Source organism: Entelurus aequoreus, linkage group LG02 (assembly GCF_033978785.1).
Source record: "Entelurus aequoreus isolate RoL-2023_Sb linkage group LG02, RoL_Eaeq_v1.1, whole genome shotgun sequence".
NCBI lineage: Eukaryota > Metazoa > Chordata > Actinopteri > Syngnathiformes > Syngnathidae > Entelurus > Entelurus aequoreus.
Window position 1 is genome coordinate 60,419,616 of NC_084732.1, and position 72,089 is coordinate 60,491,704.

General features: G+C 40.5%; 2 protein-coding genes across 2 annotated transcripts in view; one reads left to right on the forward strand and one right to left on the reverse strand.

Annotated features, from left to right (window-relative positions):
* The first annotated feature begins 12,756 nt into the window (after nucleotides 1-12,756).
* Nucleotides 12,757-56,435, forward strand: LOC133636392 (ADP-ribosylation factor GTPase-activating protein 2-like). The gene is made up of 16 exons (XM_062030387.1): nucleotides 12,757-12,906; nucleotides 18,602-18,720; nucleotides 22,947-23,019; nucleotides 23,167-23,298; nucleotides 24,516-24,596; nucleotides 30,428-30,533; nucleotides 30,780-30,836; nucleotides 38,301-38,353; nucleotides 38,469-38,605; nucleotides 38,714-38,845; nucleotides 47,277-47,405; nucleotides 47,498-47,647; nucleotides 47,729-47,855; nucleotides 49,417-49,504; nucleotides 49,605-49,729; nucleotides 55,837-56,435. Exons 1-16 carry the CDS (start codon nucleotides 12,835-12,837, stop codon nucleotides 55,855-55,857), a joined length of 1,602 nt encoding a protein of 533 aa, XP_061886371.1. The 5' UTR covers nucleotides 12,757-12,834; the 3' UTR covers nucleotides 55,858-56,435.
* A 7,836-nt stretch (nucleotides 56,436-64,271) lies between these two features.
* The window catches only part of pex16 (peroxisomal biogenesis factor 16), a 41,362-nt gene continuing 33,544 nt past the window's right edge, over nucleotides 64,272-72,089 (reverse strand). Inside the window, exons 9-11 of the mRNA XM_062030406.1 lie at nucleotides 71,665-71,787; nucleotides 67,562-67,626; nucleotides 64,272-64,393 (exon numbers count right to left, since the gene is read on the reverse strand). Coding sequence (XP_061886390.1) covers nucleotides 64,335-64,393; nucleotides 67,562-67,626; nucleotides 71,665-71,787 — 247 coding nt within the window. The 3' untranslated portion in view covers nucleotides 64,272-64,334. The remainder of the gene's footprint in view (nucleotides 64,394-67,561; nucleotides 67,627-71,664; nucleotides 71,788-72,089) is intronic.

Genomic DNA, 72,089 nt, shown 5'->3' on the forward strand with positions numbered 1-72,089 from the left:
CACAAAATAAAGACATCACAGATTTTTCAGATGATGTGATCCTGCTGGCTTCATCTAGCCAGGGCATTCAACTCTCAGTGAATTGGTTCTGAGCAGAGTGTGAAGCCCCTGGGATGAGAATTAGCACATCCAAGTACGAGGTTCTCGCCCGGAAAAGGGTGGAGTGCCATCTCTGGGCTTGGCAAGAGTTCAAATACCTCTGAGTCTTGTTCATGAGTGATGCGGATCAGTGATGCGGATATTGTATCGATCCGTTGTGGTGAAGAAGCTGAGACGGAAGGCAAAGCTCTCAATTTACCCGTCGATCTACGTTCCTATCCTCACCTACGGTCATGAGCTTTGGGTTGTGACCGAAAAGACAATATCATGTGTGCCTCACAATATGAGGTCCTGGGTTCGATGCCCGGGCCCAGGGTCTTTCTGTGTGGAGTTTGCATGTTCTCCCCGTGACTGTGTGGGTTCCCTCCGGGTACTCCGGCTTCCTCCCACCTCCAAAGACATGCACCTGGGGATAGGTTGACTGTCAACACTAAATTGGCCTTCGTGTGTGAATGTGAGTGTGTGTTGCCTGTCTATCTGTGTTGGCCCTGCGATGAGGTGGCGACTTGTCCGGGGTGTACCCCGCCAACCGCCCGAATGCAGTTGGGATAGGCTCCAGCACCCCCGCAACCCCGTGAAGAACAAGCGGTTGAAAATGGATAGATGGATGGATTGTTATGGTAAAATTAAGTTAAGCTTTGGTAGTGAGCCGGGTTTCTATCCAGTGTCCCCCGGGGCGGACAACATTAAAATATGTTTGATGATAAGTGATTATATGCATGAGTGTATGTATGTATATGTACATTTGTATGTACAGTGTGTGTATGTTTGAACAGTGAATATGCGCGTGCATGTGCGTACTGTGTGTAGGTATTGTATGTATTTGAAAGTGACCAACCAGCGCCAGTCCGCTAGCCAGCCCAAACGCCAACATGCAAACAAGAGACATCAATGCCACCCCCCACAAATACATCCAACTCCCCAATCAAAACCCACACAAATACACCACTGCCCAAACAACCAAGCCACAGTACCCACACCAAACAAAAAGGCTGCGCTGCCCCCTCACCAAGCCATTAATACAAACCCCACAGCGTGAAGCCAAAAGAGACGGACACGGACCCCGCCCAACGTGAGGTGAACCCGCACGACACACACAGACCTAAAGCAAAACAACCGATCACTCAATCCACACCCATTAAAAAAAAACATCCAAAATGTCAAAAACCCAAACGGACGAAGACAAACGTATCCAAACACAAAAACAAAAACACTAGGGCCCCCATGAAGCCAGAACAACACCCGATGACCCCTCCGCCAAGAAAGTCTACCGCGTGGCAACTCAACCCAGTCATCCAAAAACAAAAGAAAAAAAACACACAGCCCGTCTAAAAGACCCCGAATTGTGCACAACCACCCCAAGTACACCAAACAGCACCACAACAATAATGACAACCGTGACCACCCCGGACACAATAACTCCATCCAGCCATTCCACCCATCGCCCTGGCCGCGTATACCAGAGTGTCACCCACTGTGGAAGTTACCTCCGAAGAATAGTTGGCAATGTTGCTGGTTGTTAATGCTGTTTAAGTTACTGTAAGCCAGACCTGGCCAACCCGCGGCTCGCGAGCCTCATGCAGCTCTTTGGCTGGATTCATGCGGCTCTTAACTCTGTTATGAGAGTAGTGTATGTGAGTGTGTGGCCCTTTAAGATATGACAGCATGTGAGGTGAGTGACGTCAGTGAGTGGGTGGACGAGAGTGGTGAGGGAGCGGTAACAGTGAGTGCGTGCAGTTGCTAGTAGCTTGGTGGATGGCTGCGTGCAAGACATCAATAAAGTCACAAAGTTGCAACAAACCGCCGGCCTCGTCATTCACCCTCAAGTCCGGAGCTGAGACCCACTGCCAGTTAAAATGAAGGGTGTTACCCCTGAAGTACATCGGCCCTGGAGGAACGTCTCCCCTGCGCTCCACGACTACGGTCTGGGAGCCGGAAGCAGGAAAGGTGTAACAACTCTATTAGTGCCTTAGTGTTTACCATGAAGTCTTTATTTTGACAGCCCCTCGCGGTAAACTTGTCTGAGTGCCAACTGAGGCAGTATTTGTCATTGATAAAACCATTGTGTGTGTGAGACATTGCACACAATGTTAATTGTTAAAAATAACTGGCCTGTGGTCTTAGTACTGTAGGAGTCATGTTGGTGTGTGACATTTACAATAAATCTGGCTGAGCAGAGGTCTGTGTGTTTGTGTGTGTGTGTGTGTGTGTGTGTGTGTGTGTGTGTGTGTGTGTGTGTGTGTGTGTGTGTGTGTGTGTGTGTGTGTGTGTGTGTGTGTGTGTGTGTGTGTGTGTGTGTGTCGCGCCCACTTGCGACACTTCGTGATGCCCTGGTTCCCATCATGCAAACGGTGGAGTATGTCACCTCTCATACTGTGTGGGATAACAATTTGATCTACATACAACAGTAGCCCTTTTGAGGTTGACAGGCTCTCACCCCATTAGTGGTATACTGTGGCCTGTACTGGGATGCTGCCCACATGCTTTGGCCACCCATACGTCGCCAGTTTACTCACCACCTGCAGGTCACAGTCAGTGCTTGTCTCTCGCTTGATCCGCTACAGGTTGGAGGACGACACTGGCCATGCTGCAGGAGCTGCATCCTTGAACACGGAAACATCACAGGTCAGTTCTGATATTTCCCTCTGTATTACAGGTAGTGGCTGTCTTGACAGTGTGTCAGCCACTGTCAATGTTTTCCTTGGCACGTACTCTGCAGTGGGCTTGAATCACATCAGACGCATGAGCAGGCGTTGGCACCTCAGGGGAACCATGTTTGTTGTTGGTCAGTGGGGCTCTGGTTTGTGGTCTGTGTGCACTGTGAAGATCTCAAATCCACACATTCACACACTGATGGCGGGAGCTGCCATGCAAGGCCCTAACCACGACCCATCAGGAGCAAGGGTGATGTGTCTTGCTCAAGGACACAACGGATGTGACTAGGTTGATAGAAGATGGGGATTGAACCAGGAACCCTCAGGTTGCTGGCACGGCCACTCTCCCAACCGCGCCACACCGTCTCCAGGTAGGTAGAGAATTTTTCACAGGCCGAAACGACCGCCAAACACTATCTCTACCTGCATCATTTTGCATCGGTCAATGTTCTGGAGCATAAAGCTACTAGTTTCAGTCCCTCGACATAGCGCTGTAGCAGCACGCCACCCGGCCCGAAGCTACTTGCGTCTGCACTCAATATTGTGGGTTGGTTTAGAATGCACGTGTGGGTGCTGTGGAGATGAGTTGTTTAACCTTATTGAAAACGTTGACTTGTGCTGCGTCCCAAGTCCATACCGCGTCAGTTTTCAGCAGGTTGTTGTGAGGTTTTATCACTTCTGACAGGTTGAGCAGGTATCTACCCAAATAATTAACCATACCCAGGAACCTCCGAAGGCCTGGCGTGTCATCTGGCAGCTGTAGTTCTGTGATGGCAATTTTGAGGGGTCAGGCCAAATGCGCTCATCATCGATGAGGTTGCCCCAGGTAGTCAGCTGCTTTTGGCGCAGGAGGCACTTTCTGTCACTGAGGTTCAAGCCTGTACTCTCTAGGATCTGCAGGACATTCTGGAATCTCGCTTCGTGCTCTTTCTCATCCCTGCCGTGGACGAGAATATCATCCATGTACACCTCATCTCCTTCCTGGCCTCTGAACAGCACTGACATCTCCCTCTGAAAGATTTCCGGTGCACTGGAGATCCCAAACGGGAGCCGCTCGAAGAAGTACCTCCCCATGGGAGTGATCAACGTGGTCAGCTTGGCTGTTCACTTCTCCAGCGGGATTTGCCAGAAGCCACTAGCCGCGTAGAGCAGGGAGAACACTCTGGACTATGGCAGCAGTATGTCATCTATGGTAGGTAACACCATGGGTGGATCTACACCTGACATCCACTGTAATGATACCAAGTACAAGAGTGTATCTAGTCGATACTACTATGATTACATCTATATTTTTTATCATCACAAAATCTTTTTCCATTTTTTTTCATTTATAGTATGTTTATAAACTCAGGAAATATGTCCCTGGAGTCGACACATGATTATTTGAATTATGACCAATGTATGATCCTGTATCGGATCAATACCCAAATTTGTGGTATCATCCAAAACTAATGTAAACTATCAAACAACAGAAAAATAAGTGTTTATTACATTTTAACACAAGTGTAGATGGAACATGTTAAAACAGAAAGTAACCAGGTATTAACAGTAAATGAACATGTAGATTAATAATTATTTTTGTACTGCTTGTCCCTCATAATTTTGACAAAATAATAGAATAAGAAATGACACAATATGTTACTGCATACGTCAGCAGACTAATTGGGAGCCTTTGTTTGCTTCCTTACTTCTTGAAGACAAGTTGTCTCATGTGTTCACTATTTTATTTAAGGACAAATTTGTTCTTCGATTGCAATAAGAAACATGTTTAATGTACCGTAAGACATTTTGCTAAAATAAAGCCAATAATGCCATTTCTTGTGGTTCCCTTTATTTAGAAAAGTATCGAAAAGTATCAAAATACATTTTGCTACAAAGCTACCGGTAAAATTTGCTGAAGAAAATACCCCAATATTTGGGTACCAATGCAATTTGGTAGTCAGAATGTAATACAGGAACATTTTTAAATGTTTCACTGAACTGAAAGTCATTGATTTGCTCAAAACAATGTGAAAATAAGTATAGTAAAAATTAAGTGCACATTTTCAAAGTATTTGCAGTTTGCAATAATGTTGCAAATAAAGTACAGTTATTAATCAATAATGTAGTAAACACGCTTATAAAGAACTTAACATAGCGTACGATTATGCTGATCTCTTTGTTTGGTACAATGCGACCCTAGCTCGTTGTAATAAGTTACAGATGTCCAACGTTTTCCAAGAAGCTAAATAAATTCACATTCAGTCTGAAGTTGCAAGTTAATGCTTATGTTTGTGTAGTACAGTTGGTTTATTATTGTTGTAATTGTGCCTCTCCTTAGCTATTGTACGACGAATCAGCTGTGGTGATATGAAAGACATCTTCTTGCAGGGCTTGGTCTTAACAGATTTTAGATGTCCTGCATGTGGTGCCTGTCCATTTAGCAAAGGCATATGTTTAACTTAAATGTGCTACTTTTGTTGACAACATTGACTCAGTAAACATTGCCAGCGCAGCGTTCTCCTCTGCTTGTTGTGGACGTAGCTATCATTCATGCTAGTATGTGCACTGCAAAAACTGAAATCTAAGTAAGATTGAATATCTCAAATAAGGGTGATATTTGCTTATTTTCTGTCTGATAAGATACTTCTTCTCACTAAGCAGATTTTATGTTACAGTGTTTTACTTGTTTTAAGTGTTTTTGTTCTAAATTATCTCAGTAAGATATTACAGCTTGTTGCTAAGATTTGATGACCTGTATTGAGTAAAACATGCTTGAAACTAGAATATCAACTGATGCGAAGCTGTGTCATCAACACTCACAAGTATAAAACTGCTTTTTCAAAGTAAGAATTTATTATTTCAAGCAAGTAGAAATTCATGACTTTGACACAATTGTGTCTCAAAAACAGATGACAGCAAAATGGACTTTGCTGTTTTATTTTCTATTAAACAATAGAACATACGTACTCATATAGTAGTACAGTTGGCACAGTACAGTAAACTGACAGTTAATATTTAAACATTGAACATGTGACATTTCAAACAATTTTGAACAGAAATAGTTCATGCACATTCAGATAAATTCTTCAAAATTACAATAAAAAAAATTATATTCCTTGCGCACTAATTAACTGAAAGAGCACGCACTTGGCGCGATGATGTCATGTTATCGATGGGAAAATGAAATAAATGTAATGCAGAGCGCATATCATTATGTCAAGATAATGGCACTAGCATTGACTTAATTTAAGAATATTTTTCAACATATTGATAAAAAAGGTCTCATATTTGTTTTTTCTATCAAGAAAAGTGCACTTGTTATTAGTGAGAATATACTTTTAAAGTATTTTTGGGTTCATTGAGGTTAGCTAATTTTACTTGTTTTGGAAAGTCTTGACAAGCCAAATGTTCTTGTTCTATTGGCAGATAATTTTGCTTAGTTAAAGTAAAATGCCCCTAACTTTTGTATTTTTGTTTTTGTTTTTGAACACTGACTTTTTGCAGTGTAGCTGTCGGCGCGAGCAGAGCAGCAGCACCAGCTGATTGGCAGCAGCCGCCACTGCTCGCTGAAGACCGTGACTGCTGCTTGTTTTCACCTCAGAGTCTCCAAGACACAAACAAGTCTCCAATATCACATGGAAAAGTCACTAGATTTGTCACTATAGTAGCTGTTTGCATAAAAAGTCGCCAAGAGGATTGGCAACACTGTCTGCGCCATCCTCGACCTCGAGTATGTGTTTCACCTTTAAATGTGCGCGTCTTCCGAGTTAAACCTTAATCCGGGAATTAATCTTCATTCATATTTGATAATGTATATATATATATATATATGTATATATATATATATATATATATATATATATATATATATATTTATAGACCTTTGGTGAGATTTATTTTTTAATTGTCCATCCATCCATCCATTTCCTACTGCTTGTCCCTTTTGGGGTCACGGGAGGTGCTGGAGCCTATCTCAACTGCATTCGGGCGGAAGGCGGGGTACACCCTGGACAAGTCGCCATCTCATCACAGGGCCAACACAGATAGACAGACAACATTCACACTCACATTCACACACTAGGGCCACTAATTGTAATTATTAAAAATATTATAATGAATTAAAAGCAATGTTGTATAGAATTATTTACCAATTTAAGGCTCCAATTATCTTACATCAAATATTCAATTGTGAAAAATGTTTTGGGGGAAATTTTGAATGACTGAGACCATTTTGGGTCCTTGGGGCCTTAATATTTATCAAAATTTAAGAAAGCTCCGAAGGGTTACAATATATATTGTATTGGTTTTGAAACTGAAAAATATGAAAACGACCCCCGCATGCTATTATTTTTTAGTGTGCGGCCCTCAGTGGAAACAAGTTTGGACAACCCTGGTCTCAGCAGTAGTTGATAACAGTAATTATCTTTTTTTTTCTTGTTATCGTCTTAATGAGCAACCTGTATCAACATTGAATAGAGCAGATTAATTTAAAGTTGAAAGGCATCAGTGGTTCATCTGGCGTGAACCTCACCGCACGTCACTGGTTCACATGCAGGTACGTCATACCTCTCAAAATTGTACCTAGGTACTCCAGCACAATATTATGTACTGTGCCTATTAAATTAAATGCAAATATGTCACATATTCATCGGCTTAATTAAAGTTTAGTAATTATAATTATTCATTTTTGTGTTGGGGCAGATCCATCCATCCATCCATCCATCCATCTTCCTCCGCTTATCCGAGGTCGGGTCGCGGGGGCAGCAGCCTAAGCAGGGAAGCCCAGACTTCCCTCTCCCCAGCCACTTCGTCCAGCTCTTCCCGGGGGATCCCGAGGCGTTCCCAGGCCAGCCGGGAGACATAGTCTTCAATCAATCAATCAATCAATGTTTATTTATATAGCCCTAAATCACAAGTGTCTCAAAGGGCTGTACAAGCCACAACGACATCCTCGGTACAGAGCCCACATACGGGCAAGGAAAACTCACCCCAGTGGGACGTCGATGTGAATGACTATGAGAAACCTTGGAGAGGACCGCATATGTGGGTAACCCCCCCCTCTAGGGGAGACCGAAAGCAATGGATGTCGAGTGGGTCTGACATAATATTGTGAAAGTCCAACACATCAGCGAAAGTCCAGTCCATAGTGGGGCCAGCAGGAACCATCCCGAGTGGAGACGGGTCAGCAGCGTAGAGATGTCCCCATCTGATGGACAGGCTAGCGGTCCACCCCGGGTTGGGAGCAGAGTAGAAAAGAAAAGAAAAGAAACGGCAGATCAACTGGTCTAAAAAGGGAGTCTATTTAAAGGCTAGAGTATACAAATGAGTTTTAAGATGAGACTTAAATGCTTCTACTGAGGTAGCATCTCTAACTTTTACCGGGAGGGCATTCCATAGTATTGGAGCCCGAATAGAAAACGCTCTATAGCCCGCAGACTTTTTTTGGGCTCTGGGAATCACTAATAAGCCGGAGTTCTTTGAACGCAGATTTCTTGCCGGGACATATGGTACAATACAATCGTCAAGATAGGCAGGAGCTTGACCGTGTAGTATTTTATACGTAAGTAGTAAAACCTTAAAGTCGCATCTTAGGTGCACAGGAAGCCAGTGCAAGTGAGCCAGTATAGGCGTAATATGATCAAACTTTCTTGTTTTTGTCAAAAGTCTAGCAGCCGCATTTTGTACCATCTGTAATCTTTTAATGCTAGACATAGGGAGGCCCGAAAACAAAACGTTACAGTAATCGAGACGAGATGTAACGAACGCATGGATAATGATCTCAGCATCGCTTGTGGACAAAATGGAACGAATTTTAGCGATATTGCGGAGATGAAAGAAGGCCGTTTTAGTAACACTCTTAATGTGTGACTCAAACGAGAGAGTTGGGTCGAAGATAATACCCAGATTCTTTACCGAGTCGCCTTGTTTAATTGTTTGGTTGTCAAATGTTAAGGTGGTATCATTAAATAGATGTCGGTGTTGAGCAGGACCGATAATCAGCATTTCCGTTTTCTTAGCGTTGAGTTGCAAAAAGTTAGCGGACATCCATTGTTTAATTTCATTAAGACACGCCTCCAGCTGACTACAATCCGGCGTGTTGGTCAGCTTTAGGGGCATGTAGAGTTGGGTGTCATCAGCATAACAGTGAAAGCTAACACCGTATTTGCGTATGATGTCACCTAGCGGCAGCATGTAAATACTAAAGAGTGCAGGGCCAAGAACCGAACCTTGGGGAACTCCGCACGTTACCTTAACATAGTCCGAGGTCACATTGTTATGGGAGACACACTGCATCCTGTCAGTAAGATAAGAGTTAAACCAAGACAAGGCTAAGTCTGTCATCCCAATACGCGTTTTGATACGCTCTAATAAAATATTATGATCAACAGTATCGAAAGCGGCGCTAAGATCAAGAAGCAGCAACATAGATGAAGCATCAGAATCCATCGTTAGCAATAGATCATTAGTCATTTTTGCGAGGGCTGTCTCCGTAGAGTGATTTGCCCTGAAACCGGATTGAAAAGGTTCACAGAGATTGTTAGACGCTAAGTGTTCATTTAGCTGCTGTGCGACAATTTTTTCAAGGATTTTCGAGATAAACGGAAGGTGGGACACCGGCCGGTAGTTTACCAGGAGATCAGGATCGAGGTTAGGACTTTTGAGTAGAGGATGAATAACCGCTTTTTTGAATGCTAGGGGAACAGTGCCAGAGGAAAGTGATAAGTTTATAATATTTAACACTGATGGACCTAATAATACAAAAAGCTCCTTGATAAGTTTCCCAGGAATTGGGTCAAGTAAACATGTTGTTTGTTTTGTCCCATTTACACATTTTGACAATTCCTCCAATGTTATTTCATCAAAGAGAGAGAAACTATTTTGGAGGGCGGTATCCGTCGTATATACAGTCGTATTTGTGTTAATAGAACCCAGTTGTAGCTGAGATGCATTGTCTTTAATCTCTTTTCTAATGACTTCAATTTTCTTATTAAAGAAATTCATAAAGTCATCTGCTGAGTGGGTGGAGCTACTGGGAGTAGTCCCTTGTTGGGTTAGCGATGCTACTGTACTAAACAGAAATTTAGGATCATTTTTGTTGAGGTGGATGAGATTTGAGTAATATTTAGCTTTAGCTGAGGTAAGCATGCGTTTATAAGTTATTAAACTGTCACACCATGCTTGATGGAAAACCTCAAGTTTAGTCGCACGCCATTTGCGTTCCAGCTTTCTACATGATAATTTCTGGGCTTTAGTTTCTTCTGTAAACCATGGGGTACGCCTTTTAGGGGCCCTTTTTAGCTTTAGCGGTGCTACACTATCAATGGTGTCGCGCAGGGCGTCATTAAAGTTGTTAGTGAGGTTATCAATAGAGCCCACATAGTAGGTCAGTAAGAGTCGTCGTTGTGGTAGCATTAATGTTGCGGCTGCTATAGTAGTTATTATTATTATTATTAGTTTGTTGACAATGAGTCAGAACTTCGAATTTTATAAGGTAATGATCGGACATTACTTTAGTGTACGGGAGTATCGTAACTTTAGAGGTGGTGACACCCCTGACAAGCACTAGATCTATCGTATTACCGTTGCGATGCTTGGGTTCATTTATTATTTGTGTAAGACCACAGCTATCAATTATAGTCTGGAGCGCCACGCATGGAGGGTCCGATGGGGTATTCATATGGATATTAAAGTCCCCCATTATGATTATATTGTCGGCGTGCGTCACTAGATCAGCAACAAACTCTGAGAATTCACTGATGAAGTCCGAATAGGGCCCAGGGGGGCGGTAGATAACAGCCAGGTGGAGAGGCAGCGGTGTGACAAACCTCAAAGTGAGCACCTCAAACGAGTTATATTTATTATTTAGGTTAGGTGTAAGATTATAGTTTTCATTGTATATTAGTGTGACACCCCCTCCCCTTTTAAGAGGTCGGGCAACATGTGTATTGGTATAGTTAGTAGGAGATGCCTCATTTAGCGCAAAAAAATCGTCTGGTTTGAGCCAGGTCTCGGCGAGACCAACGACGTCAAGTTTGTTGTCTCTAATGACTTCATTAACTAACAACGTTTTGGAAGATAATGATCTTATGTTTAAAAAGCCCATATTATAGGTAGTGGGCTGTTTTGAGGATTGTTTGTTGAAATTATCCGAAGTAGCGATATTAATAATGTTGCGTTTATTATGCGTAGTGCACTTTAAATAGTTTCGACCATATCTAGGAATTGATACGACGGGGATATTCAGATTGTTTGCTTGATATTGCGATAAACTGAACGCATCATAGTTAGCTACCTCGGTACAATGTATGTCTGCCTCTGACACGGTCACAAAAGAAAAAACATTATGTGAGTTGTGTTTTATTCTAAGAGGATTGCTATGTGTGCAGGGATTATCCAGCCTGACGCCGGCTAGTTCTAGTTTAAATGGCTTCTTACCCGGAGACTCCACGCTTCTTTAGTTAGCTTTTCTCTTTGTTGTTAGCCCAGCTCGGCATCCCCGCTTCTGCTTCCGCTCGCACCGCTTACGTCGTCTCCATTGGCGGTCACTGCTAGCACTTGACTCCGCTGCTACAAAGGCCGCTCGATGTAGCCCACGAAGTATTCCCATGCTAACGAGGAGGTCCACCGTACATGCATCTTTCAGTCTATAACGACCCGATCCATCCACATCCAGAATTGTCTGTCGGTCGTATGTGATCACAGAGTGTTCAGGCTTTGAGCCAGCCATGAAATTGACAGATATGACGGGTGTTTTTTGCCAAATCGAGTCTTAGTCTTTTGGGATCCAACTTTGGAATCAATACAGTTACGTTATTAATGTGTAGTCGTCCAGTTTGACACTGTTGCTAGTCATTTGTGAGAGGAATTCACCACTATTGTTTTGACTAATCATCATCGCTAGTCTTCCCAACGTGCCCTGGGTCTTCCCCGTGGCCTCTTACCGGTCGGACGTGCCCTAAACACCTCCCTAGGGAGGCGTTCGGGTGGCATCCTGACCAGATGCCCGAACCACCTCATCTGGCTCCTCTCGATGTGGAGGAGCAGTGGCTTTACTTTGAGCTCCTCCCGGATGACAGAGCTTCTCACCCTATCTCTAAGGGAGAGACCCGCCACCCGGCGGAGGAAACTCATTTCGGCCGCTTGTACCCGTGATCTTGTCCTTTCGGTCATAACCCAAAGCTCATGACCATAGGTGAGGATGGGAACGTAGATCGACCGGTAGATTGAGAGCTTTGCCTTGCGGCTCAGCTCCTTCTTCACCAAAACAGACCGATACAGCGTCCGCATTACTGAAGACGCCGCACCGATCTGTCGATCTCACGATCCACTCTTCCCTCACTCGTGAACAAGACTCCGAGGTACTTGAACTCCTCCACTTGGGGCAAGATCTCCTCCCCAACCCGGAGATGGCACTCCACCCTTTTCCGAGCGAGAACCATGGACTCTGACTTGGAGGTGCTGATTCTCATCCCAGTCGCTTCACACTCAGCTGCAAACCGATTCAGTGAGAGCTGAAGATCCTGGCCAGATGAAGCCATCAGGACCACATCATCTGCAAAAAGCAGAGACCTAATCCTGCAGCCACCAAACCGGATCCCCTCAACGCCTTGACTGCGCCTAGAAATTCTGTCCATAAAAGTTATGAACAGAATCGGTGACAAAGGGCAGCCTTGGCGGAGTCCAACCCTCACTGGAAACGTGTCCGACTTACTGCCGGCAATGCGGACCAAGCTCTGACACTGATCATACAGGGAGCGGACCGCCACAATCAGACAGTCCGATACCCCGTACTACCCGTACTCTCTGAGCACTCCCCACAGGACTTCCCGAGGGACACGGTCAAATGCCTTCTCCAAGTCCACAAAACACATGTTGGGGCAGATGTTATATAAAATCAGTGTGTTGATATTTTGTTGCTAACACTTAAACTTAACAGCATCACTTTTTGAGACGAGGTGATGAACAACAATCCAATAGATTGGCAACAAACGATACAACAGGTTTAAATGGCAACGTCGCTTTCGTTTCACAACGTCTGGTTTGGAGCACGTTACCTGCCGTAGTGACGTCATTGAATGGAAACTGTCACTGTTCCAAGATGGCCGCCGAACCAAACAAGACTGAAATTCTTACTATTTTCAAAAGACTGAGATCCATTCCGACAAACAAGGTAATGGTATACAACATGTGTGTTGTACGTGTATCAGGCATTTGATGTATATTTTGTCAGTGGTATTTCGTTATCTCCATGTGTATTTTGTTATCTTCATGTTCCTCGCAGCAAGGCCCAGGACTTGGGTCAAACAGCTAGCTGTGGCTAACAGCTGCTAGCTGCCGGTAAAGGCCACGTATACGATGTATGTTGGCAGTGGAAGCTAATCACATAAGGCGCATGGGCTGTATCAAGTTATGACTTGGCTGCTTTTGGGATCCAACTTTGGAATCAATACAGTTACGTTATTAATGTGTAGTCGTCCAGTTTGACACTGTTGCTAGTCATTTGTGAGAGGAATTCACCACTATTGTTTTGACTAATCATCATCGCTAAATGTATATACAATGTATTTTATCCTGTATCCTACTTTAAAGTAACTCGGTTTATTTTCCGTTTACTCTTGAAAGACAACGTTGTCAATAGAATTGCTAGAATCCCCCCCCCCCCCCCCCAATGTTTTATTAGTGTGTGTGTGTGTGTGTGTGTGTGTGTGTGTGTGTGTGTGTGTGTGTGTGTGTGTGTGTGTGTGTGTGTGTGTATACTGTATATGGATGTATGTATGTATATATATATATATATATATTTTTTTTTTTTTTTTTTTTACCAAAGTTGTCTCTATCCTCTGCCTCTCCATAAGTGCCTTCAATGCATAATATGAACTTTGGATCTCTAAAAGTTTACATGTGTCTTTACTCATAAAAATATAACAAGGTCAAAGCTGTTGCTTGTAGCTTTTTTTAATAATTAAGTCATCAATGAGTCTTTTAAGAGCTTGTGCAATGCAGTTAACATAAACCCTGGAACATACCCTGGAAATACATAGACACTAATAGTATTAGCGAATGAACGATGTGTTTTTTTCAGGGTCAATACCGATTATTAGTAGTCAAGGAGGTCAATAACTGATATTTAGAGCAGACATTAATTTGCCGTAAAAGTTATTTAAACATAGTGTACATCAATAAACAGCTGGGCAAGGCTTAAAGTGTTGTTTAAACATTATGTTTTAGGAAATGCTAAATGAACTAAAAATCTCAACACTACAGTAGTATGGTCCACTAGATGAGACCAAACCAGTCAGAGCATGCTGTTCAGTATTGATTGATTGAAACTTTTATTAGTAGATTGCACAGTGAAGTACATATTCCGTACAATTGACCACTAAATGGTAACACCCGAATAAGTTTTTCAACTTGAATTGATACATAATACAGATATATACTATCAAATATATACTAACATCATAATACAGTCATCACACAAGATAATCATCAAAGTATATACATTGAATTATTTACATTATTTACCATCCGGGGTGTGGGATATGGAGGAGGGGGGGTTGGTTGGTATCAACACTTCAGTCATCAACAATCAGCATCAACAATTGCATCATCAGAGAAATGGATATTGAAACAGTGTAGGACTGACTTGGTAGGTTTGATTATTTACAATCCGAAGAGGTATTATGTGGAAGGGAGGGTGTTAGTTTAGGGTTGTAGTTGCCTGGAGGTGTTCTTTTAAAGTTAAAGTTTAGTGCGGTTTTGAAGGAGGATAGAGATGCCCTTTCTTTTACACCTGTTGGGAGTACTTTCCATATTGATGTGGCATAGAAAGAGAATGAGTTAAGACCTTTGTTAGTTCGGAATCTGGGTTTAACGTGGTTGGTGGAGCTTCCCCTGGTGTTGTGGTTATGGCGGTCATTTACGTTAAGGAAGTAGTTTGACATGTACTTCGGTATCAGGGAGGTGTAGCGGATTTTATAGACTAGGCTCAGTGCAAGTTGTTTTACTCTGTCCTCCACCCTGAGCCAGCCCACTTTGGAGAAGTGGGTAGTAGTGAGGTGTGATCTCGGGTAGAGGTCTAGAAGTAATCTGACTAGCTTGTTCTGGGATGTTTGGAGTCTAGATTTGAGGGATTTGGAGGTGCTAGGGTACCAGGAGGTGCATGCGTAATCAAAAAAGGGTTGAACGAGAGTTCCCGCTAGAATCTTCATGGTGCTTTTGTTGACCAGAGAGGAGATTCTGTAGAGAAATCTCGTTCGTTGGTTGACCTTTTTGATTACCTTGGTTGCCATTTTATCACAGGAAAGATTAGCCTCTAGAATGGAACTTAGGTAGGTGACCTCATCTTTCCTTGTGATAACAATGTCACCTACTTTTATAGTGAAGTCATTGACTTTCTTAAGGTTGATGTGGGACCCAAATAGGATGGATTCCGTTTTACCCAAGTGTATGGATAGCTTGTTGTCAGCGAGCCAGGTGCAAATTCTACAGAGTTCAGCACTTAGGATTTTCTCCACCTGTGACTTGTCCTTGCCGGATACCAGCAGGGCAGAGTCATCCGCAAACAAAAGTAATTCACAGTCGCATGCTGATGACATGTCGTTTATGTATATCAGGAACAGTAAAGGCCTTAATATACTGCCTTGGGGGACTCCACAGCTTACTGAGAGGGGGGGGGACACGGTGCCGTTCACCTCTACCACCTGTTTCCTCCCCTCCAAGTAAGATTGCATCCAGCTCGATGAGGTTTTATCAAATCCGATTGCTCTGAGCTTATCCAACAGTATAACGTGGTCAACGGTGTCAAAGGCCTTCTGAAGGTCCAGCATGACCATGCCGCAGTATTTGCCCGCGTCCACCTCATGTTTGATGTGGTCGGTCAGATAGAGAAGGCATGTGTCAGTGGAGTGTTTAGTTCTGAAGCCGGATTGGAATTTGTACATGAGTTTATTAGTGGCAAGGTAACTATCGACCTGTTCATAAACTATTTTTTCCATTACTTTTGAAATGGAACTGAGAATAGAAACAGGTCGGTAGTTGCCAGGTTCCAATTTGCTATTCGTAGTATCATGGCCACTGATTGGCTCAGCCTTTTTCAGGATTACTATATTGGATGTGTATATTGGTAGGGTATAAAGGTGACTAAAGGGTGTAATTTCATGCCTAGAGGGCTCTCGTAATTTTGAAAAACTTATACAGATGGTTAGGGATGATGTTTGATAAGAAATTATCGAGTTCGAGCCTATTATCGAATCCTCTTATCGAACCGATTCCTTATCGATTCTCTTATCGAGTCCAGATAGGTTGTTGTATATGGAAAAAAACACACAATATTTGGTTCAACAAAAGCTCACTTTTATTATATGAGAAAACAATTTAATCTAATAAATAAATAAATATTGACTGTTACCCCCCTAAAAAAATAAAATAAAATAAATAAATATTGACTGTTGTTACCCAAAGTATATTAAGTGGGATTTTTTCAGAAAAACAAATATATACAGTAACACAAAAACAACCTGTCTCTGTGATCACTATAGGTGTATAAATAATAATATAGTGTTAAATAAAATCAGTCCCTTGGGCACAAAACTGAAAATAATACAGCTTTCCAAAAAGTGCAATTCTGCTGCTATTTGACATAACTGTTTGTTATGATGCTTTGACATTTTTGCACTTTATTTCTTTATTGAAATAAAATTCTATGAAGAGAAAAGTTCTTTGCAAATGTGGTTACAATGCTAAAAAAATGAAAAGTTAAAGCTAAAAAAAGAAATACACTTTGAGTTAACATTATTTCCTTATATGGGGAAAGATGTTATGAGCTAGGGAATATAACAACTACACTACCCAGCATGCAACGGGAGTGACGAGCATGCGCGGTAGCCCCGAAAAGTGTTGTTGCATGTCGTCACCCAGCAGCTAAGAATGAGCACGCTGTGAAAGTAAACGTCAAGAACTCAGCCAACACGCCTCGTCTGCATTATTTATAATTAGACAGACAACACATATACAGTGTGATTTGGTTTTGTTTACAAGGAAAGAAAAACGAAAGTTAAAAAAGGGAGATGTCATATATGTATGTGCTGCGGTTGCTTTAAGAACGTTGTGACAGCTGCCGTAAGGAGGTACGTTGCTAGCCTGGTTGCTATGTTTCCGGTTGGTCGTAAAAGTGTTCGTCATGTGTTTGTACCCTGCTCAAATTTCTCAGTAAAGTTATTCATTTGATTATACCTTTTGTTTTGAACTTTATTACACCTTGGAGCGCTTTTTCCTGTCCATTTTGTTCCTGCTTTCGCTATCTGCGCCTAATGACTGAGCTACGTGACGCCATTTGTTGTGATGTCCCACGGGGCATTTCTGGTCGGGACGGGATTCGTTCCCAGGGATTCGAATAAAGAACCAACTCTTTTTCTTTACTATAGTGGTCTCGATAACGGGTACCGGTTCTCAAAAAGGGATTCGAGTCCGAGGACTCGGTTCTTTTCTTATCGAACAACCGAGAAAACCGGTTTCGAGTATCATCCCTATAGATGGTAGTAAATAGGTTTTTTATGCTTAAACTATAAAAATATTTGATTTATATTTGATTCCTACTTCGCGGAAATTTCTTAATCGCCAGGTCCGGATCCAATTAACAGTGATAAACGAGGAATTACTCAGTTGTGTAAAGTTAGAAAAAAGCGCAAACAGAACAATTGCCAAAAGAAAAGAGGCAATTATCGATTCCAAGCCTCGGTCAGAATTTGGATGGGAAGAATGTTGGTAACGTCCCAATTTGAGCAACTCTTTTTGTATCTGTTACGTATTTCACGTTGACTACATTTTCACCTACTTTTAGTTAAGTGTTTGCAATTGTGCTTAATTAATATTATTATTATTACCTTTAAAAACAAGAGTAACTGCTTATAAATGTGTCTTGTACTGTACATTACACGCACAAAATAGTTAATTAAATACATTTCTTCTTACTGGGTGCAACAGTCCGATGTCGCTGGTAAATCAAGATGATAGCATTTCTCCTTGTCCAATTAACGTCAGTTTGCCTACATTATTTTCTTTCTCTTTGGGATCAAGTTGATCACTGTACAGCTGTATCGATGTTTGTACTTTGTACTTTCACTTAAATGCAATCGCACAACTTTGTTGGCCTCAAGAATGCACTAAATCCTGTCCTGAATTGTAACGATGGTGACTCAATACTTTTCATTTTGTTAAGTTAATATCTCTCAGACAAGAGCAATTACCATACCGATCCAATTATACAACAACCCTGAATACCAGACGACCCCTCTTTTTCAAGACCTGTTTTTGGAAAATAATAATTGTTAACACAAATGTATTTTTATTTTTATTGTTCTCATCTTTTACATAAACAGTATATCGTTCATCATATTTGATTAATTATAATGCTCAACAATTGTTGTTGTATGATTTCGCTTTATTGGTCACTATTATATCAAAATTACCATCATTACTCTTACTTCATTGTTTTTTAAGGTTGCGTTCACAATTGTCATTATTGGTTCTGTTAAAACAAACTCTGGGGAGTTTTTCTGTTAGTGTGGTTCATGTGGAAACGCTGGTGGGCACCAAACAAGCGGACCGAGTCTAAGTTAACTCTGGAGTGATGTGGGTCACTTGAACACAAACGTGAACAGACCAAAGACACAGACCACCATTAAAATTATAGCAAAGAGCACACAGATTATTTATAAAGGAATACATCTCAGAATGATGTTGTATTTAAATGTCACACAATAAGTTTCATGTACCTCTACAAAAGTGTAATTAACATTTCAGTGTTTGTTGTTTTAAAGTATCCCAACAATATTTAACTTGCTAATGCACATATTGTTCTTGCACAGGTATGTTTTGACTGTGCAGCCAAAAACCCCAGTTGGGCGAGTATTTCCTATGGGGTCTTCTTGTGCATTGACTGCTCTGGAATCCACCGCTCCCTGGGAGTGCACCTCAGTTTCATCAGGTAGCCTACAGTCATGGCCATAGTGTGTGCTTCATCAACTGTTCTCGGAAAACTAGGAAGGACGGTATACTGGGCTGAGTTGAGATAGTGCATAAAGAACTCAAATATCATGCATTTTGTTCGAAAGTTCTTTCGTACCTTGTTTTTTCTTTGAAATCCATTCCAAAAGGTCAGACAAAAAATAATCCTATTGGTTCAGTTCAGATTTTTTTTTCAGTTAAAAAAAATACAAGCAATACATACAAAACCCAAAACCAGTGAAGTTGGCACGATGTATAAATCGTATATAAAAACAGAATACAATGATTTGCAAATCCTTTTCAACGTATATTCTTTTGAATAGACTGCAAAGACAATATATTAAATGTTCAAACTGAGAAAGTTCATTTGTTTTCACAAATAATCATTAACTTAGAATGTATTGGCAGGCATTTTTACCACTGTTAAATGGCCTTTCCTTTTAACAACACTCCTTTGGGAACTGAAGAGACCAATTTTTGAAGCTTTTCAGGTGGAATTCTTTCCAATTCTTGCTTGATGTACAGCTTAAATTGTTCAACAGTCTGGGGTCTCCGTTGTCGTATTTCACGCTTCGTCATGCGGCAGACATTTTCAATGGGAGACATGTCTGGACTACAGGCAGGCCAGTCTAGGACCCGCACTCTTTTACTACGAAGCCACGCTGTTGTAACACGTGCAGAATGTGGCTTGGCATTGTCTTGCTGAAATAAGCAGGGGCGTCCATGAAAAAGATGTTGCTTGGATGGCAACATATGTTCTCCAAAACCTGTATGTACCTTTCAGCATTAATGGTGCCTTCACATATGTGTAAGTTACCCATGCCTTGGGCACTAATACACCCCCATACCATCACAGATGCTGGCTTTTGAACTTTGCGCCTAGAACAGTCCCAGATGATTATTTTCCTCTTTGGTCCGGAGGACACGACATCCACAGTTTCCAAAAACAATTGAAATTTGGACTCGTCAGACCACAGAACACTTTTCCCCTTTGCATCAGTCCATCTTAGATGAGCTCGGGCCAAGCGAAGCCGGCTGTGTTTCTGGGTGTTGTTGAAAAATGGTTTTCACGTTGCATAGAGTTTTAACTTGCACTTACAAATGTAGCGACGAACTGTAGTTACTGACAGTGGTTTTCTGAATTGTTCCTGAGCCCATGTGGTGATATCCCTTACACACTGATGTCGCTTTTTGATGCAGTACCGCATGCGGGATCGAAGGTCCCCGGCATTCAATGTTGGTTTTCAGCCTTGCCGCTTACGTGCAGTGATTTCTCCAGCTTCTCTGAACCTTTTGATGATATTACGGACTAGGGCTGGTCGATATGGACGAAAAAGTATATCTCGATATATTTTTACCTAAACTCGGTAGTCCATATATATCTCTATATATTTTCCGGTGAAAGTATACTTATAAAGATATTAATTTTTGAGTGAGATTCACTGAAATTGAAGTGAATGACAACTGTACTGTAAACAGTCAGTGGCACTTTTATTAACCCAGTTAGTCAAGATGGGTTAGCACAGAAAATAAACTGTTTAAGTAGCACAGAATTACATAACATAAATATAATAGAAAAATATTCTTTCTACTTAAAATAAATAACATAGCTGTGCAAATAATACATATTTGGCAGCTTGACAACTGGTGAACAGTTTTGATTTGGCCTTACATGGTAAAGAACTCAAATGAATGATTTATCCAGACGCATAAATTTGTCCAAATGTGGCCAAGTACCGTAATTTCCGGACTATAAGCCGCACCTGACTATAAGCCGCACCAGCTAAATTTAGGGGAAAATACAGACTGCTCCATATATAAGCTGCACCCGACTATAAGCCGCAGGGTTTTGATGTGTAATTACCGTAGTATATAGGGGTTCCTGCTACCACGGAGGGGATTGTCGGGACAGAGATGACTGTTTGGGAACGCAAAGCGTCCCATTTATTAACAATAAATCTTTCAATCATTCAATCAAACTTTCACATCTTTGACATGGCGAACAGCATTCGTGCAGAGTACAAATAATACAACGGAGCAAAGTAATACAAAGTGCTCGCCTGTACGTTATCAAAATAACCAGCCTACCGGTATATGAAAAGTCAGTCTTTAATCATTGTGTCATCGTCTTCCTCCTGCGTACTAAAACCACCGAAATCCTCTTCGTCGGTGTCGGAGAAGAACAGGCCGTAAATAAGCCACACCTTGTATAAGCCGCAGGGACCAGAACGAGGGGAAAAAGTAGCGGCTTATAGTCCGGAAATTACGGTAGACACATTGCGGGTTTCCTGGACGTCGTCTACATCGCTAAAAGAAACATCTTAAGAAGAGAATCCTTCTGCCATCTTCCACTAGTTTTTTTTAATAAATCACCCGCTTGAATATTCCCTCTTCTCTTCTGTCTGTTGTGATTTCACTTCCTAGTTCCATGACCCCGCCCTATCTTGCCTCTGATTGGCCTTATCTCAACCAATCGTGAGTCATCATAGTAAACAACCAACCAATCGTGGATGTTCTTATACGTGCACGCACGTCTTGGAAGCGGCGTTTGGTCATTTTAACGTGAAATAAATAATATCGATATTACGATATTTTCTTAATTCATATCTTGTTTAAAAACTCAATATATCGCCCAGCTCTATTACGGACCATAGATGGTGAAATCCCTAAATTCCTTGCAATAGCTTGTTGAGAAATGCTGTTCTTAAACTGTTGGACAATTTGCTCACACATTTGTTCACAAAGTGGTGACCCTCGCCCCATCCTTGTTTGTGAATGACTGAGCATTTCTTGGAAGCTGTTTTATACCCAATCATGGCACCCACCTGTTCCTAAGTAGCCTGTTCACCTGTGGAATGTTCCAAATAAGTGTTTGATGAGCATTCCTCAACTTTCTCAGTCTTTTTTGCCACTTGTGCCAGCTTTTTTGAAACATGTTGCAGGCATCAAATTCCAAATGAGCTAATATTTGCAAAAAATAACAATTTACCAGTTCGAACGTTTAGTATCTTGTCTTTGCAGTGTGTTCAATTGAATATAGGTTGAAAAGGGTTTGCAAATCATTGTATTCTGTTTTTATTGACGATTTACACAACGTGCCAACTTCACTGGTTTTGGGTTTTGCACATTTCCATATTCATCATAAGCAACAATAATGTTGGGTTTACACAGTTCCATAGCGGAAGTAGTAGTAGTATGAAAACCAAAGTAATTTTTTCAAAAATAAATCATGCAAATCCAATTATTCCCTTCCATACACAAATGACCATTAAAGGTGATTTATGATGATTCTACTGTAATCTACATTTAACACATTCTTTGGTGTAGATACAATGTATTGGATAACCTTAGGTGTCCCATTGATAACTCACTTTCTGCCTCTGGCTCATGTGTGTTAAATGTATAGAATTTTTTTTTCCATGGTCATGTATAGCTCGGTTGGTAGAGTGGCCGTGCCAGCAACTTGAGGGTTGCAGGTTCGATCCCCGCTTCCGCCATCCTAGTCACTGCTGTTGTGTCCTTGGGCAAGACACTTTACCCACCTGCTCCCAGTGCCACCCACTCTGGTTTAAATGTAACTTAGATATTGGGTTTCACTATGTAAAGCGCTTTGAGTCACTAGAGAAAAGCGCTATATAAATATAATTCACTTCACTTCACTTCACTTCAAAAACAATGCTATATTTTATATGTATAGATTCACCGGTCTCAACATTAAGTACACCTGCCAACTCTCGGATCGATACAAAGCAGCAAAAAAAGCTGCTTTTACAAGCATTTTTGTCACTGCATGTCGCACATCCATGATAGTGTGTGCATGCCACGATTAGATAAATACTACTTTATCCTACTTTCTCTTTTGTTTTCTTAAACCAAGTAGAAATATGGCAATGAGGCTGGCTTTTTATGTCATAGTTTAGCGACTACTCCAACAAGACAGACTCACCAATGCGTGGGATTCTATTTTTGAACACTCAAGTCCAAGGAAGGATATGCAGACAAACAAACTAGATTGTTATTTGCAGTGTTTGGCTGTATGATAACTAAGACGGTGTACAAAATATGGGCAAACTTTTGGTGAAAATTGTCATCAAAAACCAAACCCTACGAAAAGTGGGGTGGACGAAAACCGATGTTCTACTGTTACTACTATGATCAATATACCTGTTACCTGTTACAATTTTGACTTCTCTTTTTTGTCTTTAGATCCACTGAGCTGGATTCCAACTGGAACTGGTTTCAGCTTAGATGTATGCAGGTTGGGGGCAATGCCAATGCAGTAAGTCAACACTGGACAAACAAGTAAAAGTCGGTCCGGAGTAAAGTAGAATTAAAAAGATGTATACTTTTGATTGTCTGTATTATAGTTTTATTTTGTCTGTGTTTCGCATACTTGACATAACTCACCTTGTCTTTCTGTTTGAAGACTGCATTCTTCCGCCAACATGGCTGCTCCACTAATGACACCAATGCCAAGTATAATAGTCGTGCTGCCCAAATGTACCGAGAGAAGATTCGTCAGCTAGCGAATGCTGCATTGTCAAAGTATGGAACAGATGTGAGTATCAGTCTAGCACAAACAATTATAAAGGCTTTATTATTTTACCAACACGTCTACTATAGTCAGAACATCTGTCCTATTTTGTATGTCAAAGCCATCATTAAAACTCTTTCCTGTATCAAAGGTTAAAGAGATAAATGGATAGATCAAGTGATTTTTAGTGTGTCAGCAACATTACCAGGTCATGTTCAGAGTCCACAGGGTGTGTACTAGCATCGATGCATCACAATTGGAATGTGGGCAATTCGAAATTATGTACAAATATCGATTATTTATGTATGTTAAATTAATAGAAACGGGTGCTCCAGCTTCCTCCCACCTCCAAAGACATGCACCTGGGGATTGGTTGATTGGCAACACTAAATTGGCCCTAGTGTGTGAATGTGAGTATGAATGTTGTCTATCTTTTTTGGCCCTGTGATGAGGTGGCGACTTGTCCAGGGTGTACCCCGCCTACCGCCCGAATGCAGCTGAGGTAGGCTCCAGCACCCCCCGCGACCTCAAAAGGGACAAGCGGTAGAAAATGGATGGATGGGTTCTAAAATGCAGAACTAATGCGGACATCAACCAAACCTAACCCCCTCCACATCCCACTCCCCGGATTGTAAATAATGTAAATAATTCAATGTATATACTCTGATGATTAACTTGTGTGATGACTGTATTATGCTGATAGTATATATTTATACCATGAATTGATTAACAAGTTAAAAAACTTATTCGGGTGTTACCATTTAGTAGTCAATCTTTGGTAGTCAATCAATCAATCAACACATGGAGAAGGATATCCTATGCTAGCCATGGCGCTAAGCTAGCTGGAATGTGAAGTAGTGACACAATAATAAATGCTTTGTACACTTTAACAGAAGTCTAACTGGGACCGGATTACAGCACAGAGTAACTAGCTAAAAGGAAGAAATAATCAAATAGATGAATAAGTTAAAAGAGAGTATAATGTCCAGATAGTATGGCTGGTAACACTCTCAGCCAAATTTATGAATGTGTAGGTTTATGACACACATCTTTGAGCTGCAAGTTTAAAGTGTCTGGGCATTATGTGGGTAGAAGGCAAGAACATTAAATCAGGACGTTCATTTATTTTATTACTTAGCAAGCAGCTACAATTGTTACGTATTTAGTCGTCTATATATATTTCTATGCTGTGCTCACTCTAATCCAAAAAAACAGAAATACGAACATCTTTCCTTTTGTAGCTATCAATCGACTCTTCGGGGGGAAGCACTCCAGCAGGACCTGAAAAGAAAGAGACCGACTTTTTTGCAGAACACACACAGGTAATTGGGTTAAATTCTGCATGATAAATGATGAATATAATACAAGCATAGTTTTTGAGGTAGCTTAGCAAATGATGCATAAAGTCCAATTTTGGCTGCTCATAGCCAAACTAACAACAAAAGTAGTATTACTGCAGCTGATTTCAGGTATAGATCAACACAGTTTTTTTAATTGAGACATCCATGTTAAATACATTTTAAATTGTTACCAAATATACAGTCTGGAGCTGAGCAGAGGAAAATTGTAGACACAACCATGTAGGGATGCAACGATTATAGATATTAACCATAGGATTATAGTCTTGAGTAATAACCGTGGTTTTACAATTATCACTATTATTATGCATTTATTTATAAGACAACAAATAAAATATACGATCACATTGACATATCGTAGACATTTTGATGTTGTTTATCACTGTCGGCAATAACAGTAATCAAATAACATTGGAAACTAAAAACAAAAAGTCACATCTGCTCCGTAAACATCCTGATGTTGTTCTACTTTTGCTATATTAACTTGCAATGCCTACAGTTTATTCAACACAGAATCAGAAGCAATCTCTGATGTTAAAGTACCAGTAGAGTGGAAAAACAAGTTGCCTCTATATTGAAGTTATTATTATATATATCTGATGTATGACACCGAAAGACTTCCGAAGTTTTTAAATAGATATGATCAAAACACTAACTTAATTAACTTGGTTATTATTCCTTACTTATACGTGGAAAGCAGGGTGGGGATCTTGCAAATGCTCCACCATATTTAACGTATTAGCAACTATCTTTTGGGCAGTTTTGCAAATGGTTGGGCCATTGTCTTCAGTGACTCGCTGGTCCTTTTTTAAGTATCTGAAATGTTCCCACACTGCCCCTGCTTTTTGGGTGGTAACAGTTCTCTGCTTTGTCCTGCTGCCATTTTAAGCTAATGTAGCATACTAACGTGTCTCTTCATAGGTGCATATAAGCGCCTGCACTGCCGGTGTAAGTTTGTTCTCGTTTCTTGTAGGATCTGCCAAAAATAACTTATCAGTATAATGTCGGTTTGTAGCAGGCATAGGCAACTTATGGCACAGGAACTAGATGTAGCTCTTTTGTTTACTGCATATGGCTCGCAGATAAAATCTTAGAACCCTAAAACAATGTCATGTATTTTATTTCATCCTTACATTCGGAAATACTGTTAAGTTCAGGCCAGGATTTGACTCGATTTTCCTGCAAGGCTTGAGCCAATCACAGCCCCATTTGAGGTCAAGCAGTAAACGACCCGCCTTTCAATCAAATAATCAGTTTCGTAGTATATCAGGGTCTCCAAACTACGACCTGCGGGCCAAATGCGGCCCGCCAGTGTCGTCAGTCTGACCCACAGGACTTTCCAAGTCAAATTTGACGTCTGGCCCCTGGAATACCAGGATGTACATTTTAATAACATTACAGTTCTGTCATTGTAAACATGCAGTCATCTTGTGGACGATGTTCGTACTGGTAGTCAACGTCTATGAGTGTTATTTTACAGTTTCCTAAGCTTAGCATATCTTCATAGCATATCTTTTTAACAATCTTTCCCGCTCAAAATGCAAATAAACCATAACCAACATAGAAAGTTTACACTAGTGGCACACAACCTGTCCACCGAACTATATGGATATTATTTAAATGTCTAAGCACCATACACAATTCAACATTACATTTATTTAAATCCACTACAAATCATGAATGGTAATATGAAAAAACACACTCTCTCTGTGTCGCATTTTAGTCGTTTGATATTTCTGATTAATTACAAAACTATAAAGAGGTGGTCCCGGAAGTAAACAAGGATTCTTAATAGGACTAGTTGTTAAAGATCCCTAAATATTCAGCACAACAATTAAATGGGGTTGGAGATGTCCTCTTGGGTGGGGTGGAGTTTGGCACTAATCACGTGGTGCCACCAGTACAACACATCTTCAGTTGTGTTCCCCGACGTCATTGGGCGTTTCGGCCATTTATCACGATAGATAGAAGATAGGAGTCAAACTTTCACATACTTTCAATATACAATGTTTTATCGTTTATACTTCATAGTATAGAGTCATCAGTATTAGATGTGGAGTGGGATGGGGTTTAGTAACAATTTAAAAAATGTGTTGGCTGTTAGCACTAGCTTGTTTCAATTAATGCAAACTGAAGTTTCTCTAATATTTTATTTCCTGATAACATTGTAAATCCTACATTCGTCATAATCAACGCTCCGCTTTGTGGTGAAAAAAGCGTTGTTTGTATTTGTGTATGCTTGCACGTGTGCACATGCGTGCGTGTGCGTGTGCGCGCGCAAGCACATCCATAATCAGTATTGGTGATTACCCCACGAGAATTGGGCTGTATAGCAGGTTGTACTGTATTTTTACAGTACAGTAAACCTCTCTCTTCAATTTCATTGTGATTACCAAATACGTGTAAAAAATAGCTGTGTAAACTTGATCTGCACAAGGACGCAGGCACTCTAATGAGACCGCAGACAGAGTTGGAATAAATAATAAACAGGTTTTGCCTTACAATATTGTCTATGATTTAAGTTACTGTATTGATTTACAGTAGATATCAAAATTATTTGCATCCTCTATATAATGACATTACATATACAGTGGGGCAAAAAAGTATTTAGTCAGCCACCAATTGTGCAATTTCTCCCACCTAAAAAGATGAGAGAGGCCTGTAATGTTCATTATAGGTAAACTTCAACTATGTGAGACAGAAGGGGGGGGGGGGGAGTAATCCAGGAAATCACATTGTAGAATTTTTTTATTAATTAAGTAGTAAATTCCTCTGTAAATTAAGTATTTGGTCACCTACAAACAAGCAAGTATCCTGGCTTTCACAGACCTGTAACTTCTTCTTTAAGCGGCTCCTCTGTCCTCTACTCATTACCTGTATTAATTGGCCTCGTTATCAGTATAAAAGACACCTGTCCATAACCTCAAACAGTCACACTCCAAACCACTATGGCCAAGACCAAAGAGATTTCAAAGGACACCAGAAACAAAATTGTAGACCTGCATCTGGCTGGGAAGACTGAATCTGCAATAGGTAAGCAGCTTGGTGTGAAGAAATCAACTGTGGGAGCAATTATTAGAAAATGGAAGACATACAAGATAATCTCCTTCGATCTGGGGCTCCAGGCAAGATCCCACCCCGTGGGGTCAAAATGATCACAAAAACGGTGAGCAAAAATCCCAGAATCACACGAGGGACCTAGTGAATGACCTGCAGAGAGCTGGGACCAAAGTAACAAAGGCTATCATCCGTAACACGCTACACCGCCAGGGACTCAAATCCTGCAGTGCCAGACATGTCCCCCCGCTTTAGCCAGTACATGTCCAGGTCCGTCTGAAGTTTGCCAGAAAGCATTCGGATGATCCAGAAGAGTATTGGGAGAATGCCATATGGTCAGATGAAACCAAAATATAACCTTTTGGTAAAAACTCAACTTGTGTTTGGAGGAGAAGGAATGCTGAGTTGCATACAAAGAACACCATACCAAACGGTGAAGCATAGAGGTGGAAACATCATGTTTTGGGGCTGTTTTTCTGCAAAGGGACCAGGACGACTGATCCGTGTAAAGGAAAGAATGAATGGGGCATGAAATCGTGAGATTTTGAGAGAAAACCTCCTATCAGCAAGGGCATTAAAGATGAAATGTGACTGGGTTTTTCAGCATGACAGTGATCCCAAACGTACCACCTAGACAACGAAGGAATGGCTTCGTAAGAAACATTTCAAGGTCCTGGATTGGCCGAAGCCAGTCTCCAGATCTCAGCCCCATAGAAAATCTTTGGAAGGAGTTGAAAGTCTGTGTTGCCCAGCGACAGCCCCAAAACATCACTGCTCTTGAGGAGATCCGCATGGAGGAATGGGCCGAAATACCGGCAACAGTGTGTGAAAATGTTTGACCTCTGTCATTGCCAATAAAGGGTATATAACAAAGTATTGAGATTAACTTTTGTTATTGACTTATTTTCCACCATAATTTGCAAATAAATTCTTTAAAAATCAGACCATGTGATTTTCTGGATTTTTTTTCTCATTTTGTCTCTCATAGTTGAGGTATACCTATGATGGCCTCTCTCATCTTTTTAAGTGGGAGAACTTGCACAATTGGTGACTGACTTACCGGTAATACTTTTTTGCCCCACTGTATATATATGTATGTATGTGCATGTATGCATGCATGCCTGCATAAACCAGGCAGTGCTCATCACAAGGCCAATACCATCCTCACAGTGAAGCATGGTGGTGGCAGCATGATGCTGTTTTTTGGCGGCAGGAACTGGGAGACTAATCAGGATAGAGGGAAAATGCAGCAGTATACAGAGACATCCTGAATGAAAACCAACACTTCCCATCTAATCTGATGGAGCTAAAGAGGTGCTGCAAACAGGAATGGGCGAAACTGCACAAAGATAGGTGGGCCAAGCTTGTGGCATCGTATTCAAAAAGAGGCTCTAATTGCTGCCAAAAGTGCGTCAAATTATTTAAACCCAATGCGGCCCCCTCGTCAAAGTTTGGAGACCCCTGGTTTATGGGGATAAATCCCTTTCGAAAAGAAGATGGTGAAAAGAAAAAAGATGTCAAGTAGTGTAGATTTCAGGGTGAATGGACAGAGGAATTTGCCTTCATGGAGAGCAGGTTCTGCGGTGTGTCAAATATGAAATGACAACAGTTTCTTAATGAAATGGTCAAATGTGAGGAGGCACTTCGATATGCATCGCATTAAAAATAACTAAGACATATCCGATGTATTATTGGTTTGCTTCAGTATACAATGTAGCAGTTATGAAGAATGATTTTAGAATTTTTATACTCTAAAATTGTTTGTCTTAAATAATGCACACATTTAGTTGTATTTGATGTTAAAAAAAAATATCATGGCTGTCACTGAAATTAATTTGAAAATATTTGGATTTCCAAAAATTATCATTTGGCGCTCATGGAAATACATTTTAAAATATTTGTTTCATGGCTCTCTTCAATCAATCAATGATCAATCAATCAATGTTTACTTATATAGCCCTAAATCATGAGTGTCTCAAAGGGCTGCACAAGCCACAAGGACATCCTCGGCTCAGATCCCACATCAGGGCAAGGAAAAAGTCAACACAATGGGACAATGAGAAACCTTGGAGGGGACCGCAGATGTGGGGACCCCCCCTGTGCGACCGGTGCAATGGACGTCGAGTCCATGGTGGATCTAACATAATAGTGAGAGTCCAGTCCATAGTGGGGCCAGCAGGAGACCATCCCGAGCGGAGACAGGTCAGCAGCGCAGAGACGTCCCCAATCGATGCACAGACGAGCGTTCCCCCCCGGGTCCCGACTTTGGACAGCCAGCGCTTCATCCGTGGCCACCAAAAAATGCAAAAAATGATCCTGACCTTTGGTGTATATTGAGCAAGGTTGACTGAAAATGTACAATTTAGGCCAAAAATATGTAGGCGATGCTTTAATTAAAATAAATCGGTGATAGTTAACCGCCAAACTTTGAAACGCGATGTAGCAAGAGAAGACTGTATGTTGTGTTATGTGTGTGTGAATGCGCATAAAAAGTCTTCAGATAATCGCAATCTCAATACTTCTAAGCAGGAAAATATTATGGGTTATCTAAAAAAGTAAATTAAAGTTGACTTGATCAGTTGTATTTTAAATGAATCACAAATAAAAATGCAACAAACTCAAAAAAAAAATTGTGTGATCATGGAGTGGTGAGTTACAGTTATTTATTTCAAAAGGACTTGTTCTCATTGTAATTGTTCAGGCTTTAGGGGATAATATGTGCACATTTGTGTTTTCAGTCTGCCAATGACTGGAGCATGGCACCAGAATCAGAGCCAGAGCAGAATGGAACCACTGTCACCGCACAGCTGAGGGACGCCATGGCGAAAACCCAAGAAGACAACCGTTAGTTGAACTCACTACTCTGTTCAAATCATTACACAATATCAGTTTGTAAATACAGTAGTTTAGACAACGGTTGCATACTTTATACATTCATTCATTCATATTTTATACATTCTAAATTTATATTTGTTAAAATGACTACTGTATTAGTTTCAACATTCAATAATCTGCTTCCAGAAATGTTTGTACTTGCTTTGGCTTTCAATGTTTCAATCTTCCTTGTTTTCAAACCTTGTTCCAAACCAGAACAAGAAGAAGGACCCAGCATCTATGGTCTGAGCACGTCACCCAAAGCCTCCATGGGTAAGCCCATTGGTTCTGATCTTGCTCACGCTTATTCTAGTCGTAAAGTCAAAGCTAGTCATCTTTGATGCCTGCACATTTTCTGTTGCCAACACAGACAAGAACACACCCTTTTTCATAGCTTGTAAAGGTACGCAAACAATTTCAATTTACACTCAGTCAGTCAGTGTAGTAACATTGCAGTGATAGTTTAATCACATTTCAGTCTGTCCGGGCGCTCTTCTATGTTCTTCTGTGCTCTTCTTATATGTCACATAAACCGGACATGACACTCCCAACACATTTTTTTGTTTATAATTTAAAAAAAAAAACAATGATTAAAAAAAAAATAAAACGGAAGAAGAAACATATTTCAAAACTCAGATAAAATTAATATTGTTCTGAAGTTGCCAGAACAATATTAATACACAACATATTTGTTATTTTACGAAAGTATATTGAGTAACTGTTGATTGTATTTTTTGTTTTTATAAACATTGGTTATAAGTGTATATCAAAACTTTGTGTGCATATTCAACAATACCGGGATAATTTTGATGACTAACTGTGATATGAAATTTTCATTGTTACATACCTGGTCTCTTCACTAAATTTATAACTTGTCACTTTTTTGTAAAAGAGTATCTAAAAGGGTCTGATTACTCGCTGGTTACAGCAACAATATTGCTTAGTTGGCAACGCTGATCACTCCTGTGTTTTCTTATCCCCTGGTAGACCATTTGCGTTGTCATGTGTTAATGACTGAAGGCAAACAGTTGGTGTCAAATCCCACACAAAATGTTTAGGAAACACAGCACCAAGAACTAGAAGGACACTAAAACACAGACTTACCTGAACACTGCTAAGCAGCACTGTAAAATTATCTCATTGTGGGTTTTCCATATTCCGCCCAGTGGACGTAAGGCTATTGTATTCACAAGAAGAAAAGACATGATTTTTTTGCCTGTGCCACTTCTCTCTGTAGTGGAAGAATGGTCACTTGATCTCATAAAATGTAGCTTAATCCCATTCGCTGCTTCTTGAACACTTAGTATCGACCAGCTGCGTATTTTGACAAATGATTGAAAATGTTTCACAGATTTTTCATTACAGTGATTTGCTAAAATCAAAAAAGTTAATCTTATTGCTCATTAATGTACACTCGGCACCCCATCGTGACAGAAAAAAACACAAATGTAGAATGTTTTTGCATTTCTAATGAATAAGAGAAACTGAAATATCACATAAGTATTCAGACCCTTTGCTTAGTATTGAGTTGTAGAAGCATCCTTTTGAACTAGTACAGCCAAGACTTTTCTTGGGACTGATGCAACAACTTTTTCACACCTGGATTTGGGGATCCGCTGCCATTCTTCCTTGCGGATCCTCTCCAGTTTTGTCAGGTTGTATTGTGAACGTTGTTGGACAGCCATTTTCAGGTGTGTCTACAGATACTCAATTGAGTTTGGGTCAGGGCTCTGGCTGGGCAGTCAAGAATGGTCAGAGTTGTTCCAAAGCCACTTCTTTGTTATTTTAGCTGTGTGCTTAGGGTCATTGTCTTGTTGGAAGGTGTACCTTTGGCCAAGTCTGACATCCTGAGCTCTCTGGAAGTTTTTTTTTTCCAGGATACTTCTGTACTTGGCCGCATTCATCTTTCCTTTAATTACAACAACAGCTGTTTTAAAGTGATCCCGAGTTTACAGCTGTTTTAAAGTGATCCCGACGTCGCAGAGTGATATAAGTTGACAGGCTGACACCTCAAATTGATCTCTGAACGGCGCAAGGTACGAAATTGTTGAAAAAACAAGTTAAAAGTGCCGCAAGTCGCTAAAGAAGTAACTGCCCTTAAGACATAAGAGGCGCTGACGTCAGTGACTGCCGCGATGCCAAAAGTTAAAGGATTGACTGGAAAGACTGATTTGAAGCTGGGCACAGGACATGATGGGATTCAAGAAGGGATACTACAAAAAATACTCCAGGAATTTAAAGAAAAAATGATAGAAAAATGGGAAGAATTGATGGATGGATGGAAAGAGGATATGAAAGAAATGAAAGAAGAAATTAAAGAAATGAAAAAAGAGAACAACTCCATAAATAAAGAAGCCATTGAAATGAGCAAACAAATGAAGATCCTTCAAGAAGACAACAACATGCTGAGGAACATCATAGATGAAATGGATCAGGATAAACGAATGAATGATATCATTGTGACAGGGCACCGAATTAAACCAAGATCCCATGCGAAAGCTGTGAATAATGAAGGTGAACCAGATGAAATGGATATGGTCTCAGCAGAACAGCAAGTGGTCAACTTTCTGCAATCAAAATAAATTAAAATTGACATTAATACCATCGAAACATGCATCCCACTGAACGGAAGAAACAACAACGCCACTCCAGTCGTGCTCGTGAAACTCGTAAACAGAAAATCTAAAATGGCATTGCTGAGACAGGGAAAGAAGCTGAAGGGAACAAAACGTAATGCTGGAATCGCCAAGAAAGCACGCGACTTGAGAAGGCAGGGGAAAATCCAGGGAACTTGGAGCGCCAACTGTAAAATCTACATCAAGCTGAATGGAAGTCCAGAAGCAAGAGTAATTGTTGTCCATGACATCAAGGACCTGGACAATTTTTAAAGTTTACACAGCTACCACAACAACGATGATAATGGACTCTGACAGAAAACAAGCACCTAAATTCAGCATCGACACTACTATGTTCCAAGGGACGACTAAACAAGAGGACCTAGATTCAGGATTGCATCCACCTACACTTATAGAGATTATTGAAACAACATCAAAGATTGTTGAACAAGAAAATATGGAACTAAAAAATTTCTGCAACAAAGATCACAAAAACCAGGATTTGGAAAATGATATAGTTACAGATACACATTTTTTCTCCCACATCAGTAATAGTTGTTTTTATTATACAGATGATCAATATAATAGCAACATTGAATGTGATAACAAATTGTCAATTATTCATTTTAATAGTAGAAGCTTGTATGCAAATTACAACAACATTAAGAACTTTTTGGAACACATCAACGAACCCTTCAAAGTGATTGCTGTCACAGAAACATGGATTGATGATCAAAAAGGAATAGATTTTGATCTGGAGGGATATGAGCTAAACTACATTAAAGATTAAAGTACCAATGATTGTCACACACACACTAGATGTGGTGAAATTTGTCCTCTGCATTTGTCCCATCCCCTTGGGGAGCAGTGGGCAGCAGCGGCGCCGCGCCCGGGAATCATTTTGGTGATTTAACCCCCAACTCCAACCCTTTGTTGCTGAGTGCCAAGCAGGGAGGTTATGGGTCCCATTTTTATAGTCTCAACAGAACCAACAAAAATGGAGGAGGAGTAGCTGTGTACGTGATGAAGAACCTGAACTACAAAGTGGTAAAAAACATATAATTTGCTATAGATAATATCTTAGAATGTATAACCATTGAAATCATGTCAGGAAAAAAGCAAAAACATATTCATCAGTTGTATATATAGATCACCTAAGTCAAGTATAGAAACATTTGAAGAATGGATCAAGGCAACTTACATGGACAATGGTCAAAGAATAATGTTCTTATGTGGTGACTTTAATATTGACTTATTGAACCCCAACAAGCAAAAGTCTCTTCATTGATACAATGTACAGCATCAGTCTATATCCTAAACTACAAGTGGTCTACTTATAACCAACGTTAGTGATCATCTGCCAGTTTTTACAATATATGATGGAAACTACAAGAAGAACATGGAAGACAAAAGGACATTTCGAAGACTATGCACAGAGAAGAGGATGACTGCCTTCAAAATTGAGCTACAAAAGCAAGATTGGGACAATGTGTATAATGAAAAAGAGGTTGATGAAGCATATGAACATTTCTTAAACAAGTTCATAATACTTTATGACAAACATTGTCCATGGATACAACTCAGTAACAAGCAGAGAAAGAATAATCAACCATGGATGACAAAAGGATTAAAAAATGCTTGTAAGAAGAAGAATACACTATAGAGAAAATTTATAGCACAAAGAACTATAGAGGCAGAAATTAAGTACAAAAAGTATAAAAACAAGTTAACAGACATACTACGATCATGTAGAAAAGAATATTACAGTGAATTATTGGACAGGAACAAAAATAATATGAGAGCAACATGGGGCATCCTCAATAGCATTATTAAAAATGGAACTAAGAGGGACTACCCTCAATACTTCTTAGATGAAAATAAAAAAAATGACAACATAAAGGAAGTAGTTGAAAGCTTCAATAATTATTTTGTAAATATTGGACCAAAATTGGAAGAAAGGATTCCAGACCCAGTTCCAATTGAGGACTATAATGATACCATAGAGCGAAATCCCAACTCGTTCCTCAGTAATGTGACACAGGAGGAAATAGTTACAATCGCAAAAAAATGTAAATCTAAGACTTGAACTGATTGTAACGGAATTGATATGGAAACGATAAAAAAGGTTATTGAAGAGATCTCAGGACCATTAATGTATATTAGTAACCTATCATTTCAAACAGGTACATTTCCAAACAAAATGAAAATAGCTAAAGTTGCACCAATTTATAAGACTGGAGACAAACATCAATTTACAAATTATAGACCTGTTTCTCTACTTCCACAATTTTCTAAAATCATTGAAAAACTGTTCAATAACAGATTAGAAAGTTTCATAAATAAAAATAGAATACTCGAAGAGAACCAATATGGATACAGAGCTAATGTTTCAACTTCAATGGCTTTAATTGAAATTACAGAAGAAATTACCAATGCAATAGATAGTAAAAAATGTGCGGCAGCGGTTTTTATGGATCTAACTAAAGCATTTGACACAATTAATCACAATATTTTAATCAAAAAACTAGAACGATATGGCATCAGAGGGTTAGTCTTAAACTGGATAAGAAGTTATCTAACGAACAGGAAACAATACGTTAAGCTAGGCGAACACACGTCTACAACGCTAAATATATCCTGTGGTGTACCTCAGGGATCAATACTAGGACCTAAATTATTCAATCTCTATATAAATGACATTTGTAAAGTTACAAAAGATTTAAAGTTAGTATTATTTGCGGATGATACAACAGCGTTTTGTTCAGGAGAGAACACACAGGAGATAATACAAATAATAACAGAAGAAATTAACAAATTAAAAAGATGGTTTGACAAAAACAGACTATCGTTGAATCTTAGTAAAACTAAAATAATGATATTTGGTAACAGTAGAAGAGAAAGTGAAACACAAATACAAATAGACGGAATAGAAATTGAAAGAGTAAATGAAACCAAATTTCTAGGTATAATGATTGATGATAAATTGAACTGGAAATCTCACGTAAAAAATATACAACATAAAGTTGCAAGAAACACGTCAATAATGAATAAAGCAAAACATGTTCTAGACCAAAAATCCCTTCATATTCTCTACTGCTCACTAGTGTTACCATATCTGAGCTACTGTGTAGAAATATGGGGAAATAATTACAAAAGTACACTTCATTCATTAACGGTGTTACAAAAAAGATCAGTTAGAATAATACATAATGTTGGATATAGAGAACATACAAACCCTTTATTTATTGAATCAAAAATACTGAAATTCCACGACATAGTGAATTTGCAAACAGCTAAAATTATGCACAAAGCAAACTATAACCTGCTTCCCAAGAATATACAACAATTCTTCTCAAAAAAAGAGGAGAAATATAATGTTAGAGAAAAACGTAATTTAAAACATTTGTTTGCACGTACAACACTTAAGACCTTCAGTATATCAGTATGTGGAATTAAATTATGGAATGGATTAAGCAAAGCAATCAAACAATGTACTAATATGATACACTTCAAGAAACTCTTCAAACTTAAAGTGTTTACAAAGTACAAAGAAGAAGAACCATGACAAACATTCTCAATTTATTTCATCCATCCATTCATTCATTCTTAAAGTAATCTTACTTATCTCATCATATGAAATATGACTTACTTCACCAATTATTATTATTAAATTCTTACTATTATTTATTTATTTATTTTTATTGTGATTACTTATGGAGTTTATTGTGAAAAAATTGTGAACAGGAAGTGAACAAAAAGTTTTGCAACTGTTATGTAAAGAAAAGGGGTAGGATTAAATAAGCTCTGCTTCTTCCTACTCCTTTTCGAACATGTTGAAAAGAGAAACTGGAAATTGTGATTTATCATGTTGTATGCTTGCATGTTCGAAATAAACTCAAACTCAACTCAACTCAACAAGTCGTCCTGTCCCTGCATCTGAAAAACACCCCCATTGCATAATGTTGGCACCACCATGTTTAACTGTTGGGATTGTATTGGGCAGGTGATGAGCAGTGCCTAGTTTTCTCCACACGTCGCTTAGAATTAACGCCAAAAAGTTAAATCTTGTTCTCATCAGACCAGAGAATTTTATTTCTCATTGTCTGGGAGTCCTTCATGTATATTTTGGCAATCTCTACTGCAGGCTTTCACATGTCTTGCACTGAGGAGAGAAAAAGGGGGCCTTTAAGGGGACTATTGACTTATTTTTTTCTTTTAAACATTGTGTATAATAAAAAAGAATAATGAAAATAATTTATATATTGATATTGTTAGACCACCATCCTTTGCTTTTGTCTGATTATAATTGTGATCAATAAAGTAATCATTTAATGATTTAGAAATTTCTAAGTACTAGTATCAGCATTGATAACAAGAAAAAGTGCTTTGTACACTTTAACAGAAGTGTAGGTAGAACCATGTTACAGCAGAAAGTAACCAGATATAAACATAAAATTAGCAGGTAAATTAATAAGAGTTTTGAGAAAATAATACAATTACGCAATATGTTACTGCATATATCAGCTGAGCCTTTGTAACCCGTTTTGAAATGGTTATATTATTTATATGCCAAAGACTGATATGTATCGGTATTTTACAAGGATGCAATTTATATATTGCAATAAAGATTTTAGGTCATGTCGCACATCCTCACATCAATGTTGTCAGCCATGAAAAAGTATTTATGAGTGTGAGTTTGTGTCACTCATCGTCAACGTGCTCACATCCTGGTATGTTGACTATTTTGCTGCTAGCGTTTCATACGCGGCTACACTAAGACAAATGGGAACCAAAGACGCACTCCAGTGCTCATAGCTGTCAACTTAGAATGTTAAAGATGAAAAGCTTGTCGGTCCATCAGTGTCAGCCACAGTCTTTGTTGAGTCTCTTTACTTATATTCTCACACATTCATGAAAGGACAGGCATAGCTGCAAGTGGTGTTTGAGCTAAACCTTGACCATGTTTACTGTCATGGAATAAATTTGGATGCCACTGACGATGAAGGTCAAAATACATGTTTGTAATGCTGTGAGTTGAGGTTTTTTTTCTTATGAGAGTAGATGAATAGTCCACAAAGCAGAAATAAGCTTTAGTTTAACAGGTTGCAATTCATTTATACAGATGTTAAGCCATCCATTATTGGGAAGAAGAAGCCAATGACTGCCAAAAAAGGAGTAAGTGATTTATTTGTATATTTCACCAACTAACAATACACCCATTAACTGCGCTACTATCATTGCTGTTAAATATCTTAATGCAAACAGTGAATGCTATTTTCCTTCAATGCAGTTAGGTGCAAAGAGAGGCCTTGGTGCCCAGAAGGTGAGCAGTAATAATTTTACGGAGGTGGAGAAACAAGCCCAAGTTGCAGAGAAGCTACGAGAGGAACAAGCCGCCCAGGCAAAGAAACAAGCAGAGGAGTCCATGTCAGTATCTCAATGATCTTCTGTGAAATCCTTGTTGTTATGACTGAATTAATCTGGAACCTGTTGTCAAACCATCCGATTGGAATCCCATTTTTTTGTTTTTTGCAGCGTGGCCTCGATGCGTTTGGCGTACAAAGAGCTGGAGATCGACAGGAAGCTTGAGGAAAAAAAACTGAAGAACATGGAGGGCAAAAAGAGGGAGCAGGCCGAGAGACTGGGCATGGGCTTTGGGAACAGAAGGTGACATCTCAAGAGACACATTGTTGGCATTCAGACATCAGTGTTTGGTCTTATAAACTTGTGCAACTCCAGAGGAAAATGTCATTGTATACAATACAATTTAAGGAGGGCGATATATAGTATGATATAATATTTACTGTATGTATTTATTTATTTGTACAAACCACTCTGAGTTGCTAGCACAAGCACTTACCTGCCACTTGTGTATCGTTTTCTCCCCCCAACACCTTATCATGCCCGCCCCACTATATAAGAAGTACTGGTCTAATGATTATAAAACTCTAAAGGATATCTGTATTTCTTGTATGCAAGCATGTTTTAGCACAACCAACAGAGGGCAACCAATATATATCATAATTTTACCTCGTTGAGCCTGTTAATTAATTCGAGCAGTGCTCCCACCTCGCTGCAGGCTTGTGTATTGTTCAAGAATGAAAAAAGATGCTAATACTGGAAGTCTCTTAACTCTCAGGGCACCCGTGACATTTCACAGTCTCCCCCAAGGGGGGCCTGCCCCATTATTTGAGAAACACAGGTGTAACTGAAGAAGGTAATGTGTCAAATCCTAACAGTAAAATAGATATACTATAAATATAGGAATGACTAATTAAATTATGTAGTTTAATAATTATGTCCCAAGTAGGGCTGGGTGTCGTGGCGAGTTTCTCAAAAGCGATTCGATTTTGATTCATAAGGTTCTAAATTGATTAATCACGATTCGATACGATCCAATCCACATGTAAAAATATGTCTGAAAAGTGTGGCAAAATACAAATGGAGTTTGCACCATACGTTAAACAGTTTAAAAATCCTCAACTCTGAAAAGTTCAATTTTGAAATAAAGGATTTGCAAGTGAAAGTCTACTTGCACTGCAACATTCAAATTGCATTAAGGTATTGTTTCTGCAAATGCCAAGTGTCCTGGTGCCAAGTGCACATATAGACACCCTTATGTTTGAACATGGTGTTTGTTATGAACAATCTGTGACAAGCACAAAAGTCCAATAACAAAACACCACTCTGGTTCAGATCAGGACGGCTGTTTCTCCCAATCAAGGCTCTCCAGGTCTCATGTCGTTGCCAACATAAGCGTTGAAGTCCCCCAGTAGAACAAGGGAATCACCAGAGGGAGCACTCAGTACGCCCTCTAGGGACTCCAAAAAGGGCGGGTACTCTGAACTGCTGTTTGGTGCGTAAGCACAAACAACGGTCAGGACCCGGAGGCGGGGGGAAGCTACCCTTTCGTCCACCGGATTAAACTTCAACGTGCAGGCCCTGAGCTGTGGGGCAACAAGTATTGTCACCCTCCGCTTGAGAGAGTCCAGCCCCTCCCGGGAGGCCTGGTTCCAGGGCCCTTGTTGTGCGTCGAAGTGAGACAGACTCGATCCAGCCGGAACTTCTCTCCCTTGCGCACCAACAGCGAGGTGACATTCCAGGTCCCGGTCCTAAGAGCTTGCTTCTGTAGCCGAGGATCGGACCGCCAAGGGCCCTGCCTTCAATTTCCGCCCAGCTCACAGAGCACCTTACTTCTATGCCCCATCCTATGGGTGGTGAGCCCATTGGGGGGGAGGACCCATGTTGGCCGTGGGCTACCAGACGCTCACCATCCAGCCTCAACTGGCTCCAGAGGATGGCGTCGGTGACCCGTGTCCGGACAAGGGAAACCATGGTCCTCTGTATTGTGTATTCATAAAAGTATTTTAGCTGCTCTTTGTTTGGTCCCTCACCTAGGACCTGTTTGTTATGTGAGACCCTACCAGGGGCAGAGAAGCCCCGGACAACATAGCTCCTAGGATCATTAGTAAATATGTACGTAAGCTATTCTTCTGAGTAAATATGTAAGCTACTCTTTTGAGACTCTTATTTTGTTGGCACAGTCAGAATATAATACACAGCAATCTTATTATAAATGCAGGAAGTCTGCGCTTGGATGTTCGATAAGTCAATTAACCGGCGATAAAGTTCAGTTGAGTTTCAGTTTATTTCGAACATGCTTACGATACAATGTAATGCATCACATACATCCATCCATCCATCCATCTTCTTCCGCTTATCCGAGGTCGGGTCGCGGGGGCAGCAGCCTAAGCAGGGAAGCCCAGACTTCCCTCTCCCCAGCCACTTCGTCTAGCTCTTCCCGGGGGATCCCGAGGCGTTCCCAGGCCAGCCGGGAGACATAGTCTTCCCAACGTGTCCTGGGTCTCCCCCGTGGCCTCCTACCGGTCTGTCCGGCATCCTCCCCCACCATCGCAGCCAACTCACCACCAGGTGGTGATCGGTAGAAAGCTCCGCCCCTCTCTTCACCCGAGTGTCCAAAACATGAGGCCGCAAATCCGATGACACAACTACAAAGTCGATCATGGAACTGCGGCCCAGGGTGTCCTGGTGCCAAGTGCACATATGGACACCCTTATGCTTGAACATGGTGTTCGTTATGGACAATCCGTGACGGGCACAAAAGTCCAATAACAACACACCACTCGGGTTCAGATCCGGGCGGCCATTCTTACCAATCACGCCTCTCCAGGTTTCACTGTCGTTGCCAATATGAGCGTTGAAGTCCCCCAGTAGAACAAGGGAATCACCCGGGGGAGCACCCTCAAGTACTCCCTCGAGTGAATCCAAAAAGGGTGGGTACTCTGAGCTGCTGCTTGGCGCGTAAGCGCAAACAACAGTCAGGACCCGTCCCCCCCACCCGAAGGCGGAGGGAAGCTACCCTCTCGTCCACCGGGTTGAACTCCAACATGCAGGTTCTGAGCCGGGGGGCAACAAGAATTGCCACCCCAGCCCGTCGCCTCTCACTGCCGGCAACGCCAGAGTGGAAGAGAGTCCATCCCCTCTCGAGAGAACTGGTTCCAGAGCCCTTGCTGTGCGTCGAAGTGAGTCCGACTATGTCTAGCCGGAACTTCTCCACCTCGCGCACTAGCTCAGGCTCCTTCCCCCCCAGCGAGGTGACGTTCCACGTCCCAAGAGCTAGCTTCTGTAGCCGAGGATCGGACCGCCAAGTGCCCTGCCTTCGGCTTCCGCCCAGCTCACATTGCACCCGACCTCTATGGCCCCTGCTATGGGTGGTGAGCCCATTGGAGGGGGGACCCACGTTGCCTCTTCGGGCTGTGCCCGGCCGGGCCCCATGGGGACAGGCCCGGCCACCAGGCGCTCGCCGTCGTGCCCCAACTCCGGGCCTGGCTCCAGAGGGGGGCCCCGGTGACCCGCGTCCGGGCGGGGGAAATCTGAGTCTCGGTTCTTGTATTTCCATAGAAGTCTTCACATACAGTCGTGGTCAAAAGTTTACATACAGCAACATACATAATACATTTTGGTGATGTAGAAAAGTTACAATCAAATCAAATTAGCTTCATGGCATGGCCTCTTAACTTCATGTGAGTGATCATGATTGACGACACCTGTTGACTTCTCTGAGCCCATTTAAATAGGGCTCATGTGATGCAGTCATTAGACTCGGTTATAAACGCGACAATGGGAAAGTCAAAGGAACTCAGCACAGATCTGAAAAAAACGAATCATTGACTTGGAACAAGTCAGGAAAGTCACTTGGAGCCATTTCAAAGCAGCTTAAGGTCCCAAGAGAAACTGTGCAGACAATTGTTCGTAAGTATAAAGTGCATGGCACAGTTTTGTCACTGCCACGATCAGGAAGAAAACGCAAGCTATCACCTGCTGCTGAGAGAAAATTAGTCAGGATGATCAAGAGTCAACTGAGAACCACCAAAAAGCAGGTCGACAATGAATTGGAAGCTTCTGGAACACAGGTATCAGTGTCCACAGCCAAGCGTGTTTTGCATCGCCATGGACTGAGAGGCTACCATGCAAGAAGGAAGCCCTTGCTCCAGAAGGGACACCTTAAGGCTCGTCTAAAGTTTGCTGCTGATCACATGGACAAAGATAAGACCTTCTGGAGGAAAGTTCTGTGGTCAAATGAAACAAAAATTTAGCTGTTTGGCCACAATACCCAGCAATATGTTTGGAGGAGAAAAAGTGAAGCCTTTAATCCCAGGAACATCATTCTTACCGTCAAGCATGGTGGTGGTAGTATTATGCACTGGGCCTGTTTGGATGCCAATGGAACTGGTGCTTCACAGGGAGTAAATGGGACAATGAAAAAGTAGGATTACCTCCAAATTCTTCAGGACAACCTAAAATCATCAGCCTGGAGGTTGGGTCTTGGGCGAAGTTGGGTGTTCCAACAGGACAATGACCCCAAACACACGTCAAAAGTGGTAAAGGAATGGCTAAATCAGTCTACAATTAAGGTTTTAGAATGGCCTTCCCAAAGTCCTGACTTAAACCCCATTGAGAACATGTGGACAATGCTGAAGAAACAAGTCCATGTCAGGAAACCAACAAATTTAGCTGAACTGCACCAATTTTGTCTAGAGGAGTGATCAAAAATTCAACCAGAAGCTTGCAAGAAGCTTGTGGATGGCTACCAATAGTGCCTTTTTGCAGTGAAACTTGCCAAGGGACATGTAACCAAATATTAAAGGCCTACTGAAACCCACTACTACCGTCTGATAGTTTATATATCAATAATGAAATCTTAACATTGCAACACATGCCAATACGGCCGGGTTAACTTATAAAGTGCAATTTTAAATTTCCCGCTAAACTTCCGGTTGAAAACGTCTATGTATGATGACGTATGCGCGTGACGTCAATCGTTGAAACGGAAGTATGCGGACACATTGTATCCAATACAAAAAGCTTGATTTTCATCTCAAAATTCCACAGTATTCTGGACATCTGTGTTGGTGAATCTTTTGCAATTTGTTTAATGAACAATGAAGACTGCAAAGAAGAAAGCTTTAGGTGGGATCGGTGTATTAGCGGCTGGCTACAGCAACACAACCAGGAGGACTTTGACTTGGATAGCAGACGCGCTAGCCGCCGACCGCATCTATGATCGGGTGAAGTCCTTCGTCGCTCCGTCGATCGCTGGAACGCAGGTGAGCACGGGTGTTGATGAGCAGATGAGGGCTGGCTGGCGTAGGTGGATAGCTAATGTTTTTAGCATAGCTCTGTGAGGTCCCGTTGCTAAGTTAGCTTCAATGGCGTCGTTAGCAACAGCATTGTTAATCTTCGCCAGGCTGGGAAGCATTAACCGTGTAGTTACAGGTCCATGGTTTAATAGTATTGTTGATCTTCTGTCTATCCTTCCAGTCAGGGGTTTATTTCTTTTGTTTCTATCTGCGTTTAAGCACGATGCTATCACGTTAGCTCTGTAGCTAAAGTGCTTCGCAGATGTATTGTCGTGGAGATAAAAGTCACTGTGAATGTCCATTTCGCGTTCTCGACTCTCATTTTCAAGAGGATATAGTATCCGAGCTGGTTTAAAATACAAATCTGTGATCCACAATAGAAAAAGGAGAGAGCGTGGAATCCAATGAGCCAGCTTGTACCTATGTTACGGTCAGAGCGAAAAAAGATGCGTCCTGCACTGCACTCTAGTCCTTCACTCTTACGTTCCTCAGCCACGAATCTTTCATCCTGGCTCAAATTAATGGGGTAATTGTCACTTTCTTGGTCCGAATCGCTCTCGCTGCTGGTGTAAACAATGGGGAAATGTGAGGAGCCTTTCAACCTGTGACGTCACGCTACTTCCGGTACAGGCAAGGCTTTTTTTTATCAGCGACCAAAAGTTGTGAACTTTATCGTCGATGTTCTCTACTAAATCCTTTCAGCAAAAATATGGCAATATCGCGAAATGATCAAGTATGACACAGAATGGATCTGCTATCCCCGTTTAAATTTTAAAAAATAATTTCAGTAGGCCTTTAACATTGCTGTATGTATACTTTTGATCCAGCAGATTTGGTCACATTTTCAGTAGACCCATAATAAATTCATAAAAGAACCAAACTTCATGAATGTTTTTTGTGACAAACAAGTATGTGCTCCAATCACTCTATCACAAAAAATAAGAGTTGTAGAAATGATTGGAAATTTTAAGACAGCCATGACATTGTTCTTTACACAAGTGTATACTTTTATACAACTTTTGACTACGACTGTATTTCCAGTTGTTTCATTACAGCACGTCTGAAAAGGAGTAGGAAGAAGCAGAGTTTATTTAATCGTACCTCTTTCATATCAGCAATTTTATCCCATTTCCTTGTTCTCTGTAACAAAACAGTGAATACATATATATTAAATAATCAATATACCATAGTAAGTAAACAAATATTAAATACATAAATAATCATTATCTAAAAAAAAAAAGGTTCAAGAAGTTCATAATTGTTGTTCTTTGTACTATGTGAACACCTGTAGTTTGAACAGTCTCTTAAACTGAATCATATTGGTGCTTTGTTTGATTTCTTTGGTTAATCCATTCCATAATTTAATCCATCATACGGATATGCTAAAGCTTTTAAGTGTTGTACAAGCATACAAATGTTTTAAATTTGATTTTCCTCTAAGGTTATATTTCTCCTCTTTTGTTGAGAAGATTTGTTGTACATTCTTGGGTAGCAGGTTATAGATTGCTTTGTACATAATTTTAGCTGTTTGCAAATGCACCAAGTCGTTGATTTGAATATTTTTGATTCAATAAACAAAGGGTTTGTATGTTCTCTGTATCCAACGTTATGTATTATTCTAATTGATCTTTTTTGTAACACTGTTAGTGAAGGAAGCGCACGTTTGTAGTTGTTTCGCCATATTTCTGCACAATAAGTGGTAGTAGATATGGTAACACTAGTGAGCAGTTAAGAATATGAAGTGATTTTTGGTCCAGAACATATTGATGTGTTTCTTGCTACTTGATGTTGTATATTTTTTACATGAGATTTCCAGTTCATTTTATCATCTATTATTACACCCAAAAATGTGTTTTCTTTTACACTTTCAATGTTTACTCCCTCTAATTGTATTTGTGTTTGACTTTCCCTTCTACTCTTACAAAATAACATTGTTTTATTTTACCGAGATTTTAAGAGTCTGTTTTTGTCAAACCATCTTTTTAATTTGTTTATTTCTTCTGTTATAGTTTTTATTAGCTTTTGTGTGTTCTCTCCTAAACAAAATGCAGTTGTATCATCTGCAAATAATACTAACTTTGTCATTTGTAACTTTACAAATGTTGTTTATATAGAGATTGAACAATTTTGGTCCAAGTATTGATGCCTGAGGTACACCACTAAATATTTTCAGCTCTGTAGAAGTGTGTTCGCCTAACTTCACGTATTGCTTCCTGTTGGTTAAGTAACTTCTTACCCAGTTCAAGACCATACCTTTCTAATTTGTTTATTAAAATGCTATGATTAATTGTGTCAAATGCTTTTGTTGAATCCATAAACACTGCAGCAGCAAATTTTTTGCTATCTAATGCATTAGTTATCTCTTCTGTTATTTTGATTAACGCTATTGATGTTGAGATGTTGGCTCTGTATCCGTATTGGTTGTCTGTGAGTGTTTCATTTTTATTTATGAATTTGTCTAATCTGTTGTTAAACAGTTTTTCAATAATTTTATAAAATTGTGGAAGTGGAGAAACAGGTCTGTAGTTTGTAAGCTGGTGTTTGAGGTACGACTTTTGTTATTTTCATTTTATCTGGTAAAAGTCAGTAAGTTTTTTAGTGTTAAATCATACTTCAAGAGCATTCATGCTTTTTGTCGCTTTCAGCAGCTAAGCGCGTTTGTAGCATAGCGAAATAAAAAAAAAAGGGGGTGATTTCTCTAGTCCTCAAGTGTCTTAGACTTTGTGCGGGGAGGCAGGGCCACTGACACACAGTGCAACTATTTAGCATGTAGCAGTTAACAAAGCCAAAATGATCACAAAACCACATGCCACCAAACCAATGTGGGAATATTTCAGTTCAAACATTTGGAACAAGATGAGCCTATCGACACCGAGGAGCCAGTTTGCCGAATGTGCGCAAATACCAAAAACCTTCACGCCCTCTTGAAACACAACCACTCGACAGTCCACACTCACTTCGCGTTTAGGTGAACACGCCATTGGTCAGTGTAAACAAAACTTACAAGACTCTCAGTTACAAATATAATCAATAATAATGTTTTAGTCAGCTGTTCATGTTGCATGAGCATTAGGTAGTGTGGTTCACTTCAAGAACGAGCCATAGCCGGCAAGTGCAGCTGTAAATCTCTGTTAACAAAATGCAATGGCGTCTCTTACTGGTATCTTAATGGTCCATGCGGAGAATCGAGTGATAATATAATGTTAATAAGTACCTCACTTTCTTTCTTTTTTTCACTTTTGCACGGCTTGTTGTTGACAGTTAACGTTAGGGAAGGAAGGGGGGTAATCGTTATTATGCCTTGTGAATCGATATTGCTAAAACTTAAGATATCGACCCATAATTGATCAAATCTATTATTTTACATAGCCCTAGTCCCAAGACTTGTGTCCATATTGTGTTTGTCAATGTTTTAACAGGTATGTTTTATGTTTCAGTGCTGTGTCGCATTCGGTGATGTCAGAGATGCAGGTGATTGAGCAGGAAACCCCAGTGGGAGCGAGGACTTCGTCTCGCTCCAAATTAGACATGTTTGATGAGCCGGGTTTCACCTCTGGACCCCCAAAGTACATGTTACACCCTCTAAGAATTTCTTGTTTGACAGTATTAAAAGTTTGTAATCATTTAAACTGATCTTCATTATGTTTTTTTGTTGCAGATATAAGGACAACCCTTTTACAGTGGGTGACAGTTTTGGATCCCGCTGGGATACAGAGGGGACTGCCTCTTTTACCGCCTCTTGGGCTTTGGAAAAAGAGGAACCCAAAGAGGAAGTCACCATCTCCAGTGTTCAACCCTTAGGGGAGAGGTATTTAACCAAATTTTTTTTTTTCTGTCTGTCATCCTATATGGGAAAGCAAGTTCTAACTGAACTGTACATCTGATCAAGACTTCCCAGCAGAAGGAAAGCTGAGGTGCCTGCTGCAGTGTCTGAGTCAAGTGAAGCCAGGCAGAAGTTTGCTAATGCAAAGGCAATCTCTTCCGACATGTTCTTTGGCCGTGAGAGCAGCGCTGAGGTGGGGCCGTCGTCTTTGGTTTCATTCCAAAACAATAACTTTACTGATGTATAAATTCAAACCTTAAGAAAAGGTCCAACTCAACTGTGGCAATTAGACGATGCACATAGAATGTGAACATCTCCTGTTGAAATATGGCATAATAAAGGGGAGAATTAATCCATGATATTGCAAAAAAAAACAAAACACTGCACATCGCCAGAAGAAAACCATACCCGCTGTGTAAAATGGTGGTTATAGAATTGTGCTTTGCTTACATACAATGTTGTCCTGTCAACTTTTCCTCAAAAATTCAACAGTTTAACTTTGACAAGACATAAGCACTTTTGGTTTCAGATGTCCCCTTGACCATTGATACAATGCAAGTTGTTATACGGTCAGTGATCAGATCAGTGCATACAACCGTGCAAAGATGAGTGAGGAGACATCGACTGGTGTGTTCGCTGGCAAATTTCCCTTAAAAATAAACCCTCAACAGGACTTAAAATAAAACAGTTGGGTAGTTCCAAAAAAAATAAATGACATGCATTCGAGTGTACCATTTAAGAAAGGTTTGTGTTTGACATTCTGAAAAAAAAATGGCAATTGTTAAACTAAAGTTTTTAATTTAAATTAAGCAAGCAAGAAATTAACTGCGATTAATCACGATGAATCAAAATTCCAAAGTGTGTTTAACTATCAGTTTATTGGGTACTTTTTCATCCTTTGAGGTACATTTCTGCTCTATTTTTGGACATAAATGTGTTTGTTACTGTGTTGTATTACTCTCAAAGTTTTAATTTCTAATACTTTAATATATCATCGATACACATTTTCGCCTAATAGAGTAGCTAAACCATTTAAAAAGTCCCCAGGGAGTTGCGTGTATAAAAATATTTTGATTCATATTTTTGTTTCCTTTTTCTGCTTGGATCTTTTAATCAACCTCAGTCCTAAATAAAAATAGAAACTATGTAATATTTTAATTTTAAACTTTGAATGCCCATTTGATCTAACTATGTCAGTTTTTTGTTTTTTTTGAAAGATTTGCATAACATGATTTATCATTCATACAGTAAATGATAAAGGGCTTATGTACTGGTGTAAAGATAAGGCCTAAATATACACAAAATTAGGAGTAAAATGTTTTATGCACTTTCCACTCCATGGGGACTTTTTCGTATGATTTAAATTTGAGGGTGCTACCAAGAATATTACCTCATCCTTTTCTGTTAATCCAATAGTAGATTGTTTCTTTATATGGGTGCTTGTTGGTTCTCTTTTAGAAGTGTTGTTTTAGACCTGCGCCATGAGTAAAGTGCCTTCACATAACCTGTGTTGTTACTGGGCGCTATAGAAATAAAATGTACTTCACATGGATGGTTAGATCAATAATTTGGTTGACTGTGTGGAAACTGGTGGTTGATTAATTGTGCCCTTTTAATAAGTTTGACTTTGTTTCAAACAACAGTAGATAAGTAATTGTTTCACCATGACCAGTGTGACAAACAGGCAAATAATTGTTTCTTGTAAAACCTGTGGAGATTAGTGGCGTTGACAGGGCTTTCTTTTTCTTCTTCAGTATGAGGCAAAGACCAAACTGGACAGCATGTCTGGAAGCACGTCCATCAGTTCAGCTGACCTGTTTGGAGATGGCAGTGACCACAGAGGTAGGGCATGATCACGGTCACTCACCTCTCCTTTGAAAACCTTGTCTTTGATCTGTCAACTGATGACCTTTTATTGCATTCCTGTTTCTCTCGGCTTCAGGACGGGCATCAGGGTTTGACAGTGTGCTCCCCGCCGGTCCAGATATCACACAGTTCAAACAAGGAGTGAAGACCGTAGCAGGAAAGATGGCTGTCCTTGCCAACGGTGTCATGAATACCATCCAGGTGAGGCTTGAACATTCTGGACGACTGTGGTTGGGGTTTTAATTGAAGCCACTTAAGTTCAGAAGGTTTCAATTCTAAATTTTAAGTGTGGGGTTCCCCTGGTTGTGTTAAAGTGTGGGTGGTCACAATAGGGTTGTTGTTGACTGGCAAACAACCATGCTGCTTAACAAATTAATCATTGGTCTGTCTGTTGGCAAAACAACTTTTCCTGTGGAATTAGACAATCTTTGGGGGAGGTGTCAAGAGCTACTTAGTGTTCAGCCACACTGGGAAACAGAAGCAACCCTTTTGTGACCACCCCCAAAGGACAAACCCACTAAAGACATAACTAGGGGGACTCAACGTGTAAAATTGTAAAACTAAATAAGCATTTCGAAGGTAAAGTGAAATCACTACAACTAATAAGAAGAGTCCGGTTGCCTCAATCCAATCTTTGCCGTCTTTGTACAACCCCTGGCACAAAAGGATGGAATCACCAGACATTGAGGATGTTCATTCAGTTGTTAAATTGTGTAGAAGAAAAGTGGATAACAGACATGAAACAAAACTGTAGTAATTTCAAATGGCAATTTTCTGGCTTAAAGAAACACTAAAATAAATCAAGAATATTAATTGTGGTAGTCAGTAACAGTTTAAATTAGGGCTGCACGATTAATCAACATCAAATCGACATTGAGGTTTTTTACCGCAAGCGATGGAGGTTGTTTTTGTTTTTTATCCGCCGTCACCGGCATTTGAGGGACAGACAAGTTCGCCAATCAGAATTGTTCAGCCTTGCGTCCTTTTGCCTGCTGGCCAATCAAAAGTGTTTAAAGGAAACAGCAAGTTTTTGTGCTGCAGCCAGTACGCTAATAACAAACTCTGTTAAGTCCTTGTGTGTTTGTTTTCTTAGGCCAGGGGTCACCAACGCGGTGCCCGCGGGCACCAGGTCGCCCGTAAGGACCAGATGAGTCGCCCGCGGGGCTGTTCTAAAAAAAAAAAAAAAAAAAAATTTAAAAAAAAAATTTTTTTTTTTTTTAAATTAAATCTACATAGAAAAAACACAAGATACACTTTCAATCAGTGCATCAACCCAAACAACCTCCCCCATGCACACTCATCCACACCCACTCACACAAAATGGGTTATTTCTTTCTGCTACCAATATTCTGGTTCCCACAACATAGACAACACATCTGCAAGGGACACAGTCCCTGAAGCACACATGATTGTATAGGCTGCTGGTCCACTAACATTTTCATTAATTACTATTTTTTATGTAGTTATTTTTATATTGTTTTACTTTCTTTTTTTTCCAAGAAAATGTATTTTATTTATTTATCTTATTTTATTTTATTTTTTTAAAAAGGGCCTTATCTTCAACAGACCAGGTTGTCAATGAAATTAGATTTGTTTAAAGGGTTTTTTAAACCAGGCCCAGTCCAGATAATGTCCAAGTCGGACTCAGCAACACACACCTTCATTCATGTACACAGAAAAAATTAGGGAACACAACAGATTGCATATAATTTATAAACAAAATTACATTTTCAAAATAAGCATTTATGTACAGTCCAGATTATGTCCAGGTCACTCAAATTAGGGAACACAACAACAGATATCATATAATCTATAAACATAATTATACTTTCAAAATAAGCCTTAGAGGACTTCTCATCTTTTTTTTAATGTTTTTTGGCATCATTATCGTTTTCAACCATGTAACTTTCTAAAATTAGAAAATACTGAATAAATGTTTTAAAGAAAGTAACACTAAGTGAATATCTGTTTTTGGCCTTAAAAATAAACATTTTACCGAGTACTATAATTAAATTGACTAAATCATGATTGTCAATGAACTCTCCTAAAATAACAGAAACCACATTAAGCTTCATAAACACACCAATCCTTAAACACATTTTTTCAACTTCCACCCAAAACAAAGACACAATATGACAATACCAAAACAAATGCAGGGTGGATTCAGGCTCCTGACAACAAAATCGGCAATCATCTGACTCTGTCATATTCCATAATTTTAACATTTTCCCTGTGGGTAAGAAGTTATGAATAATTTTAATTTGAAAATAACGATTTTGCACATCGATAGTGGTTTTATAAATTAGTTTGAATATGGCATCCCATGGCAACGGGCAGTCAAAAAAGTCCTCCCATTTTCCATTTGTGTTGTATGAGGCAGCCTTCAAAGATTTCTTTATTAAATAAAAATTATATATTTTTCTATTTATTTTAGTTCCTTTTTGCCAACTAGAATTTCTTATTAGAGGTTTAAAAACTAATAATTTAGTAGTTCCATAATTAATTATTTGTTTCCATCTTTTCCCAATTACTCCAGTTAGTTGATAAAATGAAAAGCTTGAGCAAGCATCACCATACATAGCTCTAAATTCATCATACTTCATAATTTTACCATTCTCATTGATAATATCATTGACAAAAATGATTCCTCTTTCAAACATATTTTTCCAAAAGGAAGGCTTTCCATCTATTACAATATTAGAGTTCATCCATATTAACTGCTGCAAAATATCGTCTCTTTTTTCTGGCACATAAAATTAAAAACACCACTATGAGTGGATTGTTTCCTTTATGAACCCCGCCATGTTTCCCAGCAGACTCTCTGGGAGGGGATCACTTGTAAAAAAGGATACAATTTATTTTGATACAGTACATGTTTTTTGTCCAACAGGACATTTGTGTACCACTCAATGTTTAAATACATCTTTGGAACAATTGATGCTTTTAAAGACAGACACATAGCTTCAAGGTTGAGAAGTTTCAGGCCCCCATATTCATACTCTTTGTACAAAACCTTTCTTTTAATCTTTTCTGGTTTGCCGTTCCAGACAAAATCGAAGACCCTCCGCTCATAAATCTTAAAAAAGTTTTGTGATGGAGCTGGTAATGACAAAAACTAATAAATAAATTGAGGAATAATTAACAAGTTGGCAATAGACATTTTACCATACAAGGTTAGGGATTTCCCTTTCCATAATTGCATAATTTTGTCCAGCTTTCTTAGTCGATTATCATAATTTACTGAGCCTAGATCTTCCAGATTTTCTGGGACAACAACACCAAGTATGTTAACTGGTCCATCTGTCCACAAAACAGGCACTTTGCATTCCATTCGAAAGGACGTTCCCTTTAGATTTCCGATCCTTAACATTTTACATTTATCATAATTAAGCTTAAGGCCAGATTGCTGTGAAAATATGTCCAAAAGATTAAGAAGGTTCCGCAAACAATGAGGAAAAATCTTATCTTTGTGAATCAGCCTTTTCTGACATGAACTTCATCAAGAACAAACACAGAACACACCTCACTGATGCACATCTGCAAGACTCACTCAGAGTTGCAGTGTCAAGTTACACACCAGAGTACAACACACTAGTTAACAGCATGCAATGCCAGGCTTCCCACTAACTGACAAAAAAACAGATAACAGATTTGGTGTCCAGTTCAAAGTGTGACATGATTTAAAAATTTGAGTTTACTTTTGTATTTTACATGAGTTATTATTTGTACAAACACGGTGCAAAGTAATTCATGATTTGTTAAAAAAAATGTTAGTGGCTAGCTAGTTAAAATGGGATACTGTGATTTCACAAGACTGTCTTAGAAGTGATCATTTGAAAATGTTCAATTTGAAAAATGTGCACTTAGAGAAAATATAAAAATAAAGTGTTGCATATTGATATTTATCTGTTTCTATATATATTTATTGTGAGAAATCATTAAGATGATCAGTGTTTCCACAAAGATAAATATAATTAATTATTAATAATAACAGAGTTAAAGGTAAATTGAGCAAATTGGCTACTTCTGGCAATTTATTTAAGTGTGTATCTAACTGGTAGCCCTTCACATTAATCAGTACCCAAGAAGTAGCCCTTGGTTTCAAAAAGGTTGGTGACCCCTGTCTTAGGCAAACCAGGAACAAGGGAAATAAGTCTCACTCTTTGCATCCCTTTCTGCGCGTATATTTAATGGTGGATTTCACTAAACAGAGTGAGCCCTCTTCTCAGCCATTCCCAATGTTTGTCTTGGTGGGCGGAAAGCAAGTTGCTGGCTTACACACACACAGGAAGCAAGACAGACAGCCTCGCTCCTCACTAGTGAGAAGTTCCACAAAGTAACAAAAATTAGAAGGGAAAAAAAATGATAACAAAGCCAAATGTCCCGTTGTTGGAATATTTGAGCTTCAACCGGGATGGGCAGTATGATCAACACGTATGAACAATCACATGATGACAACAAAAAAAAGTCAACCCGACAGTTTTTTCAACTGGGAATAAAATGTTAATGTATTTAAGTAACATTTTGCTTACAGAGATGAGTCCATTTAATGTTTTTGTTTATTTAGTATAACAATGTTATTTAGCTTCCAATTACAATGCAATGATAAATAATTCTACAGAGTAATACATGTGTATATCCTTTTAAGTGGTTACTTGTATTATTATTATATGTTATGATTACATTACATTATAAACACTGTGAAGTTATTTCTTCAGTTTAGGAGCATGATGTAGATAAAAGCTTAGTCTGTAAAAATAGTTGTTATTTTCGCAGTTTTATTTATATACGTATATATATGTATAAAATATAAAAATTTAATCGCAATAACATTTTTGGAGAGAAAAATCGCAATTAGGTTTTTTTCTTAAAATCGTGCAGCCCTAGTTTCACTTTTAGATCAAGCAGAGTGAAAAATTATGAAATCACTCAATCCTGAGGTTCGTTAGTGTGCAGTTAAAAAGGAGTCTTCACACCTTGGAGAGCTGTTGCACCAGGTGGATTGACATGAATCATGGCTCCAACACAAGAGATGTCAATTGAAACAAAGCAGAAGATTATTAAACGTATTGAAGACGGTAAATTGCGCAATGTTGCAAAAGATGTTGTCAGTGTCTAAAATCTGACCAAGTAAAAACAACATGGGAATGAATGTTGGAAAAGGCAAGCATACTGGTAAACCAAGGAAAACATTGTGTCAAGACAGAAAACTTTAAACAATATGTTTTGAAAACAGAAAATGCACAGGAAAAACAAATAAAGAACAAATGTGCGAAAACTAAAGTCACTGTCTGTGACCGAACTGTAAGAAAATGCCTAAAGGAAACAGGATTTTAATACAGAAAAGCTAAACAAAAGCTATCATTAACAACTAAACAGAAAAAACAAGGTTCCAATGGGCAAAGAAAAGGCAATTGTGGACTATGGATGACTCAATGAAAGTCATATTCAACTAGTCTGCATTGGGGAAGATGGGGATGCTGGAACTTTTTCAATGAGATTTATGAAGATGACTGCCTGAAGAAAATATGCACATTTCTACAGTTATTAATGATATGGGGCTGCAGGTCAGGTAATTGCACTGGGAGATGGCTGTCCTCACATTTTCAATACATACACAAGTTATCATTGACATTTTGGACACTTCTCATTCCATCAATCGAAATGGATGTGTGGGGATGATGACGCATTTTTTCAAGTAATATTGCATCTTGCCATAGAGCAAAAACTGTAAAGTATTTTCTTAAATAAATAAACGAGGTCAATATCATGGCTTTCAAATAGTGTGAATCTCTTTCCTATTGAAAATCTGTGGTGGAAATTGGAGAAAATGGTGGATGACAAGACTCCAACTTGCAAAGCTGATCTGACAACAGTAATCAGAATGTTGGGGCAAGATTGATGAAGAGTACTGTTTGTCACTCGTTACAAAGTCCATCCCACAAAGACTGCAAGCTGTTATAAAAGCCAGAGGTGATGCAACAAAGTACAAATGGTGTGTTGGAGTGTTTTTTGTTGTACATGATTCCATATTTTTTTTACCCTGCTAATCTAAAAATTAACCTGTTACTGGCAACCACAATATATATTTTCTTGATATTTTTTGTGTGTTTCTTAAAGTCAGACATTTGCCATTTGAGATGACTATAGTTTTGTGTCATGTATGTTATCTGCTATTTTCCTTAAAAATTAAACAACTGAATGAACATCCTCCAAGTTGGGTGATTGCAACATTTCCAAGGGTTTGTAGCAACTGTTTATTCTTGTTTGACTGTTTTGTGTGTGTGTGTGTGTGTGTGTGTACTCAGGATCGCTATGGCTCCTACTAAGCAGCCTTGAAGTACTCGCACCTGTGGCAAGAAGAAGTAAAAATGAAGACCAGCTCCCTTTTAACATGTGCTTTTGGGCAGAGATGTAACCAGAGACAAAGGAAGCAGAAATAGTTTTCCATGAGGAAAGAAAATCTTCCTTCTCACTCCCCACATTTTTAGAGACTGTTTTACAGGAGTGAGTCAGTATTTTTCTCTCTCAGCATTTATGAGTTTTTATTTTCATAAAGGAAACCCTGTGAGATTGTCATTGTCATCCTCGTTTTGGTCTTAGATTTTCAAAATGATGTCATAATAAATTCTATATTTTCTTCCTTGAACATAAAGCTGTGTTATATTGTTATCAAAAACTTAATGTTGCTCTTTTGTTTTGTTGTTGTGATACTAAAAAGTGGTGCAGCCTCAGTTTGAACTAAACTCAAAAAGTTTGCATTCAGTGTTGGTGTCACTGCTGCTCACGTAAGTGTTTGTCGTTTGACATGAACCACTGGCAGCCAGCTGTCTCCACCATTTGTGAGCTTGGAGTTGTATATTTTTGTTGGGACATAAACTATGATTAAAAGTTGGATACCTTCAAAGGTTTAGTTATATCATTTTTGAGTGTTTTCTTTGTTTTTGTCCACCAAACTTTTGGTATCGTTCAGATATCGACTAAAACATGCTAAAATGTTGCCCTGGTTTTGGTACACCGTCTGTTATACGCCCAAACGTTGCGCTAATCCAGACACTTTCTCACAAATCATTAGTGCCCAAAAAAAGGATCCTACGTGTCTCTGAATCACTCAGTTACCCCTTTTTTATTGAGTACGACCGAAAAGAATCATCCTGTCAAGTAGAGGTGGTGACGAACCCCAAGATGCAGAGACGTTAGGCTTGGTGCAGGAAAACATGATTTAATGTCCACAAATCAAGAAAAAACACAAACCAGGAACAGGCAAACTGGAACCAGCAAACAGGAAACGAGGAACAAAAAGACAGCAAGCTGCAAACAGCTACATGATACAGCTTACAGCTACAACAACAATACTCCAGCACTGACTGGAGGGCAAAGCAGGTCTAAATAGCAGCTGGCTGATTGACACCAGGTGTGGCCAAGTGCCAATCAGCTGCAGCTGAGGGGAAACAGCGCTTAGGGCAGGGGTCGGCAACCCGCGGCTCCTTGACCACTCTGATGCGGCTCAGCTACATACATGCCGACCCCCCCGATTTTCCCAGGAGATTGATGGATGTCAGTGTCTCTCATAAATTACTCCCAGGGAAAAAATAATCCTATTTACACTCTAATTACTAAATAAAGGGCGTGCCCTAATTGCACTGCAGTAATTGTCCTCTATAGCATTTACATACAGCGTGCCAGTCCAGCCACATGTTGCATGTTGTTATTACTTGCACACACAGGAGACAGCAAAGCATACTTACTCATCAGCCACACAGCTTACACTGACGGTAGCCGTATCAAACAACTTTAACATTGTTACGTTACAAATATGCGCCACACTGTGAACCCACACCAAAAAAGAATGAAAAACACATTTCTGGAGAACATCCCACCGTAACACAACATAAACACAACACAACCATTACCCAGAATCCCATGCAGCCCTAACTCTTCCGGTCTACATTATACACCCCCGCTACCACCAAATCCCCCCACACATCACCCCCCCCCCCCTCCGTGCGTTGGTTGAGCGGAAGAGTTAGGGCTGCATGGGATTCTGGGTATTGGTACCGTCAGTGTAAGATGTGTGGCTGCTGAGTTAGTACGCCTTGCTGTCACTTACGTGAGCAAGCTGAAATTGCATTCTACATGTGGTCGAGCAGGTACACTGTTAGGGCAGACTGTAGAGGGCGCCAAATGCAGTGTCATCACGCTCTGATATTCGGGAGTCTCCCGGGAAAAGTGAGAGGGTTGGCAAGTATGACGCTATCAAGCGCCATTAGTTCAAAACTCGCGGGCTGCACTAACATCAAATTTCCACATTAAAGTGCGTGCCGGTGCGTGTGTCGGAGACCCCTGGTTAACATAGCACAAAGCATTTAAGCTTTGTATGCAGTGTTTTTCATTTTAAAAAATGTTTTGTGGCTCCCATTACTTTCTTTAATTTGTGAAACTTGCCAAAATGGCTCTTTGAGTGGTAAAGGTTGCCGACCCCTGGCTTAGGGAGACAAGCAGGAAACTGAACCTATATAAGAGCGCTGACAGGAAATAAAAACAAACAGAGGAAAAACCAAAACATAACTAAACTGTCAGTGACAAACCTGACAGTAGCCCGCCTTCCGATAACCGATACCAGACGTTCTAGAAACCCCCCCCCCCCCATAAAAAAGTCCAAAGTCACGGGAGGGTCGAGGGAGGACAAGGCAGTGGGCCAAGTGTTCCCGCAACCAGCGGGGAAGAGTCAGGTGGCGACGGTGAGTTGAACGCCACCACAATTGGCGAGGCAGTCGCCCATAGAACGACCACATGCGGACGAGAGGTCCGCATGCTGGTGCCTATTGGCCGCCAGCGCGTCAGGCCAGCTGGAGGTCGCGTAGGCGACGATGCTGGAGACGCTGGCGAAGCCGTGGACGGCCCGCCAGGGAAGAGGAAGACGACGTCGTCTGCGTGTGCGGAACCAGAGACGAGGAAGACGACGTCGTCTGCGTGTGCGGAACCAGAGACGAGGAAGACGACGTCGGCGGCGGAACCAGAGACGAGGGAGACGACGTCGGCGGCGGAACCAGAGACGAGGAAGACTACGTCATCTGCGTGGGCGGAACCAGAGACGAGGAAGAAAACGTCGTCGGCATGGGCGGAACCAGAGACGAGGAAGACGATGTTGTCGGCGTGGATGGTGGCGTCTGCAGGCCCTATGGAGTGGATGGTGGCGTCTGCAGGCCCACCGGAGTGGATGGCGGCGTCTGCAGGCCCACCGGAGTGGATGGCGCGTCTGCAGGCACACCGTAGTGGATGGCGGCGTCTGCAGGCCCACTGGAGTGGATGGCGGCGTCTGCTGGCCCACCGGAATGGATGGCGGCGTCTGCTGGCCCACCAAAGAGGATGGCGCCGTCTGCTGGCCCACCGAAGAGGATGGCGCCATCTGTTGCAGATCCTCTGGGCTGAGAAGTGGCTGTGCCTCCCCAGCTGCACAGCTACTCATAGCCCCCCCTTCAGGGGAAGGATCCAAGACGTCACCAGATGGGCCCACAGACGACAGGGATGGGTGGGAGAGGGCTTGAAATGAGGCCGAACTTTTCCTCAATTCAGCCATCATCGCCAGAATCCCGTCAGGCTTCTCCGCCATCGAAATCTCCGCGGGGTTCGTATTAGGCTGGAGTATTCTTTCAAGTAGAGGTGGTGACGAACCCCAAGATGCAGAGACGGCAGGCTTGGTGCAGGAAAACATGATTTAATGTCCAAAAATCAAGAAAAAACACAAACCAGGAACAGGCAAACTGGAAACAGAGAACAGGAACCAGCAAACAGGAAACGAGGATCAAAAAGACAGCAAGCTGCAAACAGCTACAGGATACAGCTTACAGATAGTAGCTTACAGCTACAATGACAATACTCCAGCACTGACTGGAGGGCAAAGCAGGTCTAAATAGCAGCTATGTGCCAATCAGCCGCAGCTGAGGGGAAACAGCGCTCAGAGAGACAAGCAGGAAACTGAACCAAAATAAGAGCGCTGACAGGAAATAAAAACAAACAGAGGAAAAACCAAAACATAACTAAACTGTCAGTGACAAATCTGACACATCCACCATGGGGCCAAATAAAGTTTTGATTGCAAGCACTTTGACAAAGGTGAGCAACACTATTGGATTAAAAAACAAGAACTGACAAAGAAAGAACCATGAAATGTAAAATTGATGGTCATTTATATGTATTTCACATTTTTGTGTGTCCTAAGTGGAGTATTTTTTATTTGTATTATTTCTTATGGGAAAAATTGATTAATTTGTTTTTCATGCGATTTGGTCTTTGTCACACCATTTGGTGCAGATTACCAATGAAAACCGAGGTACCCAGTGCCTAGGGTTGCACGACAATATATATTTGACTAACACAATAGAGCTTTTAATATTGGGGTGACACCCATATTTGTTTGTAGATAGAACCGTGAGAGACAAATGTCGCTGCACAGAAGAGCTGGCAGAAGAAGCTGAGTTTGCTACTCACCAAAAATACATGTAAACAGTATACAAGATCACCAAGAAATTACAGGGGGTTCAAGGTCACTCCCAGGATATGCCAGTGAAAGTTAAAGATGCAACAATGATCATAGAAGAGTATGCAAAGCAGGATAGGTGGAAAAAACACTTTCAGTAAGTTCTTAACCAGCCAGATCCATCGGTGGTCTCTGACATTCCCGAAGAAGACCTGGTTTATTTCCCCTGACAGAGGGGAAATAACAGTGGGAGAAGTCAAGGAGACCAGCCGAAAACTAAAGACTGGAAAGGATGGTATATGTCCATACATGTTTAGGCGGAAGATAAAGATACACCTCACATCCTCAGGAACATCCTTCAGGACATATGAAACAGCGAGACAGCACCAGATAACTGGAAAACTGGTGTAATCATCTAACTACCAAAACAAAGGGAACTCTGGGGAATGCAACAATTGGAGAGGCATTACACTACTCTCACTCTCAAGCAAAGTTTTCTGCCATTTTATTCTCCAATGTATTAAGGCAGCAGTAGACACAATACTACGTGAAGAGCAAGCAGGATTCAGGAAGGGAAGGTCTTGCATAGATCACATCTTTGTTCTTTGGCAAATACTGGAACAATCAAAGGAATGGAACAGCTCACTCTACACCATATTCATAGATTTCAAGCAAGCGTTTGACAGACTCCATGGCAACTCACTTTGGATGATCTTGAGAAAATACGGCATCCCAAAGAAGCTGGACAACATGATCCAGTCTCTTTAATAATAATATATTTAATTTGGTATAGCGCTTTTCAGGGTACTCAAAGACGCTTTACAGGGTAAAACTTAAAATATAAAACAGTTAAAAGTAATAATACAGGAAATATAAAAGAAGTACATAGTAAAATACGTAACACTGGACATTACAAGACACAGAACACTAATCACAGGTTAAAATCAGATCTGAAGGTGTGTTTTGAGAAGGCTTTTGAAGGTAGGAAGGTCTGAGCAGTCCCGGATGGGTTTGGGGAGAGAGTTCCAGAGGGTGGGAGCAGCGATGGAGAAGGCTCTATCACCCCAGGTCCGGAGCTTGGCTCTGAGTGGTGGGGAGAAGAGGTTGGCGTCGGAGGAGCGGAGGCTGCGTGAAGGGGTATGGCGGTGAAGCAGGTTGGTGACCTCACCAACCTGCTTCACCAACAACCCGCACAACCAGGCCCCCTGCTACCTAGCAGGGGGCCTGGTTGTGGATGGCTTTGTGGGTGAGGAGGAGGATTTTAAAGTGGATCCGGTGAGGAACGGGGAGCCAGTGGAGTTTCTGAAGGACTGGGGTGATGTGCTCAGGGGAGCGGGTGTGGGTGAGCAGGTGGGCGGCAGAGTTTTGAATGTTTTGAATGAGGATTTTGGAAGATGAGCCGTAGAGGATGCTGTTGCAGTAATCGAGTCTGAAGGTGATGAAGGCATGGATCAGGGTTTCAGCGGCAGAGAAGGAGAGGGATGGACGGAGAAGGGCAATATTTTTGAAGTGGAAGAAAGCAGTTCTTGTAATGTGGTGTTCAAAAGAGAGGTTATTGTCCAGAATGACTCCGAGGTTGCGGATGTGAGTGGATGGGGACGGAGTGGAGTTTTCGACAGAGAGGTGGAAGTTGTGAGCAGTTTTGGTGAGAGATTTGGGACCGATGATGAGCATGTCAGATTTGTCGCTGTTGAGTTGGAGGAGGTTGGAGTGCATCCATGATTTGATTTCAGTGAGGCAGTCGGTGAGGGTGAAGGAGTTACGGAGGAGATGGATTTTGTGGAGACGTATAGCTGGACGTCGTCTGCGTAGCAGTGGAATTGGAGGTGAAGGCGGCGGATGATGTTACAGAGGGGGAGCAGGCGACAGTTCTTTACAAGAACTTTAAATGCCGTGACATTCACAATAATGAGCTGGAGTCAAACAAGGATGCATTCTGTCACCGCTACTGTGCTCCCTGGCAATTGACTGGGTGTTGCGATGCAGCAATAAAGGAGAGCGCAGAGGCATCCAATGGACTCTCACTTCAGTTTTGGAAGATTTGGATTACGCAGATACAGCGTTACTTTCACAACGGTACCAGGATGCACAACAAAAGACAGACAGCCTCAGCCAGTACAACTTATAGTCAACAAAAAGAAGACCAATGTCCTGAGGAATAACACTGCAACCACCAACTTTATTCCTGGGAATGAAAATCCAATAGAGGACGTACAGGACATACAAACTTGCTAAAAGTAAATTCTAGATTATATTTCATGCAGCTCTCACCTGGTAGTACACAAATGTGGCCAGTCTGACAGGCTGGTCCCTTTCACATCCCCCAAGATGGCGAAATAGACAAGACGTTCCTGCAGGATTTTTGTTTAAATCCTTTGTGAGGATTGCAATGGAATCTTCATCTGAACAAAATTATGTGAGCGTCCCGTCGATCGGGATGCGTGAGGAAATATTATAGTAAGTGTTTGTTTTATTCTGGTTTGTTATCTTTATTTTGTATGTTTAGCACCTAGCAATGCTGCCGATGCTAGTGTCACAATGAATCTGCGTCCATCACTCGGCTTCTAAACTTATTGCTCATCCTCTTTGTGATCAGGCTCAAAAATATAAGGATCCTGGATCATAATTTCTCAAATTTAATAGTTGTTGGCTCTCACAAAGTCTGCTTTGATTAGCATTGTTGTTGATAGGGAAGGGATCTTTGGTTACTAGCGCGACGTCACATGATCACGTAACTGGCTTCCTCATTATCTCTCAAAATGACTCGGGAATCTCCTTGAGATTGATACTATTTCGATCATATCTATTTATTCGCAAATTCTTGAAATCTTTTGGTGTCAAAAATCAGACATATATGATAATAGCTTCAATATAGAGGCAACTTGTTTTTCCACTCTAAGGGCTGACAGGGCCAGATGGAAATTCCCTGCTTTGCCTCAAGGGCCAGACGACCCAGAAGAGGACTGACAGAGAATATATATATGTATATGTACGTATATATATTATATATATATATATAATATACATACATGTATATATATGTATATATATATATAATATATATACATGTATATATATATATATATATATATATATATATATATATATATATATATATATATATATATATATATATATATATATATATATATATATATATATATACTGTATATATATACTGTATATGCAGGGTACACCCTGGAAAAGTTGCCACCTCATCACAGGGCCAACACAGATAGACAACATTCACGCTCACATTTACACACTAGGGCCAATTTAGTGTTGTCACATAATTGAAACAAAAACACACACATTAGCTTTCTCTAATGATAGCAATGTGGCAAAGTTTTGCTACTGATGTTACCAATCATTGAATGTTTAGCCTATTGTAAAAAGACTGCAAATTGTTAGTTGCTTCTCTGGCATAGATTTTGTGTGTGACAGCCAGACTTTTCCTCGGGTTGAGAAGCAATTTTTGTTTTAACCTATGAGGACTTTTGTCTTCTCTGACTTATAAAAGTTGGATACTCGTTCTGAACAAGGCCAATGTGTCAAATCGTAAGGTTCATGCGTTTGGACGTGAGCTTTCACACAGTTTTGGATGCCTGTTTTTTTTTCAATCTTTTTTAACAGCGGGCAGTGTGACGGACGTACTAATGTTGGCATCCTAGTACAATACATGCTCTCTGCCTGCATGGCCCTTCTTCCCCCCTTAGCTTATCTGTACCTGTCATTTCTTCTAATCTCGTGCCCTCACGCCTGCTTTGAAGTATATAAAAGAAACAGAACTGCAAATAATATCAGAGTGTAAAACTTATCCACACTTTTTTAAAAACTGGACATACAAGAACAAGTTGTTTATTATTATTAAGACTTGGATACTTTTGTTTTTGGCTATTATTACATGTTTCTAAACAGCACTCTGAGACTAAGAGCACTTTTTTTTTGCCTTACAAAAGTCTGACGTAAATAATTGGTGGTTTCCAACACACACACAGCAAACCTGCTTTTGCAGTTTCACAAGTCTGTCCAAGTTGAACACAAACCTGTCTTCATCATGAAATCGGTTTATTGTGTAAGATGAATTGTTGAGATGTCTTCCAGTCTAGAAAAACGTACAAGATCAGTCATCTTTCTTCCCGCTGGCACATTCTCCACTTTGCCTGCGTACTTTGTCAAATGATAAGGGCTTGAAAAGAATGATGCCACGCGTTCCCAGTCGCAATAAAAAAAAGTGTTCAGCTCGAAGATAAAGGACAAACAGATGGCAAAATGTTTATTAAAAACTGACTTCTCAAGAGTTCATTTGATTGGAAGTGGTGACTTTTATCCCCAATTGTAGAAGTATATCTTCTGCCAGCTGGGCAAGTAATCCATGAGAGGCCCTGGGAAACACAAGCACCTTGTTAATGTTACTTTAACCTATTTACTGTCAATCAACACTGACATTGAGTTTGGTTACACCATCCTATTATCATTACTCCCCTTGTTCACATCAGACGTGTCCAGTCTTAGAAACATATTTTGTCAAGTCAGGGTAAAAATGCCAATAACCTGTAGAGCTTCTATTGAAATCTTATGTCGAATTGTGAATATGGTAATATTTTTAATCTTAATTCTATCACAACAACCAAACATACTCTCCATTGTATTCAATTTTAACAAGGTAAATTAAAAACATACAAATAAAATGGTGTGTGTCCAAATAGTCTCGGGGCATGTGTGTCTGGCAGGGGTCGGTGCCTCAGGCTACTGTCGCCGGGCTGTGTCTGCGGCCCCTGGGTCCCACCGTCCACCCCTTCCGAATGCCCGTCTTGGTTGGGGCCTGCTGGATCTAGTCCCAGCATCTATCATGGCAGCCTGGTGCGCTGCAGAATGCTCTGCAAGTTGACCAGCTGCTGGGGTAGTCAGCATGTCTGTAAACTACCTTTCTCCTTTTTTTAATTTCTTTTTTTTCTCCTCCCTCAGGGGGAAGCTCCGTCAGGGCAGTTGCCGGATGTTCCATCTCCATCGTTGGGTCCTGCGGGGAGACTCTGGGCCCCTCGGGGCGTCCCGTCTTTCTGCCCATGTGGGGTGTGGTATCTCGCTGGCTTGGGGGATGGCTGTCCCCTGTTTCTCCCGTGCCTTGTCCTCTGCTGGGCGCGTCTGTCTTAAGCCTGCCGTTGGCTCTGCCGAGCGGCACGGTGGACCCAGCTTTGGGGTTTCTGTCGCTGGCCAGCCTGGCTGCGTCGGATTGGTGGTGCCTTATTCCCTGGGCACCGCACATGCTGTTTTGGGTTGGGCTCTCTGGGTAGCTGGAGCCGTACTTTGGCTCCCGCACATACTGGGAGCTAAATATATTGTACGTACAAATTCACAGACATACTCACATACACACAATTATTCATACATATATACACACGTTTTAGTCCTGGTCGTGGAACTGTGGACCAGCTCTATACTCTCGGCAGGGTCCTTGAGGGTGCATGGGAGTTTGCCCAACCAGTCTACATGTGCTTTGTGGACTTGGAGAAGACATTCGACCATGTACCCCGGGAAGTCCTGTGGGGAGTGCTCAGAGAGTACTGTCTTATTGTGGCGGTCCGCTCCCTGTATAATCAGTGTCAGAGCTTGGTCCGCATTGCCGGCAGTAAGTCGGACCCGTTTCCAGTGAGGGTTGCACTCCGCCAAAGCTGCCTTTTGTCACCGATTCTGTTCATAACCTTTATGGACAGAATTTCTAGGCGCAGTCAGGGCGTTGAAGATATCTGGTTTGGTGGCTGCAGGATTAGGTCTCTGTTATTTGCAGATGATGTGGTCCTGATGGCTTCATCTGGCCAAGATCTGCAGCTCTCACTGGATCGGTTCGCAGCCGAGTGTGAAGCGACTGGGATGGGAATCAGCACCTCCAAGTCCGAGTCCATGTTTCTCGCCCGGAAAAGGGTGGAGTGCCATCTCCGGGTTGGGGAGGAGATCTTGCCCCAAGTGGAGGGGTTCAAGTACCTCGGAGTCTTGTTCACGAGTGAGGGAAGAGTGGATCGTGAGATCGACAGGCGGATCGGTGCGGCGTCTTCAGTAATGCGGACGCTGTTTCGATCCGTTGTAGTGAAGAAGGAGCTGAGCCGGAAGGCAAAGCTCTCGATTTACCGGTCGATCTACGTTCCCATCCTCACCTATGGTCATGAGCTTTGGGTCATGACCGAAAGGACAAGATCACAGGTACAAGCGGCCGAAATGAGTTTCCTCTGCCGGGTGGCGGGGCTCTCCCTTAGAGATAGGGTGAGAAGCTCTGTCATCCGGGAGGAGCTCAAAGTAAAACCGCTGCTCCTCCACATTGAGAGGAGCCAGATGAGGTGGTTCGAGCATCTGGTCAGGATGCCACCCGAACGCCTCCCTAGGGAGGTGTTTCGGGCACGTCCGACCGGTAGGAGGCCACGGGGAAGACCCAGGACACGTTGGGAAGACTATCTCTCCCGGCTGGCCTGGGAACACCTCGGGATCCCCCGGGAGGAGCTGGACGAAGTGGCTGGGGAGAGGGAAGTCTGGGCTTCCCTGCTTAGGCTGCTGCCCCCGCAACCCGACCTCCGATAAGCGGAAGAAGATGGATGGATGGATGGATATACACACATACATATATTCATTCATTAATACATACATACGCGCACACATTGGTACTTACCCATATACATAGGTAGTACCTACACACACACATACACAGTACATACATACACACTCATGGTACATACACCCACACACACATTCACTGTACAAACATACATATACACATACTGTACAGATACATTCACTGAACAAACATACACATACACATACTGTAAATATAGAAGCACATATGCATACATACACTCATGCATGTAATACCGTTTCATCACATATATATTGTTGTTCCCCTATGGGAAACTGGGTAAAACATGGCACACTGACAAAACGTAACCTATTGTTACTATAACAATCTACAAGGTTAATACAGTTCACTTCTCTTTCTACCCCTCCATTTATTTGCTTTCTTTTGTAATTCAAGTTATCATTCAACATGTATTGTTGCATTTGTAACAATTGTATTGCTGATAATAAAGGTAATTAATGTTATTATTCCATATTAATAGTGCTATTTCTATTGATATTTGTATTGCTCCATTTGTAGTGTAATAATGTTCATTGTAATTTCTGTTATTAATATTTACTTCACTAACTGCTTCTTTGCCATCACTTTTCGTATCATATTTTTACACGTTGTATTTGCTGATGTTGTTCTGTTGTTGTCTCTCTGTCTTATCCCCCTCTTGTCCCTGCAATTTCCCCCTCTGTCTTCCTTGATTTCCTCTTTCTGTACCCTACAGCTTCTGTCCGGTTGCGCCAAACATTGAATAAATCCATTAATAAAGTCAAATACAAATAAGGCAACAAGAGAAGTATCCCACACTTCTCTTTTGTAAAGTAAATTTGTACAGCCGATATGGGCATCTACATCAACTATATGATTTGCCTGAGTAGCTGGACAGGACAAAAAATAAATAAATAAATAAAAAGCAAACACGTGAGTGAAGAGTACTTACGTGCGACAAGGCCTATTCCTGGCACGTGATTGGCCAGAAGTCGCAGCAGGAAAACAATCTTTTCCCTGCAAATGAAGGAACACTCTTTTTAATATTTGCGAGTTATTATTTGCAAAGAGAAAAACAGCATTCATGCAGGTAAAGACAGACTGTATCTGACCAGTAGTTAAGTTGGGCTCAATACCTATTGTGATAATTTCTTCCTCATACTATCATCAATATTATCATTTAAATGCAACCCAGTATTGTAAATGTTCCAAGTAGGGGCTCCACAATTCAACTTTTGATGCAGATTCCCTCCACGCTAAATATAGCATCATAGTTGTGGCACAATACAACCCTTCTGCTGCGTCTTCTCTTTGGCAAAGCAGGTGTGTTTGTAAGCGGAAGTACAACACACACAACGACAGTACCATTACACTGTCATGTGTTTATGAGCGAGGGCGAACACAAAAGGGGCCCAAATACGCATTTATTCCCCCCAAAAAATAAATGAATAGGAAACACTGACGATATAGTATCCATGTAGAGTGGACAATGCTCTTGCGGGAAGACAAGCCAAGCTGGGCTTTGGAGGTGTAAGACATAATAGAGAGGAAAACAATTTTCATGAATACTGTCATAATTAATCAGATTACAATTTAAAATTGTGCCCAATACACAATAAAACACAGAAAAGACATCAAACAAAGAAAAACTGTTGCATAAATACAGTTAGGCCAAATTATTCATACCTGGGCTACATTTTCTGAATGATGTTGGCCTGAAATTACTAAAGAAGATAATAAAAGATTGCAAAGACTGTAATTTTTTTTATGGCTGAAGGATATTTTTTCCAAACCCATACAGATAACTTCCTGCTTGTCAAGACCAATACTCATAACCGCAAACTTGTTGTTTTTTTTTTAACCTAAAGGGGAACTGCACTTTTTTTTAATTGCTCATATTTTACAACCTTTATGAGAGACAAGCACACATAAGTCTTTGTTTTTAATTTACGTTCTAACTTCTACATAAACTTAAATAAAAGTCCTCTTACAATGGAGCCAATGGTAGCCATGTATCTTGCGTCTCTTGCGTTTATTCAGACCATAAAACCCAATAAATAACCATCCAAAAAGCACCAACAATACTTCATTTACATTTTGTGATGTAAATATTAACTGGTGATTGTCAGATGAAGCCTCATTAGGTATTAAGATTAAAGTACCAATGATTGTCACACACACACTAGATGTGGTGAAATTTGTCCTCTGCATTTGACCCATCCCCTTGGGGAGCAGTGGGCAGCAGCGGCGCCGCGCCCGGGAATCATTTTGGTGATTTAACCCCCAACTCCAACCCTTTATGGCTGAGTGCCAAGCAGGGAGGTTATGGGTCCCATTTTTATAGTCTTTGGTATGACTCGGCTGGGATTTGAACTCCAACCTACCGATCTTAACCACTTGAGTCAAATGGTTCAAGAAATTCTGGAAGCTGCAATGCATGCTTCAGCACAAGACATCACCTGCTTGTCAAATGTATGATTACAAATAGCTGTATTTGAACCACAGAATGTGTGATGCATTGAATTGTTGCATCTGTCCTGGCTCTTGGAAAAGACAGTGACTAACAGGAAATGTTTGACCGAATGGTTTTGCTAGTTAAATTAACACAAGTATAATAAAATGTTTTATGTGTTATATATTGTGTTTGTATTTTGCCAACATGGTAGAATCATATGATAGGGCAGGTTGTATGATGTTTTTTGTCACCTTGAGCAAATGGCATAAAGAGGAAAATGACAATAGAATGTAACTTGTGATGTACAGAACAGAGGAGATTTATTTCATTTTAGTTTTAAGTGATTTTTTTTTCTTGACAAAACCCTTCCAGCAATTGAATTCTGGTGGCTGGTTAAAAAAATAGTAAATACAGAATCCATCCATTTTCTACCGCTATTCAGAATGCGTTACTTTATTAAACGTAATGTTTACAGTGATAAACAATTTCAAGATCCGACGTTGTCGAGTATCAAACCCACATCATGAGGCATAAAAGTCATATGTGCGAACCGTTACCCTACCAAGTATCTGCAGATTTGACATGCAGAAGTTAGTTATTTAGTATTCATAAGAAAGCGGTAACTGGTTTCCATTAAGTTTACCGTCATTTTTTTATTCTATTGGCATTTTAAAAACTATTTTTATTCTTTATCGAGATTCCAAACTGACCACAACTCTCAAAAGCTCACATTTTCAATGGAGTTTGGGCGGTTCATGAGTTGTCGAATCTCCCGCCAACATCTGAACTGCGCCCCAAAGCGGTCATGTGGTACAGCCTGGCAGCGAAGCTTCACACGTCATCATTTCAGGCTCCTCCCCTACAGGAAGCAAGCCTAAGTTGATATGCGTTTCGCGGAAGCTCTTGTTGTTGTCTCTTTGTCTAATTCTCCTCCTGTCCCCGCAATTGCCCCCTCTGTCTTCCTTTTTTTTCTTCTTTCTATCCCCTCCTGCGCAAAATATTTATATACATTTTAATAAAGTCAAATACAAATAAGACAACAAGAGAAGTACCCCACACTTCTCTTTTGTAAAGTAATTCTGTACAGCAGATATGGTCATCTTATTCAATAATGTGATTTGCCTGCGTGGATGGACAGGAAAAAATAAATAAATAAATAAATAAATAAAAGAGTAAAATATGTAAATATTACATGCTATTATGATTGCGCCCGTTACTACATTACATAAAGTATATACTTACAGCATGTACATAAAACATTGATGGAGGCGTTTGGTTGTTTATAAGGGCTTTAGAATAGAGCGACTCCATAGGCTCAATTGTAAGTGGACTTTTGTTGTATTTATTTACTAGTTAGAATGCATTAAAAAAAAACATGCGTGCTTGCCTTTTATACATTCTGAATGATAGGGAAAATTTTAAAAAAAGTGTAGTTATTGTTTATAGTTTAAGGACTTCGGACAAAATGAGCCCAGATCAAAATCCGGGATACTAGACAGATGGGTGATGACAAATTATAAATGATTTTAGCTTACGCCATAGGACGTGGGCAGGGCATGGGGACAGACTTTAATAGTCAGTCTGACGAGTCGGCAGAAAATGTAAACACTCCACAAACAAGGTCTGATGTTGATTAAAATTCGTGTATGATGAAAATGATACTCTGAAGCTGTGCATACGTCACTTCCTGAATTAGTCAGACAACAGGAAATGACAATTGTGTGATCTCTGAGTTGCATGGGGGTTTGAGAGCAGCTTTCATTATCTTATGGTCAATATATCTCCCTAACCTATATGCCTTTTTTGCACCAGTTTAAGCCAGAACGTTCACATGTAACAAATATAAACTTACACTCCAAATTTTAGCAAGGCATAAATCACTTTTAGCTTAATTGTATCTTTTTGAGATTTCCATTTATTACCTCCGCCAGAATGTTATGCAATCGCCGGGGTTTGTCAGTTATTTAGCAAACTTAACACAAAAACGTATGGGCGGATTATGTTGCAACTTTTGGGAAGTGTCTGAAATGGGATAAGGAACAATTGGTTAGATTTTGGACCTGATCCGGATCATTTATACTATGTCACCTTTTGTTTACGCTACAAGCTTTAACCCTTGTGTGTGAATTTTTGTGTAGCCCAGCAGAAAAAACTGTGGATGACAGAAAAGAGGGTTCACTTTGTTTCTTTCATTCCGCTATCAATAGCTCACAGAGTAATGGGCAGATTTTGATCAGCATTTCAGCAAATCTCTGAAATGGCATAAAGAATAAGTCATTACATTTTGGGATTGATCCAGATAATGTCAACATTACCTTATGATTACGTTAGAAGCCTAAACTTCTTTGTATAAATGCAAGAGGCACTGGTTTCACTTTCAGACTTTCTTTCGTTCTACAGTTATGGGCACATTGTGATTAAACTTTTAGGAAATGTCAGAAATCGGATGAAGAAAAAGTGATTACATTTTGGGATAATCCGAATCATTGTCTGATTTCAGGACTTTTTTATTTACTATTGGCAGGTTAGGCCTAGGAGGTCTGCGCTCTCCAAATTATTTTCTAGTTCCATTTGTGTTATATGGCCTAAAACATACTTACTCTGAATATATGTCATAAAACGGAGAACGAACAAGGTAGTAGAGCAAAATAAAGGTTCTCCTTCTCATCTCTTCTCTCTCCCATCTGTTGTCAAACTTCTTCTTCTCATGGAGCACCGCAAAGCTAGACAGGAAAGAAGAGAGGCATTTTCATGTCAGTCGTCAACATCTTTTACGTCTGATTCTAAGAAGAATGACATCCTGACGTGCTTAAGTACGTAAGCAACATATTTCTCAATGGTAGGAGATGCCAATATGTGACTCACGCTCATTAAAATGTTGCCCTTGGCTAATACCTTTGTATAGCCAGACAAGTATAGTAACTCATCTCCTGTTGTTTGTGCTGCTCAAATTGTTTCATACATGTGAGTGATAATTATAAAATGAAAATTAAGCTAGGTAATAGAAAAGTTAAAACAAAACGCT

Excerpts from the sequence above, each read along its gene's own strand:
- LOC133636392 (XM_062030387.1), top strand. The coding sequence starts at position 12,835 with ATGGCCGCCGAACCAAACAAGACTGAAATTCTTACTATTTTCAAAAGA. Across the intron at positions 38,606-38,713 it reads AAACAAGCAGAGGAGTCCAT|CGTGGCCTCGATGCGTTTGG; the intron begins GTCAGTATCTCA and ends TGTTTTTTGCAG. Across the intron at positions 49,730-55,836 it reads GTGTCATGAATACCATCCAG|GATCGCTATGGCTCCTACTA; the intron begins GTGAGGCTTGAA and ends GTGTGTACTCAG.